The following is a 72,089-nucleotide window of genomic DNA, read 5'->3' on the forward strand; positions in this document are numbered from 1 at the left end:
TTTTGTGAAATTCTCGTGAATTTCAAAACAAGGTTATGAAGACCATGTGTGCTAGCATGTGCGTTTAATCTCAGTATTTAAGAGGTAGAGGCAGGCATGTCTTTGTGAGTTTGAGGTTAGCCTGGTCTAGATAACAAGTTCCAAGGTTACATAGAGATATCCTATCTGATTGGGTGTAAGACCCACTCCATGAGATGTAACCCATGCCAATGTGGCCAAGACCATGAAAATGGATAGACTGTGGGCGAAGGAGAAGAACAAGTACTATTGCTAAAGGAGCACAGTTATAAAAGGATTCCTAATAACATTCAGCTACACATGTAAATCACTACCTTGCTTAGTTATTTATCATTTTAAAAAGTCCTCTTGTAAGAAAGGGATGGGAACTAACACAGAGACCCACAACTGGACAATGTGCAGATAGTGAAAAATTTAAAACACACAGTCCTACATGTATGTCTTTATCAAACTCCTTCCCTCAGGGCTCAGGAAACTATGTGGAAGAGGCGGCAGAAAGATTGTAAAAACCAGAGGGGATGGAGGACAGCCCTTGGTGTGACATCTAGGCACAACATGACTAATGTTCATATGAACTCTCAGAGACTGTGGCTGCTTGCATAGAGCCTGCACAGGCTCAAGACAGATGGGGGCCCCTCATTGAGAGGGAAGTGGACAAGGGCTCCCCTCTCTAACTAAGAAACTATCACAAATTGACAAAGGAAAGTTTAGTTCTCTCCATTGGTGTCTCACTGGGTATATTAAGTATTTATAAAGGCATAAGGGTAGGCCCCATGCCAAACAATAGATGGAAATACAAAATAAACTTAATGGTATTTTTTTGTCTCATATTGCTTCATTTGAGACTTTTAAAAGTTTTAGTGGCTTTTCACTTGTATTTTTTGGTGTTCAACTTTGTATTTTTATGGAGAGAGAGAGATGGAGAGAGAAAGAAAGAGACAGAGACAGAAACAGAGACAGAGAGACAGAGAGAGAACATATGTGTCTCTGGTTTTTTTTTCTTTGTTTTTAAATTTTTGCTTGCCTGTTTGCTTTCTGAAGAGAGAGAGAAAGGGCATGGACTTGAGTGAGTAGGGATGTGGGTAGGATCTGGAAGAAGATGGGGGTAGGGAAACTGTGATCAGAACATATTGTATGAGGCAGGCATACTGACATGCACCTTTAATCCCAGCACTCTGGATACAGAGACAGGATGTTCTTTGTGAGTTTGAGACCAGCCAGGTCTACATAGTGAGCTCCAGGAGAGTCAGAGTTGTGTATTGAGACCCTGTGTTGAAACAAAAACAAGCAAACAAACAACAAAAATGAACATATTGCATGTAAATGGTTTTCAACTAGAAGCTAACAAACAAATTAGACAAGAAAATAGAAATAATTATATCTTGGAGGGACTATCTAGTGGAATGGGAGATGGTAACAAGAGACAAGAAAGGATTAGGTAGGTGAATGTAATCAAAGTACATTATATAAATTTATGGAATATCATATCAAAACTATTAGCACAGTTTATAAATGCAAATAAGCATATATAAGGTAATAAAACAAGATAACCATGACAAATTTTAAAATGAAATAAAGTAAAAATTCTAAAAATGTAAAAACTAGGGACTGGAGAGATGGCTCAGCAGTTAAGAGTGCTTGTTCTTCCACAGGACCCACTTTAGGCAGCCTACAACCTTCTATAACTCCAGCTTCAAGGGATCTGACTCTCTCTTCTGGCCTCTGTGAGTATTTTCACACATGTGACAAACACAGACACACACAGACACACAGACACACACACAGACACACACACACACAGACAGATGCATGTAACACATATTTTTAAAGAATAAAAAGTGAAGACTATATCAAACAACCTCCAAGGCTGAAATGAAATTGGTAGAATAACAGAATCCAAAATCAACATACAAATGCATTAGCTTTCTAAACACCAATAAGAAATTTAGTAAGAAAGAAATTATGACAGCAATTTGAAAATTAAAACAAAACCCAAGGAATAAAGGCCTACCCTTTAAGGGCCCTTTAATAAGAGCCTACCCTTATGCCTTTACAAGTACTTAATACACCCAGTGAGACACCAATGGAGAGAACTTTACTTTAAAGCAGTAAAAGCCTGACATTATAAAAGTTATAAAACAAGTAAAGAAATGTAGAAGAGAACTAAAAGTGGGCTAAGCCACTTAAGTTCATAGAGTTTTAATATGATAATATTTCCATACAAGCCAAAGTGAGCTACATATTCAATGCAGTACTACCCAGCCATCCATAGACCAATGAAATTGTTCACAGAACTCCAAAAACTATCCTAAAATCCATATGGATGCACAAAACACTCCAAAGAACCAATCTTGAACAAAAGCAAATATGAAGGTATCACAATATGGATTTTTAAATTATTTTTGAGAATTTCATACATAGATATTGTATTTATATCATTTCAACCAATCACTCTCCCCCTACAAAACTCTCATATACCCCAACTGCCTTTCACATTCATGACCTCTTCCTTAGTTATTGTTATAGATTAATAGATAGATAGATAGATAGATAGATAGATAGATAGATAGATAGATAGATAGATAGATAGATAAGACAGAAATAATTTCAAAATTATGCCACTGGGGTAATAATGTTCCCCTCAAGAGTCAGAGGTGAACAAAACCCAGAGTGCCAGGTATCTAAAACTTCTCTTCAAATTGTTGCTAAGGATAGAATAAACTCTTAAAATAATATAGGTTATTGCTGTTGCCTCCCAGAACTTAAAGGTAAAACTTCATCACCAAACACAACACTTATTTAAAGCATAGGAATCAGTCTGGATCTGACCTGGAAGGTTTCTCCCTGATGACCAGCAGTTATAGTATTAGAAGGCAGTATCCAACCCAGCTGTCAGCCTATGAACCACAACGATGATCAGCATATCGTGATGTCCCCAGGGATTCAATAGTGCCACTTATATCTTAGAGGCAACCACAGTTGTTTAATTGAATTTAAGGCCTGCTCAATAGGAAGGAAGCATACTTGGCATGGTAAAGATAGCCAAAGATCACAGCTAGTAATGGATGAACATTCTACTACTACTTTCCTAAACCAGATTTTTGTTGTTGTATTGTTTGGTTTGATTTTTCTACACAGTTTCTATATGCAATCCTGGATAGCCTGGGACTATAAACCAGGTGACTTCAAACTCAGATAACTATTTGCTTCTCTATCCTGAGTGGTAAGATTAAAAGCATGCACCATCACCCCTGGCTATAAACCTATATTTCTAACAGCATTTAAAATACTTATCCTATATCCACAAATAAGTGTATCTCTCACCTCTTATCAAAGAACCTTCTATTTTCAGGAGATGAAAACCATTACAGTAATATACAACAAGTGAAAAGGAAGAGAACAACTGACCATAAAGTGCCCACTCCCAGCCAATTCATCTACACTAATACCTGATTTTTAAGACATAATATAGATCCACAGTAAACCAAAATTATCTATGTATAAAAACAGACACGTAAACAGAAGTTTCAGAATAGAGTCCAGGGATACTACAGGCATCATATTCAGACATAACTACCCCAAATGTGCTTGATGTCAGAAGCTAAGCAGGGTCAGGCTTGTTCTGTACTTAAATGGAAGACCAAAAATCTTTCCTACATCTATGTAGTACTGATTATACACAGTTTTCCAAAAAAATGTGCACAAGAAAACAATCAGTTTCTTCTACAAATGGTGCCAACAAAACTATATTCTCATGTAATATATTGAAAGTTTTCTTTCCCTTATCTTTCACATTGTACAAAATAAATTCATCATTGAACTAAGACCTAAATATAAAACCTTAAATTCTGAGGCTACTAGAAAAATAGATAGAAGAAATGTTTCAAGATGTTGGTGTAAGAAATAGTTTTCTGGATAGATCTCCAAAAGAATAAAACAAACACAAAAAAAGAAACATTACACCAAGGTAAAAAGGCTCATGGCAAAGGAAATGGCCAACAGAGTAAAACAGAAGGGAGAAAATTCTGCAGGATACTCACTGAACTGATTATTAATACCCTGAATACATTAAAAATAAAGGACCTTAATAATGGACCTTAATAATCTTAACCCAAATGATCCAACTAAAAATCGTGAAAATGATCTGAACAAATATTCCTCAAAAATAACATTTCAAATGGTCAATAAATGTACAAAAATGTTCAACATCATTAACCACCTAAAAACTGTGAATCAAATTTACATTGAAATACCATTTCATCCTATTTAGAATGGTTATGATTAAAACAAAAACAAGTTCTACTGAGAATGTGATTAAAACTGAATTCTCATATACAGTTAGTGGAAATAAAAGGTAGTATGGAGACAACCCAAAGTAAAGCTAGCTTATGATCTTGGGAATATTAATGAAATGAAGTCAATGTACAAAACATATGCCAACTAACCTATGTTCATTACAGTATTATTCATACTAAGTACATGTCAGCCTAGGTATCCTTCAGCAAATAAATGCCTAGAGAAAGTATAAGATATCTACACTATAGATTGGTATGATTTATCCATCCGTGAATAATGAAATCATGTCACTTACAGCAACATGAATGAAATTGTAGGACATCACCCTAAGTAAAAGGATGCTAATGATGAAATTAAATATCACATATTCTCTTTCAAATTTGCAAAAAAATAAAAAATAAAAAGTTGATCTGTAAGTAGGATAGAAATTTGTGAGAACTGGAAAGATGTCAAGTATTGAGGGTCTTCTGGTTTGGTTTCTGTCATAAACACCATGTCCAAAATCAACTTGTTGAAGGAAGAGTTTATTTTAGCTTACAGTTTATAGTCTATAATAAATGGAAATCAAGTCATAAACTCAAGGCAGGGACTGAAGCAAAGGCCATGGAAGAAAGAATTAAAGCTTTCTCTTCATGGCCTTCTCAACTAACTTCCTTATGCAAACCAGGATTACAAAATCAAGACTCAGTAGACTAGGCACTCCCACATGAAATAAGCAATTAAGAAAGTGTCTCACTGACACTCCCACACAGTAATCCTATGAAGGCAAAATTGAGGCCCCCCTCAATTGAGGCTTATCATTTGATTCAGTGTATTATGCATATTAAGTTGTCATTGTAATTAGGTTCTTTGTTTCCTCCTACAGTTGCCAATTAATGATTACTAACATATAAGAATTTTATTTTTGCAGTTGCCACTTCATTAAAAACTTTTGTATTAAACACAAGACTTTTATGTTTGACCTTTTAAGGCTTTTATGTAAATATTTCTTACTAAATTCACTGTAATGTTTACAAGGACGGGTGAAAAAAGAATAGTGAGAACTGCATGAGGCATGAAAATATCACAGATATGCAAAGTTGATGTAAACGTGTGTGTGTGTGTGTGTGTGTGTGTGTGTGTGTATTAAATAATGAATCAAATTTTAAAAAAGGAAAAAGCATGTGGTGGTTGAATTTCTGCTGATGAACTAATTCTATCCATAACACTGCATAGAATTATTATTTTAGGAATGATAAAGTGCAAATACACATGTTTATATATAAACTTCCTTTTACCGTTTTGCTATAGTATTTTCTCAACTATATTTCTTATTTCAGGTGGTTGACAGTTTTCTAATAGGATATTCATCTTTAGTTTGAGTTTCAGCCTTTTTCCACACCTGCATATGCCTATAACACCACAATTTAAAAATAAAAAACATTTCTTTGATACATTTTTCTGAAAGCAAATATCTTCTCCTTTACTTGTTTAAAAAAAAAATTCTTGGCTTTCTCACTTTTAAAAACTTCCAGATGAATGTTAAAATTCTTTCTCAACTTTCAAAAGTCCTGTAGGGATTTCAGTTTGAATAACAGTAAACTTACATCTGAGTTTTGGAAATTTTGGCATGTTTATTATGTTTAGTTTTCTCATCCAGGAACATGTTATTCTTCTACATAAATTTACGTAAATGTTATCTCTCTTCCAGCACAGTTTTGTAACTCTGTGCAGCTATTTTTTTATGGTTTGATTCTGAGTATTTTGTATACCATATGATCACTGAAAGTAGGCCCTTTGTTTCTTCCTAAAATTGCCAATTAATGATTATTAATATATAATACTTTTAGTTTTTGCACTTGCCATTTTTCTAAAAACTTTCTCATGAATTTTAAGATTTTTGTATTTTATCTTTTGTGGTTTCTAAATGGGTATTTCTCGCTGCATTCACTGTAATATTACAAATAGCATTAAACTAATGTACCGATAAATCAAGCACTTTTTGATTTCTGTTTAGAGTATCCCTAGTGTATCATTGTTAAAGATGATTTGGCTATCATTTTTATTTGACTGTCATCATTTTAAGGATATATGCTTTCATACTAAGGATTTTTAAAAGCATATGCTGGAGCTGGAGAGATGGTGCTGCAGTTAAGAACATCTGTTTTTCTTGCAGAAGACCGAACTTTTGTTACCACACCCACACAGTGGCTCACAACCACCCCTTAACAATCCAGTGAATCTAATGCCTTCTTCTCACTTCCATGTGCACCAAGCCCTTATGTTTTGTAAATTCATGGAAATAAAAACACTGATACATATAAAATCAAATAAATAAATATTAAATGTGTTTTTTGTTTGTTTGGGTGTTTTGTTGTTGTATTTGTTGTTGTATTAGCTTTGTCTGTTCTAGAACACCATAACCCAGGCTGGCCTTTAACTCACAAAGATTCACCAGCCTCTGTCTCCAGAGTGCTGGGAATAACAATGTGGGCCACCAATGCCTGGCAAGTTTGGTAATTTAAAAACAAAACAAAACAAAACAAAACAAAACATGTGCTTTACATTGTTAAGTTAAAATGTCTGTTGAAATTCAACATATTCCTATTGTAAAAAAAATGGTGTTGTCTTGCAATACAAATTTCAGTTGGTCATATCTTCATGTTAATATTGTCTTTTATGTGATTTGCCTTGGTATTTTATGTTTTTGGAATGCTAGTCTCCTTGTAAACATACTCATTTTTAACTCTCTTGTGCTGTATTCGGCAAGATTGTATGGCAGGGATTTTTGATGTTAAAAACTTATTAGGAAAATATTTTAATTAAATATAATCTGATATTTCTTGAACTTACTAGAAACTTATAAATTCCTTATGAACATAAAAACACCATAAATAATGTCAGTTTTGGAATTTGCATTTTTTCTTTAGAAATCTACTAGTGGAATAATTTTTGTGTGTTTTATTCAGAGCTGTAAATATAGCATCTTGAATAGTCCTCCAACAAAGGAGAAATTTAGTAAACGGTCATTGAGTAAATGACTACCCAGACCATTTTTGGAGTTTGTTTGTAAATGCTTTTCAATTTATGTCACATATTTCTCTATAAAGTTCTTTTAGGGCAACACACAGACAAGTAAAAATGAAAAATTTAATTGAGATATAACATATTTGTTATTCTCTTAGTAAAGGCAGTAAATTCTTCAAGTGCTTTAATATGACCCAGACCAAAAGGACACTAACAATGAACTTTAAATGTCACTCAAAGTAATAGACATCCTATTTAGTTTAGATAAACTATTCCCTTTAATCTTATAGTAAACTGTTTTACAACATAATAATAATGATGCTCACTCAAAATGTTTCTGTTGTGTTTGACTTTTTCATAACATACATATTCTTTATCCATTTCAAAAGAAATAAAAGTATATGATTTAATAATTTTTATCGTATATAACTAATTTAATTTCAAAAGTGTTTTATTTAAGTATATATGTGCATGTCTGTGTGAGTTATTTGCAACAGAAGCATGCAGGTGCCACGAAGGCCAGAAAAGGACAGTCAATGCCCTGTAACTGGAGGTAAAGGTAGTTTTAAGCTGTATAATTGTGGGTGTTGGGTCTCTCTTGCACCATAGGACTAATTTCAAGTATCTTTAACACACAATGCTATGGTAATTTATATGCAGTGATCTCTGATTATTGTGTTGTAGATCAATAATACTCCACTTGTTTACTTGATTGAGTAATATGGTGCAACTCCAACTATTAAAGATTCTATAGTTTAAAATGATAGAGCAACACAAACAAGTATAGAGTTAACTATTGCAATATCTTCTGCTGATGGGATGTGTGGTAAGAGAATGTGTGATCAGAAAGAAATGCTGACATAGAAGTCTCTTAGTTCATTTTTATTTTAATTGAGATCATTTTGTTTAACAAACAAAAGAGAAGAAAGAAAGAAAGAAAGAAAGAAAGAAAGAAAGAAAGAAAGAAAGAAAGAAAGAAAGAAAGAAAGAAAGAAAGAAAGGAATCCGTTTTTGTGTAGTTTGGCAGAATTTGTTTTGTAGGATCTGCTTGGCAGACCCCACTTTTCTCTCAGTCAGCATCAAGTTATGATAGTTAATAGGAACATGCCAAAAAGCAAACAGTCAATATGGTGGTGCATGGCCATGAGCAACCATGATCAGGCCTGGTCCACAGGGAATAAAATAAGGAAAGAAAAACTAGTTCTTTTGACAATTTTCATTAAGTCACAGTTGAAGGGATCAATTGTTGATATACTGAAATAGTTAACACAACAGTGCTCCTTTTCCACAATTTTCAAATATCTAAAGAAAGCTTCACCAAAGGGTCACCTCATTTGTGGTTAATTGGCACAAGACTATGTGGTTTCTGAGAGAAAACATACATCCTCTCCTAAAACGGTATAACAGTTGGATGCATACTCTAGAGATAATTCTTTATTCTCCTCCCATCTTTAGTAACATAATCATAAATTTTTATCTAGTTGTACTGGTCACTCATTTCTTAACTTTGTTTGCAGCAAACTTTATCTTTATACACACAAGGCATGGTGGCACATATCCATAATTTTAGTACTCAAGAGATGAAGACTGGAAGATAAAAAGTACAACGTCATCCACTGTTTTCTAACAAGTTTGAGGCCAATCTAGGATACTTGTGCCGTTGTCTCTAGATCTCTACTACAGATAAAACTGAAACTAAAAGAAAGAACCATAATTCTGCTACACTTGAATATTTAGCGTACAAGGACCAAGTAAAGCATGGAAACATATTTTTTGTATGTTTTATCTATTTCAATACTTAAGTATACAAAAAGAAAACCATGATACTACCATAGGTTTTTCTTCAGGTATTTTCTAAAGTAGTCACATGTGTATTAAATACTGCTTAGAACATTTGACTACAGCTTCTTAATTTTGGGGAGATTGGATGTTGCAGATTAAGAGGAAAATATCCCAACTTATACTGAAGTTTCTTAATAGCCATTGCCACACTCCATGTTGAGCCTAATAACTTTGTGACTACTTAGTCTTAATGTGCTATTAGACAATATACCCCTAGCTTCTAGAATCCTAAAACTAAAACTACTACTACTAATGATAATAATATGCAAAGACACACACAAAAAAGGTAACATCTGAAATGTATTAAAAATATTCCACTGCTCTGCTACAGTCCAACTACCTGCTGCCTCACCAATGTATGCATAAAATTTTTGATTTAGACTTTTGTCTTGTTTTGTGACATTAAAAATTCATATAACCTCTACCAGTATGTGTAATAACAGGGTGTTTTCAGTTGGTTAAAGTGCCTATCTGCATCACCTAGTATAGTAAATCTACTTTTAGGCCATGTTTTGTTTGTCCTAATTTGCCTTGAGGTTTAACGTCCCTTTATATGTCACATGTAAATATTATATCAAACACAGAGGAAGAAAAAGACAGACTTGGAATTTAAGGGCTAACAGCACTGATATGGTCCAGATTGAGGGATATCTCTCTTAATGAATTTAGATACTATTTCCTTTCAAAAGACTACTTTCGTGAAAGTGAAGTCTTCCATATACACTGTATACATCATTTCATCTCCACAAACACAAAATGTAACACTTAAAGCAGGAGAGATGGCTCTGTGATTTAGAGCACATGTCTTTCTCTCAGTATCCACACAGTGGCTCACAAATATTCTATAGCTACAGTTCAAGGGGCTCAGAACTGAACAAAGAATTCTCACCTGAGGAATACCGAATGGCTTAGAAGCACCTGAAAAAATGTTCAACATCCTTAATCATCAGGGAAATGCAAATCAAAACAACCCTGAGATTCCACCTCACCCCAGTCAGAATGGCTAAGATCAAAAATTCAGGTGACAGCAGATGCTGGCGAGGATGTGGAGAAAGAGGAACACTCCTCCATTGTTGGTGGGATTGCAAGCTGGTACAACCACTCTGGCAGTTCCTCAGAAAATTGGACATAGTTCTCCTGGGCATATATGCATTAGAAGTTCCAACTGGTAATAAGGACACATGCTCCACTATGTTCATAGTAGCCTTATTTATAATAGCCAGAAGCTGGAAAGAACCCAGATGTGCCTCAACAGAGGAATGGATACAGAAAATGTGGTACATTTACACAATGGAGTACTACTCAGCTATTAAAAAGAATGAATTCATGAAATTCCTAGGCAAATGGATGGACCTGGAGGGCATCATCCTGAGTGAGGTAACACAGTTACAAAAGAACTCACATGATATGTTCTCACTGATAAGTGGATATTAGCCCAGAAACTTAGAATACCCAAGATACAAGCTACAATTTGCAAAACACATGAAACTCAAGAAGAACGAAGACCAAAGTATGGACACTTTGCCCCTTCTTAGAATTGGGAACAAAACACCCATGGAAGGAGTTACAGAGGCAAAGTTTGGAGCTCAGATGAAAGGATGGACCATCTAAAGACTGCCATACCTGGGGATCCATCCCATAATCAGCCTCCAAACACTGACACCATTGTATACACCAGCAAGATTTTGCTAAAAGGACCCTGATATAGCTGTCTCTTGTGAGGTATGCCGGGGCCTGGCAAACACAGAAGTGGATAATCACAGTCATCTATTGGATGGAACACAGGGCCCCCAATAGAGGAGCTAGAGAAAGTACCCAAGGAGCTAAAGGGGTCTGCAAACCTATAGGTGGAACAACAATATGAACTACCCAGTACCCCCTGAGCTCCTGTCTCTATCTGCATATGTATCAGAAGTTGGCCTAGTTGGCCATCATTGGGAAGAGAGGCCCCTTGGTCTAGCAAACTTGATATGCCTCAGTACAGGGGAATTCCAGGGCCAAGAAGGGGAATGGGTGGGTGGGGGGAGGATCTGGGGGACTTTTGGGATAGCATTTGAAATATAAATGAATAAAATACTTAATTTATAAAATAAATTAACCCCACCAAAGAAAAGATAGTTTCTTTGAGATATTTTTCTGTTTTTCATTTATTTATTTATTTATTTATTTATTTTTCAATCGTTTTTCATTTTTACTAGATATTTTCTTTATTAACATTTCAAATTTTATCCCCTTTCCTCATTTCCCCTCCAAACATCCCCTTATCCCATCCCACTCCCCCTGCTCCCTAACCCACCCACACCTGTCCTGGCATTCCCCTACACTAGAGCATCAAGCCTTCATAAGACCAAGGGCCTCTCTTCTCATTGATGTCCCACATAGGCCATCCTCTGCTACATATGTGGCTTAAGCCTTGAGTCCCTCCTTGTATACTCTGGCTTGTGGCTTAGTCCCTGGGAGCTCTGGAGGTACTGGTTGGTTCATGTTGTTGTTCTTCCTATGGGGCTGCAAACCCCTTAAGCTCCTTGGGTCCTTTCTCTAGCTTCTCCACTGGAAACCCTGTGCTCAGTCCAATGCATGGCTGTATTTGTCAGGTACTGGCAGAGGCTCTCAGGAGACAGTATATTAGGTACCTGTCAAAAAGCACTTGTTGGCATCCACAATAGTGTCTGAGTTTGGTAACTGTATATGGGATGGATCCCCAGGTAGGACAGTAACTGGATGACCTTTCTTTCAGTTTCTGCTCCAAACTTTGTCTCTGTATCTCCTCCCATGGGTATTTTGATCCCACTTCTATCGTCTTCTAACCTCTATGGCACTACACACACACACACACACACACACACACACACACACACACACACACGTCATAAACACATATTCAGGAAATACACCCATATACTTAAAATTAGTAAATATTTTTTTCTTATTTTGGAGTACTTGTCTTAAAAAATGAATTGTGAAGTGAATTTCTCTGAATAAGCCACATTTGTGTTAAAAATTCTGCATATTTATTTGTTAACAAGGACATTATAATTGTGGAGAGTAGGAGTGTTGCAGGTCAAAAGAAATATTACCCCCTTTGATAGCCAATAACTACTAACTTCCACATCTGACCCAATATTCTTATTACTAAGTAAAACTTCTAAAATATACTATAAAATATAGGAGAGCTCTGTCTTTCCCTAATTCTAAGGTTAAGAATGTCATAACTTATGGGATTAGTTAGTAGTGATTCTCAAGTTGATAAAAACTGGACTCAACTAGAATGCAAATATACACCTGTCACAGACCTTTCAGCCTCTGGGGATTTATGTAAGAAATCACATTGATTAGTTTGAAAACTCATTCTAAAATTAGATAGCTTGGGTTATTATGCTTGGTAGCAGGCACTTTTATACACTGGCCCTGCTTAAATATTTTTAAAGTTTGAACTAGGCAATGGAGAGATGGCTCTGCTGTTAGGAGCACTGGCTGCTCTTGTAGAGGATCAAGGTTAAATTCCCAGCACTCACACAGTTACTCCAAGTTATCTCTAACTCCAGTCCCAGAGTGTCAGAAGTCGTTTTCTGACCTTATGACCTTTACCAGCTCCAGGTATGTGCACAGATATACATTCAGGCAAAAGACCTATGCACATAAAGTAATCAGTAGACATCTGGAAATCAGTTACAGCATCCATCCCCTTCTCTTTCCAGATTACAATACATCGTGACCAACTGCTTCAAGCTCCTGCTGCCTTAGTTTCCTTACCACAAGAAACTGTAACTTGAGCATTGAGCCAAAACAAAGCATAAGTTGTTCTGAATGACAGAAAAGTAACTAAGACACATATGAAACCATAAAAGATATTTGTCTACTCTACTGCAATTCAGCTACCTAATACCCCACAATGTATTTGGTAAATGCATTGATTTATGACTTTTATCTTGTTCTGTTGCAAAATAAAATTTTCCACAGAGAAACATGATTCTGTAGTTGGTCCATGATTACTCATATTTGGCTCAGAATAAACTATCTCTAATTATCTCTGGAGCAAATGTTATGTTTTTGCATTGAAAACTTTGGAGCCAACTATATGGTATTACTAAATTATTTCTTTTGAGTGCTAAGCTAGAAGTCCTGGGCAATAAGCCAAAAGATGATTAATAGGAAGTATGTACTTTAATTGAAATTGTAGAGCATCTGAAATAAAGAATTGTTAAGAGAATTACTAATTTATAACAAATTAGATCTTTGAAGTCTACCAAAATTTTATAAGTCAAAACTAAACAGAAACATCTTCCTGACTTATAAGCAATGGTTTGCTAACTTGTATAAATTGCTAGAGTTATTGGCTTCAGAAAACAATGCCTAGGAGTGGCTTCATTTAGGAAGTTGGAGAAAGAACCTAGGTACTTTATCAAAATAACAATTAATGGCAAAACTGCCTACACACATTAAGATGAGATACTCTGAACGCAAAAATATTTCCAGAAACTATGCCTAAGACTAGAAAGACAGTGTGAGATAAAGCCAAGAGAAACTGTAACTGATTTCCAGATGTCTACTGATTACTTTATGTGCATAGGTCTTTTGCCTGAATGTATATTTGTGCACATACCTGGAGCTGGTAAAGGTCATAAGGTCAGAAAACGACTTCTGACACTCTGGGACTGGAGTTAGAGATAACTTGGAGCAACTGTGTGAGTGCTGGGAATTTAACCTTGATCCTCTCCAAGAGCAGCCAGTGCTCCTAACAGCAGAGCCATCTCTCCATTGCCTAGTTCAAACTTTAAAAATATTTAAGCAGGGCCAGTGTGTAAAAGTGCCTGCTACCAAGCATAATAACCCAAGCTCAATTCCTAGAACTCAAATAGTGGGTAGAGAAAATCAACTAGCATAGACACACAGTAGATAAAACAGTAAATAATAATGAAATATTCAAACACCCAAGAATGCTTCCTAAGAATTTTAAGGATGGCAAAACTGATTCTTTATACAGCTCTGTGAAGATTCCCAAGTTAAAGGGCCAGAAAATATCTTCAACAAAAGTATAGAAGAAAATGTTTCTAACCTAAAGAAAGAGATGCCCATGAACATAGAAGAAGCCACCAGAACTCCAAATAGACTGGACCAGAAAAGAAATTCTTCCCGACACATAACAATCAAAACAACAAATGCACTAAGCAACGAAAGAATTTTAAAAGTAGTAAGGTCAAAAAGTGGGGACACTGTGCCCCTTCTTAGAATTGGGAACAAAATACCCATGGAAGGAGTTACAGAGACAAAGTTTGGAGCTCAGATGAAAGGATGGACCATCCAGAGACTGCCATACCCGGGGATACATCCCATAATAAGCCTCCAAATGCTGACACCATTGCATACACTAGCAAGATTTTGCTGAAAGGACCCAGATAGAGATGTCTCTTATGAGACTATGCCGGGGCCTGGCAAACACAGAAGTGGATGCTTACAGTCAGCTATTGGATGGATCACAGGGCCCCCAATGGAGGAGTTAGAGAAAGTACCCAAGGAGCTAAAGGGATCTGCAACCCTATAGGTGGAACAACAATGTGAACTACCCAGTACCCCCCCCCCTGAGAGCTCTTGTCTCTATCTGCATATGAATCAGAAAATGGCCTAGTAGGCCATCAGTGGAAAGAGAGGCCCATTAGTCATGCAAACTTTACATGCCTCAGTACAGGAGAAGGACAGGGCCAAGAAGTGGGAGTGGGTGGGTGGAGAAGTGGTTGGGGGAGCGTGTGGGGAACTTTTGGGGTAGCATTGGAAATATAAATGAAATAAATACCCAAGTAAAAAAAGAAATTAAAGTTTGTTAGCCACCATGTGGTCATTGGGAACTGAAACTGGATCCTATGCAAAGAGTAGTCAGTGTTCCTCATCACTGAGGCATCTCTCCAGTTCTTGGGAATTTTGTGCATGTATGCATGATATGTGATCTAACACCAATTTCCCCTCCAACTTCCCAGGTTCCTCCAACACAGTTCCCTACCAATTTCATACCCTCTCTTTACAATCCTTTAATTACAATTAGTGCTGCTCATATATGTATGGGTATGTGGCCACTCACTTAAGCATAAGAAAACTATTAGTGACCATGGTTTTGTTTGTTTGTTTGTTTGTTTATAAGAATGATTCACCTACCAGTCCAACTGCCCACTGTTCAACTGCCAACAGCTCCTCCCTTATAGCAGTTTGAACTGCCAAAAGTTGTCCAGTAAAGAATAGGGTCCAGCGAACTCCTCCCCATGGCAGTTGAAACTGCCAACAGCTTCTCCCCCATATCAGTTTGAACTGCCAACAGCTCTTCAGTAAGGAACAGGTCCCAGAGAACTACTCTCCCATTGCAGATTCAACTGCCAATAGCCATCTGGTAAAGAATGGGGCCCAGAGAGTTCATCCTCCATCTTTGCTGGAATTTGGAATAGACCAATCTTGTGCATAGCTCTTTAGATTTCATGAATCTAACATCCATGTCATGTCCAGCAATTTGTACTTGCTAGCACTCCTTTCTACTTTCCACTTCTTGCATTCTTTCTGCCTTCTCTTCCCCCTGAATCTTGGTTGGGAGGGGCTAGTGAAAAAGATGTCACATTTAGAGCTGAACAGTTATCCATTTCAGCACTGACTGCTGTCGACTGCAAAAAAAAAAAAAATTTAAATATTATCTTATTTATATGTACTGATGTTTTGCCTCCTTCTACGCCTATACTCTACTTGCATGTTCACAGAGGCCACAAGAGGATATCATATTCCATGGAACCCGAGTTACTGATGGTTGTGTAAAAAAAAGAACAACAAAAAGATATCTACATTAATACACATTATAATAAAAGTTTGGAAAACAAAGTACAGAAAAATGTAAAGGTATCAAGCATTATAAGGAAATACCTCAGTAAGTTTGTGAATGGATTTCTCAGGTGTTACCTGAAAGACCAGAAAATACTGGGATAATATATTTAAATTGGCAAAAGACATACTCCATTGAAAACTATGTTTTCAGAAAAAATATTATTTAAAATAAAAAGTGCTAAATATGGTGGCACATGCCTTTAAATACTGTACTTGGGAGATAGAGGCACATCAATTCTCTGTGCATTCAAGGGCATTCTTGTCTACATAGTGATTTCCAGGTTAACCAGAGCTATATAGTGAGGCAGTGAGACCTAATGTGAAAAAATAAAATGAAAAAAAAAATTAAAATAAAGTAAGACATTTTCAGATAAAAAAAAAAAATCATTACCACCAGACCTGTACCACATGAAATATTAAAGAGAATCCTCTGAACTGAAAGCAAAGGTCCCAGCTAGTAATTTACAACATGAAAACAAAGTAATTCCTCAAAAGTAAATAGATGAACAAGAAGATCATGTGCCCCAGTACAGGGGAATGCCAGAGCCAGGAAGTGGGAGTGGGTGAGTTGGGGAGCAGGTCGGGGGGAGGGTATAGGGGGCTTTGGGGATAGCATTTGAAATGTAAAGGAAAAAATATCTAATAAAAAATAAAAACACAAATGTAGTTTATACATGCATTTGCTTAGTACTATACTATTTAAAAGAAGCAGCACAAATTATATTTATGTTAAGTGTATAATATATAAGCGTTTATTCATGGCATTAACCAAAAAGTTCTAAATTAATTAAGTTATTTCATTACTAAGATGTAATGGAGTTAAAGAGATGGTTCAGTGGTTTCTTGGCAGAGGTCATCTCCTCGCAACCAGATTGGGCAGTTTATTACCACCTGGAATGTCTGTGTGTGTGTGTGTGTATACATATATATATATATATATATATATATATATATGTGTATAAATTCACTTTTCATTTATTTTTATTTTGATACTATATAAGTATATGTATTAATATATGTATTATATAAAATATATTTATATATAGTAAAATATTTAATTATTATTTAAAAATTAAAAATTCAGTGGAAGCATGCCATATTTTATTCTGTTGGGAAATGGATAATAAAACATGCTAAATAGACACAATGAAATTTTATTCATCTGTAGTGAAAAATAAAATTAAGAAATGGATGAAACTGGAGGCAAAAAAACAAACCCAATATGAGGGCCTGTCTGGGGAACACACGGGAAGCTGCATGTTCATCACCCACCACTATTCTGACATTGCCTATTTCAGAACCAGAGTTGAGTAAGCAAAACTCTGAAATGTAGCTGAGGCACAACAAAATGTACCCGCCAGCCCACCGACAGCATTGTTTTGTAACAATTTTACTGCCTTTTTTTTTTAATGTGAAATGGAATCTTTTGGTTTTTAATATAAGACTTAATAATTGAAAAAAAAAAAAACCAATATGCTGTGCAAGGTAATTCATGCCCACAGACAAATACTTTGTGTTCTCTCTCATATGTTGATCCTAGCTTTGACTCTTTTGTTCTGGTTGTTTTACACAAAGTGCTTGTTACAACCAGAAAACTAGGAAAGAGATATGAGCAGATTGTCTTAAGGAAAGGGCTGTAGTAAAAGAAAAGAGAAGAGGGAGAATAGTTTGAGCTGTAAGGTTCAGCAGAAAGGGAGGAAGGAGGAGTAAGAAGAAAAGTGTGTGCAAGTGGAAAGAAGATTAATAAAAGCTAAAGAGTGCGTAAAGAAGCCAAGAGGAAGTCTACTGTCTTGTAACACAAATAAAAAAAAATAAAAGAAGGATTGAAAATAGTTATGCAGCATGACTAGATGGCAATACTTCTAAATAATATGGATTACTGAACATAGTTCCCAGTCCCAGATATCATATTACCTCCCCAGCAGTGGGTCAAGGTAGCCACAGAAGTTTCTAAAACAATACAAGCTCTTGTCAATTCTGGCTGCCCACCAGAACTAATGGATCAGATCATAATATGAAAGAGACCACATATCTTTGTTGTAAGATACAGAGAAAATAGACAGCAACAAACTTCCTCCATGTTGGCTAGCATTCAAACCACCTGAGGGTGCAGAGTGGGAAGCTAGGGGAAAAAAAAAACACACCATTGGTTTTGCTGAACTGTGACCCCTTTGAAGCAGAATCCTAACCTGTTGAGCAATATAAGCCCACCTGCATGAAAGGGTTCACTGTAGTGGGTGTGACCAACTGCCCTCTGATTGGATTCCAGGCCTGCTTCACTGGGGATTAGGGTTGCGAGTTTTGTTTTGTATGTACACTTTCTCTTTTGGTTTAGTCCCCAATCCATTGATTTATTATGAATCAATTGCTGGCTATCCCTTATTGATTACAGGGATTTTGTCAGAGCATATGAATCAGAGCATGTATTAATTTAGGTGGCGCGCGTGTGTGTGTGTGTGTGTGTGTGTGTGTGTGTGTGTTTCTTGTTTTGTCAACTTGACATGTTAAAGTTATCAGATAAGGGGAAATCTCAATTGAGAAAATATCTCCATTAGATAGGATTCTAGGCAATTCTATGGAGGATTTTCTTGATTGTACTGTATTAATGGCATAATGCTACTGTGGGTGGTGCCCAGGCCTGGGAAGATGGTCCTTAAATCTATAAGAAAAACAGCTGAATATGAGTCTGAGGAGCAAGCCAGTAAAGAGCATTCCTCTATGGCTTTTGCTTCAGTTACTACCTCCAGGGCCTGTCTTCAACTCTTGCCCTCATTTCTTTCAATAATGAATTAAGGCATGAAAATGTAAAGAAACCCTCTCATCACCAACTTGCTTTTGATTATATTTATCACAGCAGTAGAAAGCAAACTAAGGCACAGCATATGTATGGAGCATTTGTAAAAGCCTTGTTTGTGAACACTACAGTTAACCATGGGGGAATTTCATCCACATCTAAATTTCAGCCACTGTTCATAGCCAGATGCCTAACAATTTCATGTCTTCATTGTCTACCTGCAATTAATTAGTTTGTATCTCAACATGTTTGAGATTCAACATATGCAAGATCTAGTTTATTAATGTGAAATCACACATTTGCTCAATTCTCCTTACACAATTTAAGTAAACCACAAAGCCAGGATCTTCACCTTCCTTTGCATCCCATAGGTCACCAGCATCTAGGCACTTTTAAATTCACTTCCATAAATACTTGATAAATGTCTATCCCACATTCAAGAGAGCCCACAATAAGTAGAGTCAATTTTTGCATATAATCATACTTTGTGAACAACAGAGCTCTCAGTACACGGGTGCTTCTCAAACATGTATTGAACTAATAATACTGGAAGCCTTGCGCTCATCCTTAGGAAATTATATGATACAAAAGAAGTTAAAGAATCTTCTCTTTATGTGTTTATGCACACAAGAGTTGAGTTATTTCTCAAGGAAATTAGGGACCACATGTTGACATGTACTTGTGATTTCTCCTGTTATTATTGTCTTCAGTTTGGGGTCTTGAGTTTAGTATCACCATTCACATTTAACTGAGTTTCTTCAACATCTCTAACTTGTTTAGTACAATGATTCTTCTATCTGTTGCATTCTATCATTATGAATCTAATGCACTTCAATTCTTTGGTTGGAAAAACACAAAAGACTTGGTGCTCATGAAGCAGAGTGGAGGTAGAGATGAAGGGATGTGGATGAGGGTGAGGGAATAGAAACATGTATCTCAGAGCTACAATTTCCTGTGCATTAAATATCTGACTCTATTTCCATACTTTAAAAAAAACACTCAGAAATAAGCATTCTTAGTGAACAAATTTGTAGTGAAGGTTGTAGGAAGAAACATTCCTGAAATTACTTTTTCAACTCAAAAAATTGATATGAGTACACATAGCATATCTGGGGGCAGGGTAGGGTTGGAGAAAATCCTAAAGAAGCCATGGGAAGAAAGTTCTGATCAGTGTTGTTCAACATTTGGCTTCCCACTACCTTTCACAGTGTTTCTGATTTTTGTTTGTTCTTTTCAAATCACATTCCTTCTGTGTTTCCTTTATCATTTTCCTTTTATTGAAAATAGAGTCTTTATTCATACAATATGCTCTGATTAGAGTCTCCCCTTCCTCTATCCCTCACATCTCCCCCCTCCCCACTTCCCCTTCCCTCTGGATCCATTCCCTTTCTAACTTTAGAAAAGAACAGGCTTTTAAGAGATAACAACCAAACATGACAAAACAAAATATAATAAAATGAAACAAAAACTATCTTGTTGAAGTTGGACACAGCCACCCAATAAGAAAAACAGCCCCAAAAGCAGGGCCAAGAACCAGAGATCCACTTGTTTTCACAGTCAGAAGTCTCATTAAAAATACTAAGCTAGTAACTATAATATATTTACAAAGGACCAGGTATAGATCTTTGTGTGCCCTGTGCTTGTTGTTTCAGTCTCTGTTAGCTCATATGCGCTTTGCTTAGTTGATTCAGATGCCTTTTCTCTCTTGATATCGTCCATTCCCTCTGGCTTTTACACTATTTCTGCCTCCTCGTCCATGGAATCTATGAAGGTGATCCTATGAGGACTCCTAGTAATGGGGGATACCCAGTGTCAACTGGTGATTTTGTTAGCAGATAAGGCTTCTAGTGGTAAGTCTGGTTTATATTCAATTGAGTTGTTGGTCAAGAGACTCCCATGAAAATCCTCCAAACACCCTAGACTACTGCTAAGTCAAACTTACAGTGGGACCCCATCACCGGTGACAACACCACACAACTTATGGTACCTGGAGTGTTTCTGTTTTTTATTTTCTCTTTAACATTCTTCAAGTGAGTGATAGAGGTTGTAACAAAGACATGTATCTTTAAGCAACAAAGGAGGGGTGAATGCTTTTTACATCACACATTTCATGGATCTATATATAGTCTATGTTTTTCGCAGTATCGTTCTGGTGGGATTTAACCCCAACCTCCCAATTATTTTTCTCCAACCTAATGACCTGATCCTACACCCAGCCAGGCAGTGACTAGGGCACACCAGTCTTCCTGCTACCCAGGATAGTCTTGCCAGAGAGAGGACCCTAATTATGAAGCTGCACTTGTGTAGACAATGAGGAGCCGTGACTTCAACTGCGGTATATAAGGCAGGGCGCCAGGCAACTCATGCCACTTATCACCAGGCACTGTAGGAAGTATCCTCCTTGAAACCAGACTCTGTCTGGCTGCTGCCGCTAATACATCTTCCTCCTATTAAGCAGACATCAGTAAACAACTAACCATGATAAACATGAACCTCGTACTCGTCCTAGTGAGCGGTTCTCTCCTTATCTTAATTATATCGTTATTAACACTACTGTTCCAGGTAAGTTACGATTAGACTGCCCTAAGATTAAACTAGCTGAATATGGGGATGGGCTTCTCTTTATAAGAAGCAGGGGGAGGAGGAGGGGATAGGAGGTTAGCAGAGGGTAAACCAGGAAAGGGCATAGCATTTGAAATGTAAATAAAGAAAATTTCTAATTAAAAATTTTAAATATATGACAGAAAAAAAGAACAGAGAGGGGAAAGGAACCAAGGGAAGAGCATCAAATGCCACTGCCCTCCCTAGAATTTGGACATTACATGTTTCTTCCATATGGGCTTCCCAGGATTCACCACTGTATTCAATAGTTGTGGTCAGTTAGGAGATGGACATAGGTCACCAATGATTTGATTGGCTATCCAGCGAGCCTCTCACACACAACTTGAAAACAGAAGAGCTAAAAGCTGCTGTTTCTACCCACCCACTCCCCCTTTTTGGCCCTGGCGTTCCCCTGTACTGGGGCATATAAAGTTTGCAAGTCCAATGGGCCTCTCTTTCAGGGTGGGTAGGGGAGTGGGGGGTGGGTGGGTATGGGGGACTTGTGGTATAGCATTGGAAATGTAAATGAGCTAAATACCTAATTAAAAATTGAAAAAATTAAATAAAATGGATAAAATGTTAAATTGTTAAAAAAAAAAAGCTGCTGTGCCCCACAATTATTACCTCATGTTAAAAATCTACCCTGCCTCTCCTCTCCTCTCCTCTTCTCTTCTCTTCTCTTCTCTTCTCTTCTCTTCTCTTCTCTTCTCTTCTCTTCTCTTCTCTTCTCTTCTCTTCTCTTCTCTTCTCTTCTCTTCTCTTCTCCTCTCCTCTCCTCTCCTCTCCTCTCCTCTTCTCTTCTCTTCTCTTCTCTTCTCCTCTCCTCTCCTCTCCCCTCCTCCTCTTCTCTTCTCTTCTCTTTTCTCTTCTCTTCTCTTCTCTTCTCTTCTCTCCTCTCCTCTCCTCTCCTCTCCTCTCCTCTCCTCTCCTCTCCTCTCCTCTCCTCTCCTCTCCTCTCCTCTCCTCTCCTCTCCTCTCCTCTCCTCTCCTCTCCTCTCCTCTCCTCTCCTCTCCTCTCCTCTCCTCTCCTCTCCTCTCCTCTCCTCTCCTCTCCTCTCCTCTCCTCTTCTCTCCTCCCTCCTCTGTCCTCCTCTACTCCCCCTCCCCTCCTCTCCCTTCCTAGGGATTAATCCCTCTTCTCTCATTTTTCTTTTTGCACTCTAAGCCAACACATTGCAAAATCTATCCTGTTTTCTTTTTCTTATGTCAGGGCTCCATTCAGTTACATATGTATAATTACCACTATAGGCAACTGCATGAATGGCCACCATGATCCCGTTATTTTATTTTATTAATATTATTAGCTTGCAAAGTAGAAACCTTATGTATACTCAGTTATTTCAGGTCTAAATGTGTTGTTAAAGTTTCAGTGAAGTGTTTTTACATAAAAGTCAAGGTTATGGGTAAAAGCTACTACTGGACTTCCTGGAAAATTTATGTAAAAATATAGCATTTTGGATAACAAGGCAACTTCTTTGAGCTCCACCACCACCACCCAATCTATATATAAGTAAAACACACTTGTGAATTAGTGTCACCCTTCAAAAGATTTCTAATCTCTAGCTTTTAGTGTGAATCAATTGGGTTTATAACTAAATTGGCATGAGATGGGATCTAGGATTTGCCAGGCTTTGATAAATCACAACAGTATAATTCTATTTACAGTTGATCATGGATAAAAAATCACCCAAGAAGTTGTATCCTGGAGGGAAAAAAGTAACTGCAATGCGAAACCACATTCCCTTCGTTCCGCTTAGCATCAACCGCATACTTTTAGCCAGTGGTGTTCGACGTGGTCCTGGTAAAAAGCAAGCATCAGTCAAGACTAATTCACTCAACAGCAAGGTAGACAAACTAGAACAGTTTATGATGATAAAAGGCTTGTATGATTGCGTGAAAATCATCAAGAAACCCACTCGAAAGCCAGACAAGGATTCTGACAGCGATGGTAACAATTAAAACACTGATGCTATGCAGTTGTTTGTGGCAACATAAAAAATGAAGCATTAAAAGAATGTGGGTGTCAGATTCGGCTTACAGACATTTATTGCTTCCCTGGCATTCTGTTTTAAGAATCAATTATGGGCACTGGTTAATATATTATTGATTAGATATAAAGTATTATAATTTATTATATAGTATTCAATTAGTAATTTATATACACTTAATTATATATTATAGGGAAAAGATGTAGAAGAGTATAGTACAAAAAGGGAAGGGAGTTTAAAAATGTATAGCTTACAAAATAGCAAGAATAACTTCATTTAAGTTTGAAATTTTCATCTAAAGGACTGCATTTGTCTCAAAGGGAGAGGAACTACATGGAGCTGTTGTCTATTATGCTGATGACTGCTTACTATTATTATAAAATCTTTATAGTAAAAAAGAGTTGTTATTTGCCAGCCTGTAATACATGTTTGCCATAAATTAAAATGGTGATTAAGATCTATTTTATCCACACTTGAAGGTAATGATACAAGTCTTTAACTACTCCTTCTGACCAGCTTCTGAAAAAAAATTATTTCCATTTTATCCTCTCCCTGCCCAAATTATCTCCACAGATTTACCTCCACAAATTGCATGCATATATTTCATTGGTGAAAAGTACAACCCTGAAATAGTACTAAACATATAATGGGAGCAAGCTTTAATATGAGTTGAATTGCAATGCAAAGTAACTTTTCTAAGCTTTAGTTTGTAATCTATCTCACATAATATTCTATAAAATAACATCTAACTAGGACTTAATCTCCCTATCCTTGCTCACAGCATTGTATCGATTCACAAGGAAAGCCTTCAATGTATCACCAAACGTTCATCTTATTTGTGAATCATTGAGATGATGGTTCTTAAAAGTTATATTATTTTTGAGTCATAGATCTCTTTGACAATTTTATGAAAATAATGGACTCACTATCCCCTAGAATACAAATCCACATCCAGAGAAAATGATACCTAAAATTTCAGTATTTTAATCTCCTTAAGCTCAGCATAAATCTTGAAATGTTCGCTATATATTTAGGATAGAATTTAACATCTTAAGTTGTGATATTTAAACCATAGATCAAAAATTCATAAAAAGCATAAGGTATCATTTGTGAGGAAAACAGGATATAAAAATTTTATTGGTGACAATTAATTAACAATTAGCATCAATTCATATATGAATACTTTATTACACTTAGGCAAAAACAAATCTATAAAAGACAAGATTATTGCCATTTATCTGTTAGATATATATCATTATCAAAAAATGCCAGATTTAAAGTCATGTTATCAGTAACAATTTTGTACAAATTCTATTTGCAGTTGAATCTAGAATTCAGAGAAGGTAATGAACTACTTGTTTTTTCTGAAACACAATAAAAATTAAACATGTCGTGGTTTTATTCCAAATACAACTTAATGAATAAAGATATTCTGGAAGGGAAGAAGTATTCAGAATTTCAATATTTCATTTCCTAGGTTGATCACTGTCTGGATACCTGTTCCTCACTTTTGTATCATTCCACTCTAACTAAAGAGTACAACTGCAAAGTTTACATAGAAAACATGATACATAATAAATTGATAACATGTTTAGACATATTTGGATCACAGATATTAAACAACAATCCTCATATAACATACAGTCATTTTCCTACATATTTGTGGAACTTCTTTGGGTAAAGAGGTTTATTCATTTTATTTTATTGGTATGGGTGTTTTTTTGCCTGTGTGTATGTGCACCACGTGCATGCAGTATCATAGACATCAGAAGAGGACATTGGATTTCCTGGAACTAGAGTTAAAGATGGTATTAGTAACCTTGGTGCTGAGAATTGAACCTACATCCTCTGTGATAGCCATTTATCTTGTCACTAAGCAATCACCCCAGGCCAATTTGTGACATTTGTAAGGTAAGTGAGGACTTTAACTGTGTAACACTAGCTTTTAACGTCGCTGACTTATTATTTCCCTATTCTATGAAAGAGAAAAATACATATTTAGACTACAGAAGCAGTGTGTTTAAAATCACAAAGTACAATGTATGATCACTTCCTAAGTAATCGTCTCGCAGGAGACCTTCAGTACACTAAAAACAAAACAGAACAAAACATTCCAGTAACATTTACAAAATGTCATTGCGAAACAGACCTGGGTATATGTACTAACAAATAGCTAATCTTAAAGGGAAACACATTACTAAACACTGATAGATTCACATTTTAATATTTCATTCTTGATTAAGTGAAAAAAAGTACTTACAATCCTGTACTGAGCATGACATGTACATTTCCCTAATTGATTAACATACAAATAAATTAAAAATCTCCCTTACTCTTCAAAATCACATTATATAACCATTAGATATTTTCAAAAGTTACATCTCATTCTGGTTTTGTACTGCCACTAATAGTAGGTATTTCATGGTCAGTCTCCTTTGCCGGTTCAGCCATGTCTCTATATCTCTCCCCACGATGTTTTTCCAGGTATGGACCCCAGTTCGAAGCTGGTCTACAGCAGCTTATGATACGCTGAATAACAAAAAAAAAAAAAAAATCTTATTTTAGAATTTAAGTGCTATTATCCATTTTAAAAAAGGCAAATATTAAACTACACTTTTATGGTAAAGGCTTTTGCTAGCAAGAATGACATGACAATCATAGAAAAGTAGTAAGCTCTGGAGTCTTATGGAAGAGTTTGATGGGGGAGAGATTGACAGGAGGGAACAAGGACACAAGAAGATGTAGAGTCAACTAATAGGGCTAACAAAGACTGGGCCACCAACCAGGGGGCATGCCAGGGAGCTGGAACTAGTCCCCTAAGCATTTGTACCAAATGCACAGCTTGCTTTTCATACAGATCCTCTAATAACTGGAGCAGGGTTGTTTTGGTCTCTGTTGCCTGCCTTTGGATCCCCTTCTCCTACCTGGATTGCCTTGTCTGACCTCAGGGGGAGAGGGTGTGCCTATTAGTCCTGCAATGCCTTGATGTGCCAGAGTCGGTTCTAGTCAAGGCAGTCTTCCCTTTCTCTAAGGAGAAAGGGAGGCAGTAATGGGCAGGGAGTGGGGGACTGTGAGCAGAATGTAAAGAAAATTAACTAATTAATGAAAAAAGAAAAGTGGTGATATCTTAAACACCATCTAACAATTGTAACCAAATAAATTGCTATTACCTGTTAATAGAATTATCCTAACTACTACACCAAAAGAATGATTTCAGAAGATAGGCATATGACACCTTTAGAAAAAAAGCAGCTTTCTTGGATTCATTTTAGTCCTTGTCACAAAGAATCTGATGGGAAGCTAAACTATTGTGCACTGGATATGTTTCAAAAATTGAGAAAAGGAAGTTCCAAATATCGAACCATTTATTTAGATCTGCTCTTGGATAAGAAGAGGAACTTACTAAAATTAAGTTTCCTATGCCTATCTTGTCAGTGTAGACTTGATAAACTCTATTACTGTAGGCCTCTGTGGAAGAAAGATGATTCAAGAGCAGTAATGGATGAAAGATAATTTACCAAGCTAATTCAAATAAATACAACTTAATTACAATATTAGACTCTGTACTACAGACATATGAAGATTAAAAAGTAAAGATTACATAGAGAAGAAGCAAATGGGTCATTTGCTTTTTTGACATCTATAAGAATAACTATACAAATAAATGCAGAGATCACAAATGTTATGTCCTAAAGAGTGCCATAAGACCTGAGGATACAGTAACAGACTTCTACAAGGAACTTATAGTAAAATATAAGTAATGTCAAATTTTATTATATATATATATATATATATATATATATATATATATATATATATAATTTAAATGTGCTTACCTGAAGTATGTTTCCTTCTGCCTGAACTATTTTTATGATAGCCATAATTGGTATCCAAATAATGCAGAAAATGATCATACACCAGCCAAGAGCAACTCCCCAGTCAGGATATGGAATATCAGCATAATCAGGTCTGTGAAATTTCACCAGTGACCAGACTAGAATTGCCTAAGAAAGGAAAGCATTAAAAAATACAAAAGATTAGACTTTGTGTTATAAATGAGTCATAATTTGATATTTATCAAACAATAAAATTAAGCTATAATTATGTAAGTAGGATAAATGGGTAACAATAGAAGGCATTATAGAGTTTTCTCCAAGGCAAATAAAAAATAAAATTACCTTTTCCAACAACTTTCTTGTGGACACATACACAAGGATTTTAAACTGTTAGTTTGGTTTCAGTCTATGCCACAAGATAGCTAGCATATATATAAAAAATCGAGTGAGAATGCACAAGTAGACTTTTCTGTCCCTCTTTAACTGCTGTTATTTGTTGTACAAGACACAACTTTTTTCCCCCAACCCCTACCCCATTACTCAAATTTAAACATGTAGTACTGGCACATTTAACCAAACACAATTCCCTCCTAGCCTCTTCTTGAATAAAAAAAAATAATAAGTTTGATATTAGTACAAGAAGTGTTACAAAGGTTCTGGCAGGACTTCTCAGGAGACAGCCATAACAGGCTCCTTTCAGCAGCACTTCTTGGCAACCACAAGTGTCTGGATTTGGTGACTGTATATGGGATGGATCCCCATGTGGGGCAGTCTCTGGATGGTCTATCTTTCAATTTCTGCTCTATACTTTATCTCCATCCTGTGAGTATTTTGTTCTCCTTTAAAGAAGGAATGAAGTACCCACACTTTGGTCTTCCTCCTTCTTGATCTTCATGTGGTCTGTGAATTGTATCTTGGTTATTTGGAGCCTTTGGGCTTATATCCACTTATCAGTGAGTGCATACCATGTGTGTTCTTTTGTGATTGGGTTACCTTACTCAGGATGATATTTTCTAGTTCCATCCATTTGCCTAAGAATTTCATGAAGTCATTGTTTTAATAGCTGAATAGTACTCCATTGTGTAAATGTATCACAATTTCTGTATCCATTCCTCTGTTGAAAGACATCTGGGTTCTTTGCAGCTTCTAGCTATTATAAATAAGGCTGCTATGAACATAGTGGAGTATGTGTCCTAATTACATGTTGGAGCATCTTGGCAGAGACTCGCAGCCAACCATTGGACTGAGTGCAGGATCCCCAGTAGAGGAGTTAGAGAAAGGTCTGAAGGAGTTGAAGGGGATTGCAACCCCATAGGAAGAACAACAATATCAACCAACCAGAACCCCCAGAGCTCCCAGGGACTAAGCCATCAACAAAGGAGTACACCTGGCTCCAGCTTCATATGTAGCAGAGGATGGCCTTGTCAATGCATCAATGGAAGGACAGGTCCTTGGTCCTATGAAGGCTCAATAGATGCCCCAGTGTAGGATAATCAAGGGCAAGGAGGTGTGTTTAGGTCAGTGGGTGGAGGAACACCCTCATAGAAGGGGGAGGAGGATGGGAAGGTAAGGGTTTCCAGGAGGGGGGAAACCAGGGAGGGGGATAAAATTGAAATGTAAATAAAATATCCAATAAAAAAAAACGTGTTACAAAAATCTAAGATTTATTTGAAATCTCAGTATTCACAAAGGATGGAAGCAAGAGCATCCAGAGTTAAAGATGATGCTCAGCTACATACTGATTTCAAGGCTAGGCTGAGATTAAAAAAAAAATCCTCCCTCCAAAGAAGGTAATAAAATTTTCCTTTCAATCAGCGATAGTCAACCCATGAGTTGCAACCACTTTGAGGGTCAAACAACCTTTTCACAGGGGTCGCCCAAGCATTGAAAAACACAATTATTTACAATTCATAACTATCGAAATAATTATGAAGTGCCAATGAAATTTTATCATTGGGGACCACCACAACATGAGGTATACTGAAGGGACACAGCATTAAATTTGAAAACGACTGCTCTAAATGATTTTTAGATTTTTTTTTCAAAATTCACTAGAAATAATTAAGGCAGTTAGGAGATGTTCTGGGACTTAATCTCTGAGTTGTACTACTCTTTTCCAAAAAAGGTATATTTTCCTGCTCAACTGACACACATATACACACACATGCATGTCTAACACACATGCGAAGAGAACCAGTTGGAGCTGGTGGAGGAATTACTTAGAACAAAGTATAATCGTACATTTAAAGGTATGACTCATATTATCAATAGCAAGTTCATTGAATACTGTTACTTACAGACAACAGAATAGGAGTGATGACAAACCAGCAAGCTCTCCACCAAAGCCAGAATATCCATCTTTTTGCTCCAATCATCATTTCTATATCTTCAATGAATCGATTTCCTCCTACAGAGAACAATTTCAGACTCTGAGCCCTTTCTTACAGCTTCCATAGGAATAGTCATACAAATTGGTTTTCTTCATTTAAATACCTCACTAAACTGCAACAGTGAAGCATATACCTGGAATCCCGTTTCATATTCCAATTAATTCATAATGTACTTTGCGCAATAAATTGTATTTTACAACTATATGTGCAATTATAAATATGATTATATAATCTTAATGAAAATGAATTAAATGATAGTGTATAAGACTTATAAACAGATCTGCAATCACCACTTACCATAAATCCAGATGATTCCTGCAATTTCCAAGATAGCAGCAATTAAAATTCCCCATCCAGCACAGAAGTGATCAATCAAATGAACCCAGTAAATTCCAGCCTACAAGGAAACAAAACAAAAACAAAATTCACACAAATTACAATTATATTTTAACTACAATTTTGGTAATGTATTCAAATAGATTATATTTTAAAACTATATGAAATGTATATTCCAAGTATAAATTCAAGTATGGTTTTTGTCTTAAAAACAAGATTTTTTTAAATAATATACTACAATATTGGCAAAATGTTACCATTTAGAGCAGTTGATTATGAGCTCTGTAATAGCTAACAAGAAAATAGACTTTATAATCCATGTGTTACTTGGAAAATTGTCATTATTGGAGACTATGTACTAGCAAAGTTACAAAGGAGAAAATAACTGAATTTTGGAAAACTTCCATCCAAATAGAAACTGAACCTGTCACAAAACACCAGCTTGAACCTTAGTATATTTGTTTAAATTTAAAAGTATATTCCAATTAGTATTTGTCTACAAAAGTTAAAAGCTATTCTGTACCTGAGTCACACAAACGAGGCCAAGGAGAAACAAAATCAAGCAGCATCCCAAAGTGATAGGAACCCGCATGCGCTTCATTGCTTTGGGAAACAAATCTTGAATTGTTGTTGTAATTGTTTCTAGAGGAGGAAATGGTGTATTACATTTCAACTGAATAAGACTATCAGAGAATTCAATTTCTATTCATTGAATTTACACAAAGAAGCTGAGAATACACTCTGGGCATTGTTTCTTAACAGCCAATAAGGTCTTTTCTCTTAGTCCCCAGGTTTGGTTTCCAGCAGCAAAAGAGGAAGAGAGAACAAGTAAACAGAAGGACTGAGAAGGAGAGAGAGTGTGGAAATAAAAGGAGGGGGAGAAAGAGGAAAGAAGGGAAGAATAGGATGTCTAATAGATTTATCTAAAGGAAAAATGTATAAGTAGAAAGATCTATAATAATTATATTTGACATATTTGAAGGCTTTGGAAATCAACCAGAAGAACCTAAATTTGTCCTATAAACAGAATAAAGTAAGAAAATGGGATATATTATGCAATGATATAAAAATTGTTTCAAACGTCCCAGGTGTGTGCTTTAGGGAAATTTCTTTTGTGTACATAGAATTATATCTATGGGGAGTTATTTCACCTGTGTGGGTAATTTGTGTGTGTTTGTATGCATACACATTCACAGACTCTGCAACAAATGGGACATTTGTATCACATAGATAACACACACCAAGGCCTAGGGATCATAACAGAAGAGGCAGAAAGATTAAAAGCCAGCGGTCATGCAGGCCTCAGAGCAAAAGGGTATCCTCTAGTTGTGACAGAAGCACTGCACTCATGAACTCACAGCTGTAATTGCCTATGCAAGAACAAGCCAGTCAACATTCCAGCACCATGGGGGAGGGGGCATTTGTTCTCACATTTAACTGAAAAGCTAATGACAGTTGACTTCTAGAGGAGTAACAGTCAGTTTTCTGTAAATGTGTGACGGTTGGTCCATTGGATGGACCAGTGAATGACCCACTATGTATATGGGTAGGACAAATTTGAGTCAGTGGCTTAGTAAAGACAGAAAAGAAAAGAGATATGGAGGTGATATGGGAAGAGTCTAGTTGAATACAATCTAAATACACTATACAAAATTCTCAAAGAATTACTAAAAATGTAATATTTTCAAACTTTTTTCAAATTTTCTAGTTGTGTACCTTTAGGAAATTTCATTTGTATACACAGAACCATACATAAAAAGAATGTATTCATTGTGTGCAATTTGCATTTCTATGTGTGAGTATATGAAAGCACATACGTGAGGTGCATGTGCACATGTGTGCTACAAGTAAGTGGGCAGAGGGCAGTCTTCTCAAGTGCCTTTCACATTGTTTTTCTGAGACAGGGTTTCTCACTGAACCTGGAGTTCACAAATGGACTCTATTGATGAAACAGTGAGCCCCCAACAATACTACTCTCTCCACCTGTCCAGCCTTGAGATTACAGGACTGTGCCACTTTGCCCAGATTTTATAAAGATATTGGAGTTCAAAGTAATATCATGATGAGAGCATAGCAACTACTTTTCTAACTAAGACAGCTCCCCAGCTGCAGTGTGTAGAATTTTTAAAAGATGATTCAAAATACTAGTCAATAGGATAATATATGATATAATAGACCCATATGTCTTGTTAAGATAGCATATATATATATATATATATATACCATGAAACTTCAAATTTATATGAAATATTTAAAATTATGCTATTAATGGACATGTTTATATACGTACAAACATGTATATATGAATGTATATATGGAGGTTTGTATAACACATTCACTCATGTACATGCATATACACTTGAATCAAATAGGACACTAGCGATTATAGTGGTTGCCTCTACAAAAAAATAATGAAAAATATGTGTTTTGTTAAAACTCTTTCAAGCTAAAATCAAGTTTTCAGGGAGAAATGAGGTTGTCCAGGTACAGGGGGCAGGGAAGAGAAAATTGTCATTTTTACATTGCTTTGTATAGTGTGCACTGAATTAAGAAACAAATACAAAACTCTGAATAAAGTAACTGAAAAATGACCCCCTCCAAAATATCTATCTGAAGCAAATAGAATAAAGTATTTTCTGTGCCAAGTAAATAAGTATATCATACTTTTATGGATTTAATTTTTAAATTAAAATAATTTGTAAAATTCATTCTGTTAATAGTAGCTAAAAGGATATGGTATGATATTACCTGATAATGAAATAGGATGGTTTCAAGTACAGGAAACAGGATTAAATATCAGTTCTTTAATACTAAAAGTTATTACTTACCAATAGAAGCAAACTGAGAATCAAGGCCCAATGTTAAAAGCATGAAGAAAAATAATATGGACCAGAATGGACCAGCTGGGAGTTGAGCTAGAGCTTCAGGATAGGCAATGAATGCCAAGTCAAATCCTAAGAAAAACGTGTGAGTTTTTAAATTAATTGCCAGGAAAATTTACACATTTGAACATTTTCAAAGTAATATACTGTTAAAACCTCATCATGCTTTGGCAATGCAACTGATGTCCTAGCGTCTTTGTTTTACTGGAGTCCAGAGACGTGGCTCACTGGGTGAAAGCACTTGCCACTTAAGCTTGATGACCTGAGTTCAATCCCCAAAGTCTATGATGGAAGGAGAGAACAGATTCCTGAATATTGTCCTTTGACCTCCACACAAACACTGTGATGTGCATAGACCTGCCCTCGCTCTCTCTTTCCTCTCTCATACACAGTAATAGTAAATAAATGTTGAGCTGTCACACTAATGTGAGTATATGACATAAATTAAGCTACTAATACATTCTTTTTCATAAAAGTTGTCTTAGAATTTTAAACCTTTCATTATTTTAGTGTTTTAATGTATAAATGTGTGTGTGTGTGTCTGTGTCTCTCTGTGTGTGTTCATTCATGCATCATTCATGCAAGAGTTCAGGAATTCAAGGGCCATACTGTGCATATAGAGGTCTGAGAACAACCTTGGATGTTGGCCTTTGCTTTAAATCTTGCTGAAATATGGTCTTTCCCCTCTTTTTTTCTCTGCTGTTTATTTCTGGATAGCTGGCCCATAAGTGAGGATTCTCTTATCTTTGCCTCTTGTCTCTCCATGTTCTGGTACTACAGATTTTTCACACTAAGCATAGGCTTTTGCAGAGATTTGTGGGATTTGAACTCTGGTCCTTGTGCTTGCATAACAAATGCTTTTACCCAGTTAGCCACGTATCCAGACTGTAATCAATTGACTGGCATGAGGTGTGGTGGCACACACCTGTTATCTCAGGACTTGTGTGGAGAAAAGGAGGATCAGGAGTTCCAAATCATCCTTTATTTCATACTGAGTTTGATACTAGCCTGGAATTCATGAGACCCTCTCTCAGTAACAAAAAGACTGATTACAAAGAAGAACATATTTCTTAAATGACAAAAATGTAAATTAGTTCACCTTATCCTAAAATTTGTAAAAAATAAAATGAAAAAATGAAATATTTACAAAAATAAATGTACAAAATGGATTTGTGTGGTTGTTGCTTTTTGAGGTGGGGTCTTTCTATATAGCTTGGCTGTCCTGGAACTTGTCATCTAGACCAGACTGAGAGAAATCTGCCAACTTCTGCCTTCCTAGGACTGGGATTAAAGGAATGGATCATACCATGCCTAGCTGGAATGAATTTAGTCTTCCACTGTCTTGCCAATTATTTACCCAGAATAATTATAAGTAATACTATTTCAGTTTATAGATACCTGCAATATTGTATATAAAATAAAGTCCTAGATGGAATCTCATTTTCAATTTGATGCTATAACCTTTAAAGCACTTTGTAGTTTGTTCCAGTTTTTCCATGTGACCATCAGTTTTAAGTACTTTCAGTTTCTGTACCTTCCCAGAGTACTGACATAGAGTTCATACCATTAGCTTTTCAACTAGTCTCTATGACTTTCTAAATATTTACATTTGTGCAAGACAAAATGTTTCTGTGTATCAGTGAACTATGAGGAAATGGACATTAAATGATCTCCAAAATCCCTTTTCATACAGGGATTCTTTAATATTTCTATTATATTATATTAAATATAATAAACGTTTCCAAGAGATTCTTACTTGAATAATCCTAGAACTCATTTTCTATGGGTCTTATAGCTGGACACCAAGCATCCTTTGACTATTGTCCTTAGGGTTAGAAAGTTTGTTAATCAGATTCCTTGAGAGCTGTACACAATTATGTACTGGGTCACTTGATTCTTCCTATTATATAAGTTTAAAAGTTCAGATCCAATACTGTTAATTGCATATGGGAAAATTTGGTCATAGTTGTTTCTCTCATAAAGCATAGAATATCCTTATCATTATACCTGAACCTTGTAATTGTGGATTGAGTAATTCATTTGAAGTATTAAATAAAATACAGAAAATTGTCTTCTTTTCTCATTCTTTTAGCTAAGGTCTCATGCAGCCTCAGCTGGCCTCAGTTTATCTCAGTAAATAAGGCTAGTCTTGAATTTCTAATCCTCCTATCTCTACTTCCCAAGTGCTGAGATTACATGCATAGAACACCATATCTGCTTTATGAGATGCTAAAAATAAAACTCAGGGCATTGTGCATGCTTGCCAAGCACTGTACCAACTGAAATATGTTCCCAACATTATGTCTTCAGAATTAACAGTTCCATAAAATACTCCTGTCTATCCAGATCTTTTAGGAGCTATTATATTAAAATAAATTATGTCAAATGAACTGAAAAATACAATAACTCTAATCATAAGTATAGATGACTATAAGTTATACCAGAGTTTCATAAGTGAGCTATATCTAATTAATCCAACTTGGTATCATAAAGAATTATATACCTGATTTTACAACTTGAGAGACTTCTTTTCCAGATATATGAGCCATGTGTCCCAGAATAGAAAATATAGCAAATCCAGCAAACACACTAGTGAGGCAGTTTGTCAAGCAAACTATAATTGCATCAGAGTAACAGTTGTTGTTGAACTTGTTGTAAGATGACAGAGCCACTAAGCCACCCCAAGCCACAGAAAGGGAATAAAATATCTGAGTGGCAGCATCCTTCCAGACCTATAAGAGAACATTTTTTTTTAAGTTTGAAACATGCACACTAAAAATTGAATTCATATAAAATAATTCATGGGTTAATATGAGTGTATTATAACATAAGGAAATGAATACTTAAATGTCAACCATCAAGGTGAAGAAGACAATGGTAGGAGTCTTAATTTCTCTGTGTGTGTTTTTCATGCTCCATTAGTAACTGACTCTGACTTTGGTGTCTGTGATTTCCTCATCCATAAACTTCAAGACAAGGCCTTGCTATGTTCTCTGACTGTCCTGGAACTTGCTCTGTAGACCAGTCTGGCTTCAGATTCACAGATCTGCCTGCCTCTGCCTCACTAGTGCTCAGATTAAAGGTGTGCCTCACCACTGCCTAGCTATTTATCTTTATTTTTAGTTTTGAATGTTTAGGGTTCATAGAAGAATTACCTTGCTGCATGGAAATTAACACAACTGGCCTTTGTAGTTCAGCATTGTGATATTTAACCATTATCAAATCCAGCCATATAAAATTTCAATTTGATATAATTTACATTTCTGAAATTTAAAAATTAGAGACTAGGGACAAGTTCAGGTGGTTTAATGAAAAATATGTCGTTCTGAGTAGACATGCATATATGAGAATTCTGAAAGGTAAATGGGTGGCCACGGATGGTTGGTAGATAAGCGATGAGTGGTCAGTATGCGTACATATGTACATATGCAAAACTATAAAATATAATTACAATTTTAAAAATTAAATACATGCCATTTTAATCACTTTTTGCTTCTCTATACCCCACTATAAATATTACAACTTATTCTTTCTCCTGTTGACTGATACTAGATTACTTAATGTTTTGCTATGATGTAACTTTGAACATTCTTGTACATATGTCCTGCTCATGTAGGTGAGGGTGTAGAATATCAAAGGTGATATGCATCCTCTCTTTCACTGAATCTTGTCAAGTCATCCTCTAGAATCTTCCCACTAGTTAGTCCTCTTACTAGATGAAGATGAGAGAGGTTCCATTCCTCTCTAACAGTGGCTCTCCTAGTGGGTCATGACCTCTTTGGGGATCACCTATCAGACAGATTGTATATCACTTTGAATTAAGAGATTTGATTATACTCACTACTTAACAAAAATTAATGTTTTTCCTCAGGACTTCTTTTTCTGTTCACATGCTTCACATTTTCTTTAATTATTTGCTTTATTTGATTTCTAGGATCTCTCTCTCTCTCTCTCTCTCTCTCTCTCTCATCCTTAATGAAATGGGGTTTCTGTGTACCAGGATGACAAATTAGCCTGTGGAATTTAAGTTATGTATAATCACACCACACCCAGTAACTCAATTTTGAAACTGAAATCTAAGATGCTGTGTTCTATATCTTGAGAGGTTTTCCCCTTCTAAATCCGTGGATTACTTTTTTGTCTTCTTTATTTTGTGTTCTTATAATAAGCCAAAGTATTTTTATTATTGCTGTTTAATATAGCTGAAATTATTCAGCCTTGCTTACCTCTGTTTCTTTGTCTGTGTCTGAAAACAAAATTTAACCCAAGGTTATTGGGATGTTATTCTGTATTCTCTAAATGAAACTGTTTTATTGAAAATATAAAATTTTCAGCCGGGCGTGGTGGCGCACGCCTTTAATCCCAGCACTCGGGAGGCAGAGGCAGGCGGATTTCTGAGTTCGAGGCCAGCCTGGTCTACAAAGTGAGTGCCAGGACAGCCAGGGCTACACAGAGAAACCCTGTCTCAAAAAACCAAAAAAAAAAAAAAAAAAAAAGAAAATATAAAATTTTCAATTGCCCTGAAATTTATGTTACACATATTAATTACATATATGTTAGACATAATATGATACACATATTTCCACTTTGTGTCATTTTCAATTGTTTAAGGATAATTGACATGATACATTACATCCATTAGTTATCAATGACATCCATCGGATCATGCATCCTTTCCAGAGTGAAATAAGTTGTTACCTCTACCACATGCCAAGCTTTGTTTCTTCATAAAAATATTTTTTAAATTACTATTTTATACCACCTATTGGTATATCTGTTCCTATGCTAAAACCATGTTTTTTAATTACTGCAACATTGTAGTGCTTTTTGTAATAATGTTTTGTATCTGACATGATAGTTTCTCCACACTTTATATCTGTGTTGGGAATTTTATTAGAATTCTATTGATTCTGTGTACCAATGTGACATTAAAACCACATTAATTCTTAGCAAGGATGTTACTAGACAGCCCACCCTGACTCTGTGCTGTTTGTCTAATTCCACTCCTTTATCATTGCTGATGTCCAATTTGCCTCTCCTCCTTCTTTGTTAAAGGTCAACAGTTAAGTCGGAGATTTATTCAGGTTAATATATTCAAAGATTTTAATTATTTGTCTTTGGATATAATACCACTCAAAAGAGAAAACTTTATGTACATAGATTTCAGATAACGGAGCCTATTTACATTTGAACAAAAAGTATCCTTTCAGTTCTCTTAACACCATACTGGTCAGCGGAATGCAGGTTGAATAGCTTGAGTGTATGTGAATAACAATTCTGGTTTTAGAATTAAAAAGAATAAATTTACATCCAAACCATTCATCCTCTGTTTTTTCAGTTTAACTTCTTTAACTCATTGGTAGGTGTGAACAATAACAATAATATTTAGAAAGCTGTGTCATAGTAGCTATAATTGTTACTATAAGAAACAATCATATAGTATTTTAGTTTATTATATGTTTAAAAACAATACTTTTTATTTGAATATTATTTCAATAGAAGCAAATATCCTAGGGAATAAATATCACTGGGTCTTCAAAAGACACTTTTCATGGTAGATTATAGCATTTCTATGTGAAGGGAGATGGATATGTTGGGTGGATATGAATATATATACATACAGACGCACATAGACCAAGATAATTTCATTTATATATAACACAGTCATGTTTAAAAAACTACCCTTAGTTCTTTCATTGTGGTCCACCTTAGGAGATGAAACTCATGCTTATGTTGGTCTCTGAGCCTCTCTACTTGATATATTATGCAAGAATATGTGATTTAAGAGGAGCTGAGGTGGATGAGTCAGATTAGTGTTGAGAAAGAATGCTAATCTGAGAAAAACTATTGTCATCACCAGTAAACTCCCAAAACATGGAATGTGGTCATTTGCTATGGGGAGTGGAGGAGTAAGAGGACTAAATTGCATGGTTCACAAGGAGCTTTAAATGTAGGTCTGATTCCTATTTAATAATAGACACAGAAACAGAGGCAAATATAAAATGCATATGAAAACTTCAAAATAGTTTCAAAGGAGTATAAAGCCCAGGTGTCTGAGGCTTGTAAAAAGCCACTTAAACATATCAAAGGGGCTTTTCATCTGTGTTCAAAGTTATGAGACTTAAGGAAAATGGAGGGTATACTTCTTGGGGAAAATGAAGTAACTATATGATGATGTACTATCAATAGTTAAAATAATTGTATATCAGCCCACATTTACAAGAGTTTTCTATTTCTCCAGTATATTACCTTATTTTATCATGTTTACTAACTTAACAGAAAAATGGTCTTCTCGTTGAGAATGGATTAGTGAACAAGGTTAAAAAGATATGGACTAAGACTAATTAAGAAGTGCATTAAGATGCCCTGTGGACACACCAAAGTTTATTAATCTCCAAGTGTATAAAAATAAAATATCATAATTCTAAAGTAATTATAACTGGTGAGGTTAATGACAGTGAAAATTATTGGGCACTGCAAAAGTAAGCAAACTCAGAAAATTACATTTCAATTTTTCAAAAGTTAAATAATAGATTTCCAAGATTCAAACTGATCAACTTGAGGTTGGTTACTAAAAACATTCGACAGTGATTGGATAAATATTTGATTTGTAAATATTTTAAAAAGAAAACTTCAATGTCTGGAAGTCAGCATATATATATATATATATATATATATATATATATATATATACAATAGAAGTCTAAACTATCCATTTTGGATAGCACCACTGGTGTGGCAGGTAATATTAGCACAATTTTTTTCCGTCTCTAAATTTTGATATAAGATTGAGATTAATCTTAATATGTGCCAAGAACATGATGGAACTACTAAAAACACGTAAGTGTCTTTGGCTATATCAATAGAAGCATGGTAGCTGTGTAAGATTACTGTTAATGCCCTGCACAATTAAAGCTGTAAAACATTTTATATGCCCATGATACACAGCCATTGTCTAGAAATGGACTAAACTTTTTTTTTATTAGGTATTTATTTCATTTACATTCCCAATGTTATCCCCAAAGTCCCCCACACGCTCCCCCACCCATCCACTCCCACTTATTGGCCCTGGCATTCCCCTGTACTGAGGCATATAAAGTTTGCACGACCAATGGGCCTCTCTAAGAGAGTTATTCAAGACTAGAAAGACAATTCTGTGATTAAAAACATTTGTTGCTAAGCCTGATGATCCAAGGTCTATGGAGACAACATAATAGAAGAGAACTGACTCCAAAATTGCCCCCTGACTTCCATATGTGCACCACACCATGTGTGTGCCCCCAACTTACAAAATAAATGATTTACAGGTAAATAATTTCAAACTTATATTCAAAACACGTGTTTCTGTTTGTAATAGAAGCAACAGTTTTATTTCTGGACTACTTGGTCCATGTAAAGTTTGTGTGCTAACTCTATAATCCACTGGGCAAAATTTGATCTTACTGTTAATATACGAACTTTTCAAGGTAATTAAATGTATATTAGACCATCCAACTTTCTCTGGTATTCTTTAAATCTACCAAAAATATGTTGAATGAGTCCCATAGTTCTATCTTTAAATTACAGGTGTTAGGGTATGAAATATTCTTTTATTTAGAATAGTAACCCCCCCAAAACTGTAGATCAAATAGAATAAGTACCATTGATACAATGAGTTTTAACACTATTGCTAAACTTAATCTTACTTCCAATGAAGAGTTTTAGTGCCATTACATACATTAAGTGCCATTACATACATTAATCAGAATTTCTAGTGGGTGGAAACCCTAATCATTTAATTGCATATGCTTTTTGTAAGACATACTTTTTATAAAGCAGTTATAAGGTTTTAAGTTTTAACTTTTCAGGTAATTTAAAATCCAAATTAAGTCTTACCTCAGCTTCTCTTAGTTTTGTAAAATTTGACTGTGCTCCAATGTAATATGAAATGCCTTTTGATGCACCCTCCAAAGTTGCACCTCGTATTAACAGAATGAGAAGGACCACATATGGGAAAAGAGCTGTAAAATATACCACCTACCAAATAGAACAACTAAAAGTTAATTCCACTTTAAAATCATGCTATATAATTTTTTATAAGCAAAATTAGTAGTCAGTTGCTACTAGAGAAATAATTTACTCCAGGTTTCAAAACATAGGCAAGTCCTATGATATTGATACAAATTATTATTTCCTTTCTCTGTTCTCACCACTCCAAAATGGATCAATTTCTTAAATGTTATGATGTAGAGATCACTATTTTTAAGGTTCATGCTATAAACAATCAATTTATAAGCAACTTGGGATCAGATGGATTGCTAAGAGGATCCTTATAAATGTCCGAGGGGACTGAATGTCTCCTCTCAGTAAACATTTTTGCTGGGATGGGGAACATAAAGCTAGCAATATTACTATATTCAGTCCCCCCAAGTTAAAAGGGAAATACCTCTTAGTACATGTCCAGATCTTATGAAATCTTCATTAAAGTGAATACAGAGAGAGCATGCTGAACACTTGCTACTTAAAGCTACCTCCCTTAAGGGAGGTTGATATATACACATGGCACAGTACTCCTGTCTTACATAACACAGGTTTCCAAATGAACAGATTGTGAGTGAGGCTGGCTACTACACAATAACATGTAATTTCTTTAATCCACAGATATCCTATGTTTGATAATATGCCTAAAGAGATGATCTAAATATGTTACCAAAAAATAAATAAATATCAATTGCCTCATTAAATTGCTTTGAACAGACTTTTGTAAGAAAACTTATTGCATCATAAAGGGACCAAGGGTTTCAAAAATGTACAAATGGAGCATATAGGAAAGTTTCCATGGGATTTTAAATATCTGCAATATTTTTTCAAGGAAAGAATATATGTCATTGCATTCACATTAGTTCGCATGCGAGAGGAGTGTCTTCAATTATTGCTGCCCTTGAACTTTTAGGTAACATCACTCTGGTCAGTTAAAGACATGTAAAGTTACAATTTTCTGGGCAGTATGCAATTTTTCACAGGAAAATATTTCCATTGTATTTTTAGTTGCAGCTCAGCTCTTTAACTTAGGGAAAAAAAACATGAAGAAGAAAAGGAGACTGTGTTTCAGAAAAAGACCTCCAATGACAGAGAAGATTGTTACTCCATTAGGAAAGACTAGTTCAAAGGAATGATTACATATTTTCTATGTCTTCCCATGAAGCTATTATCCTAGAAAACATTCTACACCAATTATCACTTCATTCAAGGTGCTTATTGTGCAACAGAAGTTTAAAACCATACTCTCGAACTAGTAGGCTATGAGTTTTAAGCAACTGCCCAATGCTTACAATTAATTTTGGCTGTGTTTTAACAGTAACAATAACCCTATGTTTATGCTTAAAACTACAATGTCTTATGCACAAAGGCTTTCAAAGTTTTTAGTGTCCCCTGTTAAGAATTTGAGTGTCCATATTATACAAAAATCAATAAATAATATTTGATGGAACTACAATGAAGTTGGATAGCAACCACATCACTAAGGTGACTTCCAACTTACCTTGCCAGAAGATTTGATTCCTTTAAACAGTGCTGCTCCAACTATGAGCCAAGCCAGAAGAAGGCAAAGTGCTAAATACCACACAACAACTCCAGTTTCATCCATTCCACTTGACCTCTGAAGTGTCACTTTACTGAAATACATAAGCACAGAATCAATTACCTTTGCTTTTAAAAAATGGGCTTTGCAATGTGTTTCATCCAAAGGGAACCTTCAGAGTGTTGGAACTTAATCTTGTAAACCTTTTGTCAATAGACAATGTTGTATGGAGGGATCAATATTCATTCAAAAGTTGGATTTTGAACTTCAAAATTACCCAAAGGCAGTCCAAACTACAAATAACTGAAATAAAGCTTTAGTCATGTTTCCTGCCAACAGTTTAATCTCCTCTATGCAAAGAAATTAATTTTTATCTGGTAGCTTCCTGTGACTCAATATGGGATTTTCTCAAAAAATTCATTAATAAGACTTTTAACATTGTATTATGTATTTACTTACTCAAACTTATACATATGATCAAATTGAAATGGCCTGATTCTTCATATCATTAACGATTTTCTGTAAAATTCCACCATTTCCACCATTTCCTACAGTAACATGTGTGGATTTATAATACTAGACCTGAAGCTAGAGAGACTTGAATTGGGTTCTCAGTGCTCACATCATGTGTCTCACAACCACCTGTAATTCTGGCTCCAGGAAGAACAGATTTCTCTGACCTTTGTAGGCACCTGTACTCCTCTCTCTTCTCTCTCTCTCTCTCTCTCTCTCTCTCTCTCTCTCTCTCTCTCTCTCTCTCTCTCTCTCTCTCTCTCTCTCTCTCTCTCTCTTTTTCTGTGTGTGTGTGTTTGTGCGCACGCGCGTGAGCACACATCTATCAAATAGTAAAAAAAGAACCTTAAAAAAAAATCAGAATCCCAGTTTTTAGCATGATATTTGAAAACATTTAAAGACTCAAAATGTGAAAGCATCATGTTGGAGAAACACTATTGAGCTTCCTCAAAATAATTAAAATAATAAACTATCCATCATATCCTGTAGCAATCCCACTGTTTGGTGTGTATTCAAAAGAAATGATATCAGGATGTCCAAGAGACAATTACACTGCCAAGTTCACAGCACTATTCATGAAAGCAAACACAAATTAACTAACTTAAGTGTCCATCAAGAGATGAATGGACAAATAAAATATATAATATACACACAACCACACCACACTGCACTACAAAACTATTAATCTTTATATATAACCTGCTCAGTCTGTACAAGGCTACCGGTATGCATGTTTTCAGGAATGAGTATTTGGCACTGGACAAGCAATTGGTGTGCTCTTCCCTGAGGAAGACTGCTTCTTCTGCTCCCAGTTTACCTCAGTTCCCATCATACTTTGTGTTGGATTGAGGCCATATGAGCTGTTCCTCCTCCACTATGGCACATCCATTGGTGTCTTCCTTATTCAGCTCATGTGTGAGTGATCATGCCATTGGAGCTTTCTATGTATAGCTTTTGACTTTACTACAAGACATAATCTCACAGCAAATTGCCTGATCCTTTTCCTTTCACAATCTCTCAACCCCCTTCCCACTCCTGAAATGTTCCCTGAGCCTTAAATGTGGAAGTGGTGATTGGTATTTTAAAGATTTGTTTATTTTATGTGCACTAGTGTTTTGCCTGTATATGTATATATGAGTCATATAAACGCCTACTTCTCATGAAGACTAAACTAGGGCATTGGGATTCTGGGGCACTGGAATTACAGGGAGTTGTAAACCACCATGTGGGTGCTAAGCACCTGGATCTGGTCCTCTGCAAAAACAATGAATGTTCATAATTTCTGAGTCATCTCTCCAGACCTTAATTGCTTATCATTAGAATTTGCTTATTATATTAAAATTTTCTATTGTGTGGATACACATTCTACTGAACATGAGTAGTAATCAGAGGACAGCTTTCAGGAATCAGTTCTCTCCTTCTACCATCGTGTGTTCAAAGTATCGAACTCAGAACATTTGGCTTGGCATCAGGCACCTTTATGTGGTGATCACTCTCATAAGTTTTATGATCCCCTAACAATAATATTAACTGGTAATTATTAATAAGCCATTACTTACAGTGTTACATGCACTGGACAACTACTTGTAAAAGGTACATTATCAACAGAGAGCTGACTTTCAGGTAATTTAAAACTCACCAGGGAGACATAACCATTTGAATCAAATGAAGTATTTATCTGTTAAAGTTCTCCTGTCTTCTATTTATGTGAGTTAAAATGGTGGGGAGGTATATTGGTAAACAGAAACATGTTCAACTCATAATATATTCCTGTATTAAAACTATAGAATAAAATGGGGGAAAAGAACTGACAACATTTCATTATATTTCATAAAATATTTCAATAGCATCTGTATTAAGAAGTTAAACAATACTTACTCCCAATACTGTTCACTGGGAAGTTGTCCTGGCCGAAAAACTTCACTACCATTCAAGCAGGTGAAGTTGTTGGTATTTACCCAGCTTATATTCATAAACATCTCTCCTGCCCTTATGCTCACATTACAGCCAGTTACTAAAAAAATGATATATAGATATATATATAAGTAAATAAAAGAGATAGATAATAGATAGATAGGTAGATAGATAGATAGATAGATAGATAGATAGATAGATAGATAGATAGATAGATAGATAGAAAGATATGCAACACTTTTCTGGGAAAATATTTTAATGGAAAATACTTAATTTCCTGTTTAAATTATTATTTGGTAAAGGTAGTATAGAAAAGTTACAAACAAAACAAAGGATGTTACACTCAATACATCAAATCTTCTCGAACACCAAGCTGGATACTAGCTAAACATTTAAACTGTGCTCATACTTATAGTAATAACTTCTATAAAATAAGTTATTTCAGTTAAGATTTAGTACTTAACATAACCTTCAGTGGACACTTAGCTAACAATTATACATATGCTGACTTCTTTAAACCCTTCAAAAACATTAAAATTTCCTAAGTTTACCCTCTGATTCGTATGGATAACCCCAATAGTATTATCTGATATTGACGGCACCCATACTTTACACTTATAATTTACTGCTATTAAATATAGCACATCAAAAAAAATCTACTCCCCCATTTCTTGCTATACCCTGCTTAGAATTTAGACTTGGAAAAGGTACTTCTCGTTGTGGCCTTGCTCTTCATAAAATCATCCTGAAATTGGTTAGAAAATGATTTAATCATTTAAACTTATTTGCAGAATTTTAAGGTTAGCAGTATTTTAAAAGTTAAGCCAATGAAATTTACCTATTGGTGATCTGCTACAGTTTTCATCTGCCCAAGTAGAACAATTTGCCCATGGCAATACACTTTGAAAAGAAGCAAACAAGTAGTAAAGACTATAGGCAATTATGACATTATAATAGATTGTCACAAAAATGGATATCAGGACCATCGTGATTCCCACACCTGGAAAAAAAAAACAATTAAAAAAGTGAAATTTGTTTTGCTGATCCATAAAATGAGTTGAGCACAATTTCCACAAAATATCCACAAAAACTATAGTAAATAAAAAGACCTTTTCACACTACTTTATGTTGTAATTCAGAAACAGTGTATCTGGCATGGAGGGGTGTTGCTCTCTCAATACCTTTCTTCAAAACTTGAGAAGAATTTATTTTTATTATTTTTGATTGCATTTGTGTGTGCACACACCTGTGAGTGTGCAGATATGAAAGCAAGTGTCTGCAGAATACAGACACAAAAGATCCTCTGGAGCTGGAGTTACAGGAAGAGCCTGAAACATCCAACATTGATGCTGGTAACCAAACTTGGGTCCTCTGGAAAAGCAGTGTTCCTAACTACTGAGCAATCTCTGTAACTTCATCTTCTCAAAGGTAAAATAATTTTGATGCTTGGCTTTTGGAGAATGCTTTTCAGATGGTGAGAAATGTTACTATAGCTATAGCCTTGGGACTGGAGTAATAGCTCAGTGATTAAGAACACTTGCTGCTCTTCCAAAAGACTAGAGCTCAGCACCCATACTGGATGTGGCTCACAACTTCCTCTATCTCCAACTTCCATAGGATCCAGTGCCCTCTTCTGACCTCTACAGGCAATCACACATGTGAGTATGTGCATAATCATTGTACATATACATAAAATAAACCAATATAAATTTTAAAGCCAGAGCCTTAAAGTTTACATACAACAGGACTGTGTAATTAGACAATTCAAAATGTAAAATTGTCAAATAATTACACTCTGGTAACCATCTTTTAGTGACTTTCCTAACCCTTCCTGTATATGCATCCACATAAGAAATTAACATTTGAAGGCTTGGGAGGTGGCTCTATGGGTAAAGTGTTTCCTAAAGCTATAGAGGAGTATGTACCTGAGTGTGATTTCCAGCATCTGTGCTTTTTCTCCTTTTAAGAGTTTGTTGCAATAGAGTACACCTAAAATCCTACCACCAAGGACATAGAGACAGGGCATTTTCAGTGCTTCCTGCCCATCCCATGTAGCTAAACAATGAGCTCCAAATTCAATGAGATACCATTTCAAAGGAATTAAGGAAGATATATGACCTTGATCTTCACTCGACATGCATACACACAAATATGTACACATTTGTACATATTTTGTATGCACAAAATATATACAAAAGACGCAATTCCATCTTTGACTTACAATGTCTTTTTTGTATTTTTTAATTGAAAGAGAAAACTGTGTTTATCGTGTACTATGTGATGATTGAATTGTACACATATTGTGGAATGAATTAATCTTCAAATTAACAAGCACATTACTTCAAGTGACTATCATTTTAGTAGTCAGCTTACTGTTTACTGTGTGCTTATGAGATTACAATATATGAATATAATATATTGTCATCAATTATAGTCACCACGCTGTGATTATTTTTATTTTTTATTTTTTGATTCTCTAATTTATAGATCTATAGGTTAGCTTTCTCAAAATTATTTCTTACTTTCCCTAGACTGGGTTTCTCTGTGTAGCCCTGCCTGTCCTAGCAGTCGCTCTGTAGAACAGACTGGCATCAAACTCAGAGATATGCCTATATCGGCCTACTGAGTACTGGGATTAATAGCATGAGCCATTACTCTCTGAAAAATCTATTTCTCTTAACTATAACCATATAGCTTATCATTTTTGACCAATAGAACTTCTTCCTTCTTGTTGACTTCTGCATCTAAGCATTGATCAACTTCTATAAGATCAAATGTATCATAATTTTAAACTCTTTTTCTTCTGCTAATTGGAAACTTTTATATGTGCATCTAGACCAGTAGGTCTCAACCTTCCTAATGCGGTGACACTTTAATACAATTCCTCATGTTGTGGTGACCCCAAACAATAAAGTTATTTTTGTTGCTACTTTATTACTGTAATTTGCTACTTTATTAGCTGTAATGTAAATAATGTTTGATATTCAGATGATCTTAGACCTGTAAAAGGGTCATTCCACCTCCCCAAAAGGAGTCATAAGCTACAGATTAAGAACCACTGATGCAGACCAACAGTCATGATAATGAAAAGTTTTAAATACCAACCTTGAAACAGTGGTAAAATCCTCCAAACTGAAACTGGACCTAAGCTAGCAAATTGTCCCAGTGAACATTCCAGGAAGAACAAAGGCAGACCAGCCAATGCTAGCATAATTGCATAGGGTATCAAGAAAGCACCTGAAAAGCCAAAAGATAAATATACTATTCCATGTGAAAGTTTCAGGGGCACTTTGACAAGTAGCATAACATTTTCAAGTGTCCTAATATAATAGAATTTGAGTGATGTTGTTTGAGGTACAAAATATAATACTTTTAGTATGAAAGTGCTGAATTTATTAACAGTGAGTCTCTCATTAATCAAATTGCAATGGAAATGTTACCTCGTAAGGTTACTATGATTATTAAAAACAAAAGGGTATAAAAAGTCAGCCAGTGGAGCTGAGAGATCAGAGATTGTAGATCTAGATAAATCTTTACAATTCTGGCTCTATCTTCTATCATTTATTTAATCTAAGGAAATTTTTCTAACCTGTGAACATTTCGTTCGTATAAACCAAAAAGCAATACCAACTCAGCAGTTTCTGTTAAGAGTTCCAATGCTGGGCCTTTGGGAGTTACTAATCAAATGTAATCGTTTACTGATCAAACAGTGGCAACACTGCAAGCACATGCTATGTTTTCAGTGTTAGTTCTCCATCCCTTCCTTTCTTTCTTTCTCCCTTTCTTTCTTTTCTTTCCTTCTTTCTTTCTTTCTTTCTTTCTTTTTTCTTTCTTTCTTTTTTCTTTCTTTCTTTCTTTCATTCTTTTTCTTTCATTCTCTTTCTCTTTCTTTCTTTCTCCCTCTCCTTCCCTCCCTCCCTCCCTCCCTCCCTTCCTTCCTTCCTTCCTTCCTTCCTTTCCACCTGTTTTCCTTTTGCCTGCCTTCCTTCCTTCCTTCCTTTCTTTCTTTCTTTCTTTCTTTCTTTCTTTCTTTCTTTCTTTCTTTCTTTCTTTCTTTCTCCCTTTCTATCTTTATTTCTTAACAATACATGAATTATTTTTTAACTGTAGGATGTAAATCTTACGTAGGATTGATAATACAAATTACTGCAATTAAGTTCATAATTTTCTTACTAATCACAGTCTCTTTAGTCAGTGTTAATAAGAAATATATTGTTTTCTAAAGAAGACTCTGACCTTTTGGAGACTTGTTCAGTTAACTTCCAGTATTACAAGAACCAATCTCTCACATAACATCCACCCCACTCCCCTTTTAAACCTTTTGTTTTTACCTTTTCTACTGTATTTGGGGTATGATATTGCTCATTAGAATGTTTACCAGACTATAAACTGAAACAGAGACATAATGTTAAATTTCCTAAACAAACAATCTAGAAGTCTTGGCAGCCATTATTAAAAACAAGATGGACCTCAATGAATGGAGACAGGCTTTTGTGTTATGTACACTTCATTTGTTGTTTCAACTTTTCCAAATTATTTCCTTGCTACTCATGAATTCTTAAAGCATTTAGAGAATCTAGATTATCTATTACCCAAATAATGTGACCTTTAATATGCCATATTAACTTTTAGAAAAAAAAACAGGAGAAAGACAATAGCATATGAAAAATAAAATGATTCCATTTGTATTATATTTTATATTTACTCTATTAAAATTAGTTTAATTCATTTCCTAGAAAGTTGTGGTGATTATTGGGTGAATATATGATGTCAAATCACAAGGCATGTCTTATTGCAAACACAATTGTAAGAAGCTTAAAGGAGCCTTAGGACATAGACACCAAAATGATCATGATTATTGACTCATACATCAAAACCACTACTGGATGACCTAAGTTCTAGATGAGAGAACTTAAGCTACCCACACTTAAAGTATTTAATAAACAGAGCTCCTTTCTTGAGTCTCTGAGGGCCAGTGTGACTGTTTTAACACACTCAATTAACAAGATATGTGGTTGAAATATCACCACACAAAATCCTATTGTGCCAAGAGAAAAATAATTATACTGGCAAAATTTCAATGGTATTCAATTATGAAATACAGGCATATGTCACCTCAATACTTCTAACAGAACCTGTAAGCTCAAGTAAGTTAAAATGGTGTAACTGAAAAGCTGTTTCCACATTACTAGAGTATTGTGCAATTCATTTTCTTTTGCTCTGTGGGTCGCCTTGGTTAGTTTCATGTTCTTATTGGGCCTACCTTAACAATTCACAAAGTATAAAAAGCATTATTTTTGCAACAAAAAAAACAATTTTGCATTAAATTCTATTGTATTTTATTTATATTCTACATGGTCAATAGAATTTGAAATATATGTTACTGAATATTGCAACTTAATATCTTATTTTAAAACCATGATCTGTCCATACTTATTAAAGCAGCTTGCTCTAGCTAGGCAAACAGTTTACTTGATCTTTAAAAGTCCTAATTGAAGATTATATGGTATCTCAAATTAACTCAGAAGTACTACATGTAATACTTTTATCAAGTTTATATCTGAGAGTTTTCTGAAGCAGTTTCCAAGCTTGAGCTAGTAGCTCACAGTACCCTAATACATGTTTTGCCTGTTTTTTTTTCTCTTTACTTACTCAGAGTATCATATACCTCTCTTTAGCTCATCATACCTCATTATATATGTGTGATATTTTAATAATATATACTTATATGTGTTATATAAAATATAACAAGTTATGCTATATTATATATACAGAAGTTATATAACATACCACTGGAAGAACAGAAGGAAAGGCCTACCTCCACCATTGGTGTAGGTCAGATATGGGAATCTCCACACATTGCCCAATCCCACTGCATAGCCAACCATGGAAAGAAGATAATCTGATTTTTTGGACCAGTTACCACGTTCCTGATTTTCATCGTTTTCACCAACATGGAAGTTCTCGGATGAAGCTGTCACTTTCTAAACAAGAAAAATATCATCAACATCGTCCTTTTCTGTTACACATTCCACAGACACATAATTTCAAAAGTCCAGAGAGTAATAGAAAGGGACGGTGAAAAACTCACGGGGGATTCTTTTCAAAATCAAGAGAGTTCTCCCATCTAAGGACTAGCCAGGCCCAACCCTGCTTAGCCTCTAAGATCAGATTGAGAGCATTCAGAGTAGGTAATTTTACTTAGACTTTCCTTCTTCAATTTAAAAAAAAAATCTATAAGTAGATATTTTCACTGTCTCTTCAGCTAAGACCATCCCAAGTTTAATGTTACGAACATGAAGGCAATGAAAGTAGACAAATCGAGTGTCAAATACAAAGTTTTGAGTATAAATTAAGAAGAGTCAACATTTCTGAGATTATAGCAGGTCATTAAGAAGTATCAGGTCTTGCTTCTAATTAAATAAAAATCAATTCATACACTTTTTAGAGCATACAATCACTGTGCTGAATAATACCAGAGACAAATTTTACGGTCCCACCAGGTGGAGCAACTCTCTCTTCTCTCCTTCTCTCTCTCTCTCTCTCTCTCTCTCTCTCTCTCTCTCTCTCTCTCTCTCTCTCTCTCTCCCCTCTCTCCCCTCTTTCCCCTCTGTCCCCTCTATCCCCTCTCTCTCTTCTCTCTCCTCCCCCACTTGGAGAGGAGTTCTTTCCCAACCTGATAGCTGCTGCTTGACTATGGAATGCTCCCAGGGTCAGATAAGGACAGTACATTCTTTACATTTCCCTGCAGCATATGAACAGGGTATAGAGAACGACAAAGAGCAACATTCTCTGGGTGTTCTCAAGGTACACATTGAGGTGCTCCTAAGTTTCCTAACTACCAGCAGGAAAGTTGTTTTTCATGCTGACTTCGTGAGAATGTATCAGGCATACTTGAAAAGAGTTGAAGAGAAAGAAATATGCAAAGTAAGGAACAGCTACAGAGAGCAAAAAGCTAAGACTCACTCTCCCTCCTTGTTTTCCCTTCCTGACTCCCCTACACCACCAGAAGCTTCCAGAACCCTACCTCCTTCTGTCTGCATTTGAAGAAGTTCGGGCACTTCAATCTGTCCATGGTTCACTGGCTCCCTTGGCGTGCCTCGCCTCTCCTCTTCTCACAGTCTGGCTGAGCTTGACTGGTGGCAGGTGCACACTCCCCGGTTGCTACCTGCCAAAGTGAGCCACCTTGCCCAGGGGTGGGACCATTTATGGAGGGAAGCTCTCTCCTCCCCCTCGCTGACGGCCAGTCCTTTCAATTACCGGAAGGGACCAAAGCAAGCCTCTGGTTTTTCCCCCAGGTAATCCTGCATGTAGCAATTCCTTGCCCCAGCCCTAGGAAAGGGCAGGGCTGTGAGCAATTGAGCTGCGCAGCCAGAGCCAAAGAAGACTGACAACTTTTGACTCAGAGCTGTGCCGGTGCCTTAGCAATCTTGCCTCCTTTCCTGGATTCCTGGCTTCTTCCAAACCTCACTTCTCAGTCAGGTCTCTGTCCTGGGGCCAAGTGCTGATCTCCTCTGGTGCTGGAGGTAGGAGAGACCCAATCCGCCGGGCTTATTTTGTTTGCTATAATTTTTGTGAACAGACCAGACTGCTCTGGGCCCTCCGGTTTCCGAAAGTTTTGCTCCTCACTAGAAAGCTCTTCATCACCCGGAGAGAATGCTGCTCCCAGAGGGGAAAGCCCCTGAATTGGGAACCTTGAAATGTAGCCAGTTAAGATAAGATTACCCAGCTGTCTCTACCTGAAAAGAGCGACTTTGAATCTATGTCCTGGAGCTCCTTTCTCAGCCTTCGGAATAGTTTTGCCTTTTACAAGGATTGCTTTGTGTAGTATTTCAAAGAAGCCAAACACAAACAAATTATTGAGCAGGTTTATGGGAAATTCGAACCTTAACAAAGGACTTCACTCTGTGAGAAAGGCGAGGCCTAGAAAGTAAACTGTAAGGAAACAAGCCAGGTTAGCTACAGAGGAAAGACTGCAATTCTGATCACCAGTGCAGCACCTCTTCATCAAAAATTCAAAGAATCTACACTCAATCTGTCCATGTAAGACATGGTGGCAGTTCTACCAAATCGTATAAATTCATACAAACAAAGGAACCAGCAGAGAGCCAAGTTTTCATCTATGTATAGTCCCTTTGTTCCTCACTGGCTGACAAGGATTTTCCATTTGCAATAGAAACATGCTCTCAGGAGTTCAGGCAGATAGAGCAAAGTAGAGAGGGATGTGCAGAGGTTGTGACCCGAAAGTATCAATACTTTGCCTTGACCTTGTTGGTGAATATCATACAGGCTTGTTTGGGACTTTATATGCACACACACTGACATCACACATATACATAAGTATATGGGGGGAGAGAGAGAGAGACAGAGAGAGAGAGAGAGAGAGAGAGAGAGAACACTGAAATGTCCCCTTAATAGTATTCTAGACCACTGGTATTACCTAAAGGCTAAGATAAGGGAATCATTAGCATCTTTTACCCACAATAGAAAAGGTAGTGTGAAAGGATTTATAAAAGAGCTGAAAAGCAAACCAAACAGCGCTCAGCAAACTGTACAAGTCTCAAGGGAGAAACGTAACCCACCGTGAGCCAGTGTAAACAGCTGGTAAATAAGGAAGTAGAAGGAGAATAAAAATCCTTGTGGGGAACGCAATGTGTATGTACTAGACAACATGACACAGTAGAGAGGTTTCCGTCAGTATTGAGGTTAGAGCAATTGAGGCACAAACTTTATGATAAAGGTTATTTTAGTGAATGTACATTTTGCAGTTTATTGGAAGGAAACATTCATCCCATTACTAGGCATGGCACTTCATGATCTGGCTGCCTACCCACTTGCATGACATCATTTCTTGCCATTCTTTGTCACTAACTCTTAAGCTTGTGTGTCCTATTCTGTACATAGTGTGTCTCACCTATGTGCGAAACACACACATTATTTTTTTTTCTGGAAATTCCCATCTCTTCCTTATTTAGTTAACTACTACTCACTCATCCTTTAAACCCATGGTTAGCTGTCATCTCCTCTGGATCTTTCCACAGAGCTCCCTTATGTATTACAACAGACTCGATTTATCTATTCCCATGCTACCCTAGAGTCTTTGAAAATTGTGTGAAATGATTTGCTTATAGTCCTGTAAACTATTAAGCATTTTAGTGCATGAAGACTCCCTAAAGTCTTCTTGTGTTCTAAGCACGAGAGCCCAGTGTGGTTCAGCAAATGTATACCATTTGACTCAGAGTTATGTGAGGTGGTGCAGGCCGGTAATCCTAGGCCTTGAGAGATCAAAGCAGGAGGAGCAGGAGCTTAATGTCACCTTAGGCTCATAATGAGTTCAAGACCTGTCTGGATTATGGAACACTCTACTTCAAAACAAACAAAAAATGTGACTCAGGTAGGCCATTTAATGATTTTACTATCAAACCAAAAGAAAGAAAAACTAGTGTTAAGAATTCCAGGACTAGAGAGATGGCTAAGCAGTTAAAAGGACTTGTTGTTCATGCAGATAACCCAGGTTCAGTTCTCAGCACTCACATTAGACAGCTCACACAACTACCTATAACTTCAATTCCAAAAGATCCAATGCTTTATTCTCACCTCCTAGAGCACCTTCACATACAAGCTCTACATACAGTCAATAGGCGCATTTGCACACATAAAATAAAGGGTTTAAAAAACAAGAAATAATAATTCGCTTTCAAGACATCAAGTAATGTCAGGGGAATATTTTGTCTCCTTTGAGTCTAGCATATAAATTGATGAACTAAACAAACCACATTTGTGAATTGTGTATTTGAAAATTAGAAGGAAAGTAGACATGACATTGATGGAATGGCTTAGAGGGCAGAGGTGATTGCAACCATGCCTGATGCCCTAAATTAAATCCCCAAGATGCACCTGCTATAAGGAGAGAACATACTCCTAAAAGCAATCTTCCAACTTCCATACATGCATAGTGTCACACACACACACACACACATACACAGACACACAGAGAGACAGAGACAAAGACAGACAGAGAGACAGAGAGACAAAGAAACAGAGAGACAGAGTGACAGAGTGACAGAGACAGAGAAAATAATTGTTAAGCATGGAAAAAAAGTGAACAAACAAGACAGAGACGCATACAAACTCCTTCCTAGGTTCAGGGGAATATGAATGAGCAAGTGTCGGAACTCTAAGGATAATATGTTGATAGCTGGAGTACTGAGAAATAAGGTTGGGGAAAGAGTGAATGGACATGGGCTGTAAAGAAAGCCTAAGCTTATGCTCCAATAGCAAATACTGAAGTGATAAGTGTGTTGACAAATATGAATGACAAGATCTGCTTTCGCTGTGAAAAAAGTCTAAATAAAAAGTGGAGACCTCCCCCCTCATTCACCAGGTTGTGTGGTGATCAACTTTCAACAAAGGGGCTTCTCTTTCTTGACATACATCCATAGACCAGAATATGATTAGCTCTTTTAAAAGCACTATTGTCAGCAATAGGAAGATTTATTTAGAAGTAAGTTATCGGCAAGTAAAGATTCATTTCTAACTATTTTTTCCAGGAAACTGAGTGAACATATAGACCTGGGATATTTATTTTTTATTTTTCATTGTATCCATTTTATATTAATTAGAGGTATGTACATGGGCATGCAGGTACCTATGATGTTTATAGACATCTGACCCCTCTAGAACTGGAGTTTCAGATCAGTTACTATGCTGTGTTCTACTTTAATAAGAAACTAAGGGCAACAACATCTTTGAAGATTTTCTGGGCCATTTCTGAAGCATAGCATTTGCTATCCTATTAGTGTTAATGGTACCTTGAAATAACCAAGAATCATTTGATTTTCCATACCAAATAGAATATTATGCATGAATGAAATTCTTTTTAGCTTCTTTCTCAGTAAGACTTAAGATACTTCTCTGTATATGTATATAGTCTTTGAAGGTGTAGCTTAGTCTACACCTACACTTCTCCACCATGTGTATCTCACATTGTGAATGTCCAGGAGCCAATTGTGAAAAGTTTGCATTCAGATGAGGCATATAAGGACAGTAAGTGCTGAGGGCTTCAGGATAGCTAGATTTCAGCAGCTATAGCCTAGATTCTAGTACACTTTTCTCTAAAGTATTACAGACACACAGGGTTTGGTACCTAAGGAATACAAAGATGTGTAGATAGCCATAAGACACAGTGCACCTTTTTCCTGAATCTCTTTAACCAAATTTATTTGAATTAACTGGACAATGAAGATGATTTAACTTTGATGGTATTATTAATATACAAACTAAGACATTTTTTGTGTTGGAAGAGAAAGGTCCTTTTTTCAGTACAATATTCATTCTTTCATTCACACTGAAACTGAATATTAATAGTCACTAAACTCACTCCTTAAGTTGGTAGTACTAGTAAATATTTTACCTTGACCTGGTTATTTGATACTATTATAATGGAGCACTAAAGCAGGAAAATAGTCTACACCCTAGAAACATGGGTATTTCTCCTTTTAAGAGTGTTGCTGTAAGGGATGCTTGTTGCTGAGTTACACAAATAGCAGTTAATTTTGTCAGAAATATGTGCAATGTCCTTTAAAGGCCATACCCTTAAAAAAGTTGGAAGCTGAATCTTTTGCTTTCCCACCGAAGAAAATATGATCTACAGAATATACTGCTCTTGTAATCTACTTGAAAAATAGAGATGAAAATTTCAGTATGGAGCCTACTTGTAATACGTTTATTACTAGATTAATATGAAGAGATGAAAATAAATCAGTGAATATGAGTTGCTAACACTGTGTTCATGTACAATTATTTTCAATCTCTTTCTATCAGCTGATTAGAATTAAACCACATCACTACATATTCTAAAGCACTGCAAAAGGAAGTGCTACCAACCTACCCAACCATGTAAAAACAGTATAGCTTTAATTTTTCTTGCTTGGCTGAAGCTCTTTAATGTGAACGTGACATGCAGTAGAATGTCAATGCCGTGGATTCAACAACCAGACCTCTTTTGCTAAAATTGACCCCCACAAGGCCATCTGGGACATACTTCATTAATGTGCATTCTCTTCTTAATGGAGGTTATGACAATTGAATTGTTTGGGCTTTATCGCAGTCAGACATTTCTCCTAACAGTAACAATGTGAATATCTGTGACAACAATAACCATCACCTTAATAGGAGCCTTTCTCTTCAATCATACCCAACATAACTGGTATTTTCAATCATCAGAACAGCTCACTCCCATAAAAAAGAACTAGCATTATTCCTATTTTTACAGATGAACAAAACAGCCACACAGATGTGAAAGAACTGTCTAAAATCATAAACCTTGAAAAATGTTGGACTGACAATTAGTTCTGGTGACAAAACTTGTCCTATTCCTAAATTATTATACTTGGTGTGTGAACAGGTCCCTTTCCCATTTCAGCATTTTCTGATTATTCTATGACTTCTTCCCTGCTTCTTTTTTTTTTTTTTTTTTTTTTTTTTGGTTTTTCAAGACAGAGTTTCTCTGTATAGCCCTGGATGTCCTGGAACTCACTTTGTAGACTAGGCTAGCCTTGAACTCAGAAATCTGCCTGCCTCTGCCTCCCGAGTGCTGGGATTAAAGGTGTGTGCCACCACGCCCGGCTCTCTTTCCTGCTTCTTAACATTCTCCACTATTATTTACTTCTCCTTCTTCCACTGAGTCTTGCCTTGCCCAGTCCTTGCTCTGGACTATTTTCCCCTTCTAGGTAGGCTTCCCTTTTCTACCCTTCTCCTTTCAGTCTCCCCTTAAAACACAAAGGGCAGTTAGTATGCAACCACTAGAGCAAATAGATAACACCTTAATACTGCTGATATCTCATTGCTAATGTCAGGGCATCCTTCTCTGGAGATTGCTGAAGGGAGCTAGGCTGATGTTGTGTATAAGCCATACTGGAGCGATTTCCGCGGTTTTGCTGCCTGCACTCAGCACTGCTATGAAACTAGCACCAAGACCAGAACCTGAGAGGAATTATGAATAGCATGAAGTTCAGCTCTGTTACAGGTATTCTTATAGCTCTTAGTATCAGCAAGGTGCGCCAATCATTTACTAGTACTCTTGGGTGCCCATGACCCTGTATTACTGGGATTTTGTTGTTTTCGGGCTTAAGAGCTGTGATCCACCTGTCCTGTAATTACACAACAGCAGCTAATGCTTCGGTGTGGGTTACTGCCTGACTCACTTGTTTAGATCTTTTGTGTCCAGAAATGAAGGAAGCTGTGTGATTAAAACTTACAGGAAAATATTACTTGAAAATACAGAAAATTGCAAGACAGTCTTTTTAATACTTGGTTAAATCCTTCAGGCCAACTGGAGCTGCTCCCAATGATGTATGCTTTGTAAAATAGGCACCATGTGTACTAGGTCTATGTGTCCGAATAGTTAAGGAAAACACAAGCATATTGCTATCATGTGGCAATATGCTTTATGAAAAGAAAGCTAGTGATCTACAAAACACAAACCTTCTGAAAGTTTCCTTACTCTAACTAGATAGCCTCTAGGGAATAGGGAAAATCCTGGATTGACATACAGTTTATTAAACAATGGTAGGTACAAATAACATACTCCCCATCCCCACCCCCACCCTCGAGTACTTCCTTAACCAGGGTAAATTTGATTTCCATTTCTCTTGAATAAGGGCTTCCTGTAGCCCAATTCACCAAGCAAGGGTGACATTGAACTCTTGATCCTCCTGCCTCCACCCACAAAGTGCAGGGATTACAGCTATCTTGCTTTGTTTCTTCAGTGATACAGCTTTCTGGAAGCTAAGCAAGCACTCTGTGAACTGAGCTACATCCCCAGCGTCAGATCCCATTTCTAACATCTGAAAATACTTTCTCATCTTGTCACCTTTAGAAAAAGGACAACCTAACCTGTCTATACAGTTTTTTTTTTCTCCACTCCTTCATGCTCATGCCAGGTCTATTGGCCACTATCGGACTCTGTCTTATGAGATTACCAGTTCTGGCTTTCCACAACAGAAAAAAAAAAAAAAACCTACTGTCAACAAAACACATACACATGACTGTGTGCAATCGTGTGAGTTTTTAAGGTTTGAAGCCAGGCAAAGGTTTGCACATACTGAAAACACACTGCCAAGCTAAACCCTTAAATCTTTTCATTAATTTGTTTTGAGGCAAGATTGCACTAAGTTGCCCAGAATGGCCTCAAATTTGCTACAGAACCCAAGGTGGCCTTGCACTTGCAATCTTCCGCTTTCCTTAGTAGATACAAATGTACATATCACCACTAAGTCCAGATAACAATTGAAATAACAAGAAGAATATGAGGTTTCCAAGGCTTAGACATGATTAACATTGGAAGAGAAGAAAGTATTCAGTATAATACTTTGGTCATTATATTGAATTATCACTCCACATCTCATAACCATGGGAAATTAGTTTTGCATTTTAATCATAGTGCATTTTATTTATTATTATTAATTATCTTATTTATTTGCATCCCAAATGTTGCCCTCCCTCCCTGGTCTGTCCTCACAGAATTCTTCCCCCAATCCCCTTCACCTTCACCTCTGAGAGGGAACCTCCCCTACCCTCAGCACGCCCCTTTCCTGAGGCATCAAGTCTCTGCAGGACTAGGCACATACTCTTCCACTGAAGCCAGACAAAGCAGTCCTTTGATACTTATGTGCCTCGGACCAGCCTGAAACATGGTAAACTATTATAAACCAAGTAACCAGGCATGGTGGTGCACAGCTTTAATCCTTTAATCCAAGCATTTGGGAAGGGGAGGTGGGATGATCTCTAAAAATTTGAGATCAGCCTGGGTTGCATAATGAATCCCTGTGTGAACAAAAATAAAGGTTTAAATAAAAAAGTGTATTTGTGTGTGTGAGGGGGGTGTTAGCCTAGTATTACATTATTTAAAAATATTCATTCAGGCCAGCAAGATGACACATAAGATAGATGGACATGCTATTTAAGTGTGAGGGGACTTAAGATCAATACCTGAGTCATTGGTGGGAGGAAAGAATTGACTCTCAGAGCTTCTCCTTGAACCTACACACACACACAGAGAGAGAGAGAGACAGAGAGACAGAGAGACAGAGAGACAGAGAGAGACAGACAGAGACAGACAGAGACAGACAGAGACAGAGACAGAGAGACAGAGAGAGAATGATGATGATGAGACATGAAATTTTAAAAGAAAAATAGTCAAGTAAAAAATTAAGTTTATAATTGAACACACCTCCCTGTTTGTCCTCTTATCCCCACTAGCACTGCCGCAGTTCACATTAAGGAACTAGCCAAAGTCAAGGAATACAAATTGTTCTTTCATTTCTTAGCTGTCTTTTTAGAGTCTCTTTCTCCTCGGCCTGGTCAGAGGTGGGAAGAGTTATTGGTACAACCTGCGCTCAGCTGTCACCAAATCACTGGCTATGAATGGCTAGTCATTGATACCCAAATATTGAAATCATTGGTGCATGGGAAGTTTTCAGAACTATATAAGCATGTGGCTTCTGCTGCATTGTTCTAGGACATCAAGTTTCTACCTCTTGGGTTGGGGATATAACTCCAAACAAATTTGTGTTGGAAAATATTGTGAAGTTTTGAAGTTTCTCTCAGCTTCTTTCTTTTATAGTCTTCCAGAGAACCCCTGGCTGCTGAAAACACCTTTATCAACTAACTGGCAGTCCCTCTTGAGTTACATATTACCCAGAAGACTCAGTCCTGCCTACTTTTGGTATTTCACTTGACCAATAGGAAACACATGCATGCTCTTGGTGCCAAACTTGAATTTTAGCTGTTCTATTGACACCCCATTCTTTATTTTGTGACTAATATTTTCTTTTTTTTTTTAACTAGCCATAGAAGACAAATAAGAGGGCCCACTATATAAGCAGGGGTTAACAAACAAAAACAAATAACATGCCAATACTGACTTTTATCCAGACAAGCAGTTGTCTTGCAGTCCCCTTTACCTTTACTTGGTCTTGAAACACTTCAAGAAGAAATGAAAAACTATGACATATATTTTACCATATAATTTCTCATATGATCTTCTAACTGATACCATAAGATAGCCAAGTGGTCAGTGCCTCCTTTTATCACAGGGAGAGCCTAAAGTACAAGGGGTAAGGTATTCTGCAAGATATTGTCTTTTCAAAAATCCTCCACTCAAGAGCTAGACAGATGACTCAAGAGTTAGGATAACTTGCTAGTCTTCCCAAGGACCAGAGTTTAGTTCCTAGCACACAAGTCAGGCTGCATACAACTACCTATAAGTCCAGCTCCAGGGGAATTCAACCTTCTTTTCTGTACCCCTAGGCCATCTGCACTCACAGACACGTGTGAATACACACACACAAAAACTGAAATCAAATAAATACATAAATCCTTTATATTGAGTGGCAGTACCAGAAATAAACTCAGTTTTATTGGTTCTGTGGGCCCTTTGCCTCAAGGAATTTAGTCTTACTCTTTTAAATGGACCTGCATGAAGAGTTTCTGAATCTTTGTGGTAATAATGTCTCTTTGAGTAGTGTTTATGCAAAACAGAAAAAAAAAACTTTAGACACAATTTTACTATTGTACCAATGTAAGGTTCTGACATATTCATTATACTAAGAACAATGCCTATAAAGATCTTGTAGTCTTTCGGGGGGGGGGGGGGGAGATTAAAGTATCAAACAAGACAATGGGTAATAAAGCAGTGAAATCTAATACATATGTCAATGTTCAAATGACTAAAGTACTTAGAGGATATTAGGAGACAACATCAGGATAATCAGGCAAGAATTTCTATCAAATAGCATAATGCCAGTCAAAAGAGACCTAATTTTTTTTTTTTTTGATTAAAACTAGAGGTACTGCCATGGAGTTAGTTTGGCAGAGGACCTTGATTTATTCATTGATATACCCCCACTGCTTTGAAGAAAAACTCAGTAAGCACTTGTATTTTGTTGACATTGAGAATAGATGTTTAAATTCATATTTTACTCCATGGCTAAAAAATGGAATCTTTAAGAAAAGAGCAGAGGGGGATTACAACCCCTTTGGAAGAATAACATAGGCTGGCCTGTCCACCCAGTTCTACTAGAGTCTAGACCACCAACAAAGGAGTGGACCTGGAGGGATCTTTGGCTCCAGATACATATGTAGCAGAGGATGGCCTTGCCCAACAACAAAGGGAGGGGAGGCCCTTGGTCCCAGGGGGTGCTGGAGCAGTGGGGTGGGAGACTCTGTGTGTGGGAGCACTCTCATACAGGCAAAAGGGAGGTGTGAGGGAAGATGTGGGATAGGTGGAGGTAACGGAGGGGTAACAGGGAAGGGGGATATCATGGGATGGAGGGTTGGTGGAGGGGGTAACTGGGAAGTGAGATAGCATTTAAGATGTAAAGGAGTGGAATGATTCATAATAATAATAAAATAAAAAACTTAAAGAAGGAAACAAAAGAAAAAGAAGAATCTCCTGAGAATTAATTGTCTAAGGTATGCATATTAGTTCATTTTCCTCAGCAGAAACAGAATATCCCAAACTACACCAAGTATAACATATACTATTTTGTTTAGCCTATGAGTTTTGGTGACTGAGAGTTCAGATGCATGGCATTAGAATTTTCTGCATCCTAGTACAGCTGAAAGGCAAGAAAGTCTGTACAAGACAGAGAGGAAACCAGGCAGAACTAATCTTTTAAATCAGGACTTCACTCTCAATAATAACTGCATTAATGTCTTCATGAGAGAGAGCAGACCGCTCCTACAACCAATCATACCCCCACCAATACCATTACGATGGCAAGGGAATTTAAACACAAATTTTGAAGAGGATAGCTCACTATTAACCCTAACCATGTAGCACTATGGCAAATTCCATTTGTATGAGAATGCTTGTTCTATACTTTACTTTAAGAATATCTCGAAGTAAAGAGTAGCTGTAGGATGGGGAGGCAGCTCAGCAGTGCAGCACTGGCTACTCTGCTGGAGGACCGGAGTTAAGAGTCCCAGTACCCATGTGGCAGCTCATCACCATCTGAAACTCCAGTTCTTAAAAATCCAATTTCTGCCCTCTTTTGATACCAGGCATGCATGTGATGTACAGACATACAGACAGAGAGAGCACCCAAATTTATAGAAAATATTTTTTAAAAAAATTTAAAAATAGAATATGTAGACCCTCTGTGCTATATCCTTGGCCTTCACTTTTTTCTTTTGAAACAGAGGTAGAGATAGAGGCAGGAGAGTCAGGAGTTCAAGGTCACCCTCAGCATACCAGGCCTTTATGTGAAAGGGTTTAACAATCTCTGAAGGAAGACTACAGACTCAGATAGTAAGCAAAGACAAAGAGCATCTGTTCTGCAGAAACAACCAGCATGCAGTGGTCAACTATTCTCCAAAATGTCAGTTCCAGACAAAGGCACATAGGCCTTCTTATAGGCAACCAGGAGAACTCTCTAGAAGGATTAGGTAATCGAAAATTTCATTGGTGGATCCTAGGGGGTCACAGGTGCTCAGCGGTCTGCATTCCTACGCCATGATGGTTTATGGGATGAGATAGGACTGCCCAGCGCAGATGACCTAGGATAAGATATTTCCCCATTCTTGAGATTTTCCCTAGGCTGTTTTTAGGGAGGGGGTTTTATGATCTTGTTCTGATTTTATGGTCTGTTCCTGGAGCTGGTTCCTTAGGGCCTTCTTTTCGAAATCAGGCCTGGTTCTTAAATGGGGACAAATAGAATTTGTGTTGTCCTTTCATATGGATACATGAGGTTATATGTCAAAAATGACATCAAATGAAGGGAGATAAAATTAGGAGCATGTACACAGATATATTACCAAAAAAAATCTAGATGTAATTATATCAAAATAGCAAAAAGTGAATTTTCTCCAGGTGATTTGATTATTAATTGTTTCATATGTAAAACTGTATTGTATAGCTTAATTTTAAACCTGTGGTTGACCCCATATTCTTGTTTGTTCTGGAAAAGCAATACATAAAAGGGAAGGTGGAAATAAATGATAGTGGAGTGAACATAATGAGAGGACATACAAATAGATACTTAAGAACTAGGCATAGGGACTCTGAGCCTGATCCTGGGATAATCTTGCCATTCTTTACATATTTATATATTTATTTGTTTATTTTGAAGGAGGGGGGCGTGAGGCAGTGTTTCTCTGTGTATCCCTGGCTGTCCTGGAACTCACTCCTGCCTCTGCCTCCTGAGTGCTGAGATTAAAGGCATGCACCACCACGCCCGGCTTTTTCTTTTTTTAAATGTTCTTCCCCCTGTAGAGCTATCCACACAAGTAACCCCAGCAAACAAAAGGCAATAATTAGAAAGGAAAGTTCAAATTACATCAATCCACTTTCTGATGCTCCTAGGAAGAATGAGGGTGATGTGTTCAACCCAAAGTCTGGGAATCCCCTACAGTCTACCTGCTCTATTTTCCTGTTTCCTTGCCATAATATTGTTTGGAAATTTATGTTTGCTTTTTATCAAAATTGAATTTCATATCATATATTTTATTGTTTCTCCTATTCCAATTTCTTCCAGATACTCCTCACCTCCCTACCCATACAACTTCATTCTCTTTGTCTCAAAAAACACCGCAAACTAAAACAAGCAGAAAAAAATACCAATAAAGTAAAAAAAAAAAAAATTCTTAAAGTGCACAGACAACCCACAAAAGACTCGAACAATGGAGTCCAAACTGCTCCTGGGCATGGGGCCTGGCCTAGAGTGTACATGCTATACCTCGTGCCACTCCATTGATGAAAACTGATTTTCCCTTTCATAGCAGATACCAACTGCAAAGAGCTCGTTGCTTGGGGGTGGGACTGTATGGGTACTTCTTCTTTTCAGTGCTGAGATTTTTGTCTGTTTTGCACCTGTGTGGGTCTGGCTCATATGTTAATCAGCCCTAGTGTCTCCTGAAGACCCTTTTCATGCAATGATCTTTCACCTCTTCCTGTTCTTTCCAGCTCCTCTATCTTGCGAATTTCCTGATCCTTGAAGTGACGGGTTTGATGAAGACACCCCGTTTAGGACTCACTGCTCCAGCGTCTCTTACTCTCTATTATTTGTCCAGTTGAGGTTCTACATTCAAGGAAATGCTGGAATTTCTAACAAAGTTGAAGTATCTAAAAAAAAAAAAAAATCTAGGAATCTTGAGTAATCACTGTATTTCTTCTCAACTTCTTGACAATCGGGACTATTAGAAGATAGGGGTACCATCCTCAAGGAGCACATCTTTGCTGGCTTTCTGTGGACGTCATCCAAGGAAGGGAGCTGAAGGGAGAGTGGTTCTTTTGTAATCTCGGTGCCCTATGGTCCATACTCTTTCTTGTTTCCATCCTCTGCACTGTCAATTGCTCATTGACGATGGAGTTGAAACTACCATAGGGTAGGAATTTGAGGAGACAAACTATATCCCCATTAGATAAATTGATAGTGCGCAGACTGATTATTTAAATTGGTGTGGCACTGCTTGCTTGTTTATTAGCCCTTTCAAGAAGCCTTTGGTTTAGATTTTTCTGCAAGGCAAGGTAACTTGCCCTCTTCTTTCCTAACGACCAAACAACTTAGCCCTCAGTGCTAAGGGGAAACTTGGTTTTTATTAAATACTCCAGGATAGACATGACAGCTCATGCCTGGAATCCTAGATAGGGTATAAAAATTACTGTGAGTTTGAGGGCATTGTTGGCCAACCTAGGCTAAAGACTGAGATGCTGTTCTCAAAAGAAACTGGTCTAAAACTGCATAGCATCTAGTATATGCATTACGTACAACTATTAAAAGTCGTCCTTTTTTACTTTTTGTTGTTTGTTTTTGTTTTTTGAGACAGGGTTTCTCTGTGTAGCCCTGTCTGTCCTGGAACTCACTCTGTAGACCAGGCTGGCCTTGAACTCAGAAATCCACCTGCCTCTGCCTCCCAAGTGCTGGGATTAAAGGTGTGTGCCACCACGCCTGGCTTACATTTTTTAATAAAGTAAAACTTTGGAGTAAGACAAAATCCTCCATAATTTGTCCACCCACATACACATACTAGCATTTGGTATATGCACACATACTTACACAAGATTTATATTGTTTTTTTTTTCAAACCATACAGTTTCTATTACTATGGCTCTGTGATATATAGTGAAAATCTTTTTTATTAAGTATTTTATTTACATTTCAAGTTTTATCCCCTTTCCTCATTTCACCTCTGAAGCCCCCCATCCCATCCCCCCTTCCCCTGCCCATTAACCCACCCACTCTTGCTTCCCTGTCCTGGTATCCCCCTAGACTGGGGTATAGAGCTTTCACAAGGCCTCTCCTCTCATTGATGTTTCACATGGCCATCGTCTGCTACATATGCGACTGGAGCCTTAAATCTATCCATGTGGTTATCTCTTTGGTTGGTGGTTTATGTCTTAGAGATTCCTTTTGTACTTAGTATCATTCTTTGACCATTTTTGTAGTTGTAAGGATTGAATATACAATCCTATATATGCTTTATGCCCAAGAATTTCTTTTTACCTTCTCTTTGGAGAAAAAGATCTCTCTAACTTGTCCATGCTGACCTTGAACTTGTTATCCTTCGGCTTCAGCCTTTCAAGTAACTTACAAGAGAGATCTAGACCCTGAAGCCTGGTTTGAAATTTTTGTTATGTTAATTTATTTTAAAGTTCATTTAAAAGATCCAATTGGATGAGTATAGCATAATTTATCTGACCAATAATAACATCTACAATCCAAGTTTCCCTGTGAAAAATCTTTACAAATGTCTATTTTGATCCCAGAATGAAAGACAGACAAAAGTATGAAAAGAGGAATGGCCTAATGTTCTGTGTGTTAGTTTTGGTAAATGCAGTGACTTTTCTTGGGTGGTAACAAATACAAGAAAGTAGAGCTTATCAATTTGTATGCATAATCTTCTCAAGCATGTAAGGTGGAATTCTCAAAATACTGTTTGTTGATGGGGAAACTGATTCTTAGAGAGGCTAAGTAACTCTAGTCCAATGCAAAGAGTATCGCCCCTGGTAATACCTAGGTCAGAAAAGCCCTACAACACACTCTTTTGGCTTCAATACAAAAAGGCTAAATTTAAACAGAAAGAACTGCATGGTGGCAGACTCCTTTAATCTAGCACACAGGAGGCAGAAGCAGGTGGATCTCTGTGAGTACAAGGCCTGCCTGGCCTACATTATGAGTTCCAAGACAGTTTTATCTACACAATGAGGTCCATTATAATAAAAAAAGGCAAATCAGATATTATTTCCTATTATTAAAATTTTACACGTCTCTTCTAACATCTCACACTGTGTTTTGTTTTATATTCAGCCAAAACCTTTCTGCCATGAACCGACAATACTCATTGGTAGTATGGTCACCTAATGACCCAGTCTAACTATCCAAAATACATTAAAACTGCACGGAATGGATGGATGATGAATACCCAGTGGCTCCAATTTCCATGTTTTATATTAGGTCTATGTTTAGATATGTACTCTCTTATTTTACAACATTAAGAATTTTCCCCCTCAGATACCTCTGCTGCAACTCATTGATGTCTAAAGAGTTCTCATAAATATCTGGAGGAAGAGTTTGTCTATCTGTACGTCAGGGCATTGTAGAGTAAAGATGAAGTCATAACTAATGTAATGTATTAATCACCTTATTATGAGCATCTCCCTTCCTCCTCCTTCTCTTCCCTTGAAAGGAGTGGTTTGCTCTTCAATTATTTGTATCTTGTTTATTTGAATAAATTTTCTCTATCTGCTTGAGAATCCTATAAATGTTTGTGAAACAGTCTACAAGACAGCTCTTTTTGTTCACAGGAGCCATCTTAGTTGTACTAAAGCTGTTGGAATTTACAAGATAGCAGCCTCATTACAGAACTGGTATTGTCCCAGAGAAGTTCATATAAAAGCTTTGTCATGCAATGATTTTCCTTCCACATGAGACCATCTAAATGCTGGCATTACTGTTTGGGCCATTTTCATTTATTTATTTATTTATTTATTTTTGTTTTTCAAGATAGGGTTTCTCTGTATAGCCCTGGCTGTTCTGGAACTCACTTTGTAGACCAGGCTGGCCTTGAACTCAGAAATCCCCCTGGCCTGCCTCTGCCTCCCAAGTGCTGGGATTAAAGGCATGTGCCACCACTGCTGGGCTTTTTTTTTTTTTTTTTTTTTGGTTTGATTTTTTTTAAAACTGACTAAAAATAAATTTCAATTAAATTGAGGTATGACGAGAAAAGGCACACCTTTCTGAAGTGTACAACACTGTGAAAGAATTACTACACAAGTTAATCAACAAGATCAGCACCCCATAGAATGCTATTTTTCAACATGTCCTTCAAAAGTCATGCTTTGGAAATGATCCCCACAGTATCAATGTTGAGAAGTTGGACCTCAAGAGGTGATTAGATCAGAAGAACTCCTCTAGGAAACTTCTCTTAAGACTTTTCCCCCATGGATATGAATTGCAGGTAACAGAGCTCCAGAGGTAGAATGTCTTGGTAGAATGCAATGGTCTTACCATGGCTCTGAAAGTTTACATGTAGGAAACATAATCCCCAATGCAATTGAAACCTTTAAGAAGACACTGGCTCAGGAAATCTCTGCCTTCATAAATTAACTAATGACACCCTTGTTGGACTTTTTCTTTAAAGGATTATTTCAACTCTGTGTCCTCTTCTCCTTCGCCCATGTCTGAACAATCAATAAGACCCTCACCAGATTTTTACTCCCCCTAATCTTGAACTTTTCAACCTCCAAATCTGTGAATCGGTAACTCATAAATGCATGTTCATTATAAAATACCTAATCCAAATAATTATAATAAAAATAAAATAAAGCAGTTACTTTATCTGTAATAACTAAGACATACAAGTTTCTCTCTCCCTCCCTCCCTGCTCCCTTCCTCCTTCCCTTTCACTTGTGTGTGTGTTTAGTAAAAATAGTTCAGATTCACTTTCTGCAAAGTTCTAGTATACAATATATAACTATGTTAATGCTGTAGATTAGTTTCTCAGAAAGTTTTCACTTTATAACTGAAAGTTTGTACTATTTGATCAACATTTTGTTTTCCCCCATCCCTGAATACTCTGCAGAAGGGATTTTTATGTGTATGTGTACATAGGATATTCAGCCACATTTTAGTGCCCTCTCAGTAGATACCAGTAGCATTACATCACCATCAAGTTGTGACCATTGAACATTTTCTATGCACTTGCAAACATGTCAGGAGAAAGAAGGCAATGGACTTTAAAATCTCTCACTGATTGAGAATTAATGATCTATGTTAAAAGTCTTCAACAGGTTTGTGATGGGTGTTACCTTGGATATTCATATAAAATTTTCTTGAGATTGGGTATGCGGACAAAAATAACCGCAATGAAGAAAATTCATGACTTGAGCCAAAAAAGATTAAGAGGTTAGGATGAGGAGCTTCTGATACCCATTTAAAGTTTGAGATTAAGGGTAAAAAAAGAGAAAAAGGATCCTGTCATAATAATATACACCTTTAATCCCAGCATTCAGGAGGCAGAGGCAAACAGATCTCTGTGAGTTCACGGCCAGCCTGATCTACCTAGTGAGTTCCAGAATAGCCAGAGATACATAGTGAGATGTTGTCCGAAGAAAAAGAAAAGGAATAGGAGGAGGAGGAGGAGGAGGAGGAGGAGGAGGAGGAGGAGAAAAGACAATGACAGAGAATGAAACCAATAATTTAGGCAGAAAGTGTGTTGTTTAGGTTATAGAAGGATTGTGTCTTACAAACTAAAGTGAGATATTTAACTCTAGTGCTCACTAGTATGGCCTTCAAGGTTCCTTCCTCTATTCAGCACTTAAGAGCCAAGGCAATGCAATTGACATGAGTTTGAGGCCAACCTAAACTACATAGTAAGTTCCAGGCCAGCCAAAACTATATAAATCACCCCTGTTTCACCCCCCCCCTTGCAATTGGAAGTTCCCTGTGCTATATCAAGGAATGGATTATTTTCTGTTTTCTTTGTCCATATTCCTTTTTGTAGGAATATTGAAGTTAATAAAAGATTTCTTCTTCTGTTAATGGCTATGAAATCTCTTTCCTAACAAATTCTATTTGTCTTTGTGTGGTTACACATGCCTGCAATCCCAGACCCTAAGAGGGTGAAGTATGAAGGTCAAAAGTTCAGAGGAAGATTGGGCCACATAGGGAGAACTTATCTCACAAAAACACATATACATATACATATATAGATACATGTCTGAATTATTAAATAATAAATATATCTGAACTATAATGGAATACTAACAAACTCAGTTTCTGTAAGAGTCTAAATCTTCATGTGAATTTCAGCTCTCCAACTTACTAACTGTTGACCAATTACTTAAACAAATTGCTTTTCAGTTTTCTCATATGTAAAACCAAAACAAGAACATGGTATTTGCTTTACCAGATTGTTGTGAATTCAATACAAAACTGTTCATAAAGTCCCAATGATGTCAGGTAACTCCACTCATGTCAACAATAAATAAAAAGTCTAACTATTTTTCCCACCTTGATGTTTTGATTTGGAAAAAATACAAAAACAAAAACATGACACTAAGTCTATTTTTATAAGATAAGCCACAGAAATAAAAGCTTTCCTGAGTATTCTTTCTAATAATCATTCCTTGTCCAAATGGAATTGAACTTTCATGTTTGTATGAGGAAAAAAATTCTAAATTTATGCACCAACTGAGGTTTAAGCAGCAGCGTAAGTCACTGATACAGCCCAGAGAACCAATGCTTCATAGAACTAGCACTTCATAAGCACCGGTGTACCAGGAAGTGGAAAACCCCAGCCAGTCTGGAACCACTACAAGGATTAGTCAAATCTTGTGAAGTAAAAGACAGTATAGCTGAGTCTAGCTGGCCTCTGGCCAGCAAAATCATGTTAGACCTGTTTGATTCATGTGTGGTTGAATTGGCTTGTGACACAACATACAATTATAAGGCCAAAATGTTGACCTTTCCAGGACCACTGAGAAAATCCAAGTACATTTAAATATCAGAGTTGAATCTTATGCCCATTAAATCACAATGTATTTACTAGCCAAGGTTCAACCACGAAACAGGTAGTTAAGAGTTTGAAGGGGAAAAAAGAGAATGAGGGGAGCATAGGTTTTTAACATACACAGATTTGGCACTGGCACATCTTGTTACAAATATCCACTATATCATTCCACACTCCCCCTTTTATTCTCTTGTATAATCGCACTACATCTAAGAACCTTTGGAACTTTGAGAATAATGTGAGGACGTTCTGTTCCTGAGTCAGCTTTCTTAACGTTCCCTTCGTTTCTTTGCAGTGTCGGTATAATGAAGTGATTGAATGAAGAACTGGCAGAACGCATACTGAACTTTGACAGTAGGCTCCTGGACACATCAAAAAACACCCAGAAATTTCTGATGATGCATAAATAATTACAACCTAAGGATAACCTATTTCTCTACCATTAGCCTATCATGATGGCCTCATTTAAATCAGTCCAGGCTCCAGGCTTGCTGCAGTAGTCTAAACTGTTTGTTCACTATTTTCTTTCTTTCTTTTTTTTTTTAATTAGATATTTTCTTTATTTACATTTCAAATGTTATCCCCTTCCCTGGTTTCCCCTCTGAAAACCTCCTATTCCTCCTCCCTCCCCCTGCTCACCAACTCACACACTCCTGCTTCCTGGCCCTAGCATTGATTTTCAAGCATTGTTTTCCACATTCCTCTCACACTCACAAGTGAAAGCAGATAATCAAAATTATCAAGAGTCTCACCCAGCAAAACATAATGATATGTTATGTGAATAATGTAAGAGTTTTCTCAGTAGGCATGCATTTTAGATACACAGAAAGTATCTTTGTGAATATCTGTCTGGGGCCATCAGGTAGTGTCTGCCACCAAGCCTGATGAGTGAAGTTCCAGCTCTGCCACCCACACAATGGAAGAAAAGAACCAACTCCCACAAATTAAACTCGGACATGTATACTCATACCATCATACACACACAAACACACACAAATACACACACACACACACACCCGTGTGTGTGTGTGTGTGTGCATGTGAGAGAGAATAAACAAATTAAATGTATTAAAACATTTTAAATCCTAAGTGTTTAATACAAAATAGTCTATGCTTGGAGCAGTGGCTCATGCCTCTATTTAGCTCTTAAGAGGTTGAGGCAAGGCAATAGCTACAAGTTTGAGGTCACCCTAATCTACATAGTAAGTTTCAGGCCATGCAGAACTGCATAAAAGATCTCTGTTTC

At 36.6% G+C, this 72,089-nt stretch overlaps 2 protein-coding genes across 2 annotated transcripts; one reads left to right on the plus strand and one right to left on the minus strand.

Annotated features, from left to right (window-relative positions):
* The first annotated feature begins 21,195 nt into the window (after positions 1–21,195).
* On the plus strand, positions 21,196–24,330 carry LOC147004833 (uncharacterized). The gene is made up of 2 exons (XM_085838240.1): positions 21,196–21,373; positions 23,078–24,330. The coding sequence occupies exons 1-2, from the start codon at positions 21,290–21,292 to the stop codon at positions 23,369–23,371; spliced, it is 378 nt and encodes a 125-aa protein (XP_085694366.1). The 5' UTR covers positions 21,196–21,289; the 3' UTR covers positions 23,372–24,330.
* Positions 24,331–24,485: 155 nt separating this feature from the next.
* On the minus strand, positions 24,486–52,486 carry Slc6a14 (solute carrier family 6 member 14). Its single transcript, XM_021153307.2, has 14 exons — positions 51,858–52,486; positions 50,649–50,814; positions 47,936–48,067; positions 45,669–45,830; positions 44,795–44,930; positions 42,365–42,497; positions 40,720–40,860; positions 35,348–35,576; positions 32,791–32,916; positions 30,486–30,604; positions 29,924–30,023; positions 29,534–29,643; positions 27,237–27,404; positions 24,486–25,929 (listed from the first exon to the last, which is right to left on the minus strand). Exons 1-14 carry the CDS (start codon positions 51,903–51,905, stop codon positions 25,783–25,785), a joined length of 1,917 nt encoding a protein of 638 aa, XP_021008966.1. The 5' UTR covers positions 51,906–52,486; the 3' UTR covers positions 24,486–25,782.
* Between the last annotated feature and the right edge of the window lie 19,603 nt (positions 52,487–72,089).

Source organism: Mus caroli, unplaced genomic scaffold (assembly GCF_978045245.1).
Source record: "Mus caroli unplaced genomic scaffold, Mus_caroli_1 scaffold_5, whole genome shotgun sequence".
Classification (NCBI taxonomy): Eukaryota; Metazoa; Chordata; class Mammalia; order Rodentia; family Muridae; genus Mus; species Mus caroli.

Coding starts and splice junctions, on each gene's coding strand:
- LOC147004833 (XM_085838240.1), top strand. CDS start 21,290: ATGATAAACATGAACCTCGTACTCGTCCTAGTGAGCGGTTCTCTCCTT. Junction 21,374..23,077: donor TATTAACACTACTGTTCCAG/GTAAGTTACGAT, acceptor TTCTATTTACAG/TTGATCATGGATAAAAAATC.
- Slc6a14 (XM_021153307.2), bottom strand. CDS start 51,905: ATGGACAGATTGAAGTGCCCGAACTTCTTCAAATGCAGACAGAAGGAG. Junction 35,577..40,719: donor CAAAACTAAGAGAAGCTGAG/GTAAGACTTAAT, acceptor GTTCTCTTATAG/GTCTGGAAGGATGCTGCCAC. Junction 32,917..35,347: donor CTCTCAAGTTGTAAAATCAG/GTATATAATTCT, acceptor CGTTTTTCTTAG/GATTTGACTTGGCATTCATT.